The sequence below is a fragment of the Rhododendron vialii genome, chromosome 7a (assembly GCF_030253575.1).
Source record: "Rhododendron vialii isolate Sample 1 chromosome 7a, ASM3025357v1".
NCBI classification, from domain to species: domain Eukaryota; kingdom Viridiplantae; phylum Streptophyta; class Magnoliopsida; order Ericales; family Ericaceae; genus Rhododendron; species Rhododendron vialii.
The window spans coordinates 20,508,803-20,579,391 of NC_080563.1; the positions used below are offsets into that span (position 1 = coordinate 20,508,803).

General features: G+C 37.2%; 1 protein-coding gene and 3 long non-coding RNA genes across 5 annotated transcripts; 1 reads left to right on the forward strand and 3 right to left on the reverse strand.

Moving 5' to 3' along the window:
- Positions 1–28,096: 28,096 nt before the first annotated feature.
- LOC131333049 (GATA transcription factor 12-like) lies at positions 28,097–31,166 on the forward strand. The gene is made up of 2 exons (XM_058367364.1): positions 28,097–28,577; positions 30,117–31,166. The coding sequence occupies exons 1-2, from the start codon at positions 28,257–28,259 to the stop codon at positions 30,870–30,872; spliced, it is 1,077 nt and encodes a 358-aa protein (XP_058223347.1). The 5' UTR covers positions 28,097–28,256; the 3' UTR covers positions 30,873–31,166.
- A 5,433-nt stretch (positions 31,167–36,599) lies between these two features.
- LOC131333137 (uncharacterized) lies at positions 36,600–39,105 on the reverse strand. Its single transcript, XR_009201727.1, has 3 exons — positions 38,778–39,105; positions 38,503–38,623; positions 36,600–38,315 (listed from the first exon to the last, which is right to left on the reverse strand). It is a non-coding gene; the product is annotated as an uncharacterized LOC131333137 (long non-coding RNA).
- A 3,541-nt stretch (positions 39,106–42,646) lies between these two features.
- Positions 42,647–51,225, reverse strand: LOC131334136 (uncharacterized). Of its 2 annotated transcripts, none has more exons than XR_009202061.1 (3): positions 51,008–51,225; positions 43,808–43,859; positions 42,647–43,053 (listed from the first exon to the last, which is right to left on the reverse strand). It is a non-coding gene; the product is annotated as an uncharacterized LOC131334136 (long non-coding RNA). The 2 variants fall into 2 exon arrangements; XR_009202060.1 differs by having other exon boundaries at positions 43,793–43,859.
- A 12,583-nt stretch (positions 51,226–63,808) lies between these two features.
- Positions 63,809–68,823, reverse strand: LOC131334050 (uncharacterized). The gene is made up of 6 exons (XR_009202014.1): positions 68,536–68,823; positions 66,770–68,434; positions 66,651–66,676; positions 66,468–66,531; positions 64,889–66,368; positions 63,809–64,416 (listed from the first exon to the last, which is right to left on the reverse strand). It is a non-coding gene; the product is annotated as an uncharacterized LOC131334050 (long non-coding RNA).
- Between the last annotated feature and the right edge of the window lie 1,766 nt (positions 68,824–70,589).

Consider the following 70,589-nt stretch of genomic DNA (forward strand, 5'->3'; position numbering starts at 1 on the left):
ATCCAGATTTAATAGTCCTTTTTTGGAGTTCGTGTCATTTTTCAATCGATTATATCTTCCAATTTATAATGTTTTACGTGATTTCGAAAATATTGTATTATAGAACTAATCGAGATTTATCAAACAAGATCCGTATTCGATATGAAATTCATTACGGATTAAAAGATATAACCCGTTTTTTAGCCGGTTAAAACAGAACTAAGGACAATTAAATCCGTACGGAGAGAGTAATAAATTGTTAAAATCATCTCATCCGACCAGGATAATTGATCCATTGGCTTTATAGCTACTTCCGGTTCCATAGTTAAATTGTGAGTTGTGTCAAAAATAGATTGATAGTGTTATACATAGATGGGGTTGAGTTGAAATTGGGACAATGTGGTTTTTTCTAGCAAATGAAAAAAAAAACAAAAAAAAAACTCATTATTTGGATAGATAATTGATTTTGAAATTCCACTTTTAGCTATTGATACTTTTTTTTTCTTATTTAAAATTATAACAATATCCTTTAAAGTGGATAATATTAACAAAAATAAAAGATAATTTGATAATTTCACATAGGATAAAGACAAAAGTGAGATGTCAATGATTAGACATTAAGTCTAATTTGATAATTTCACAGTTCAAAAAAAGAAGTCCAATGTGCAGTTTCACCGCCCATGTTTACCGCACACCACATGGGCCCTACTCCTTCGGGCCTCATAAAAATACAGAAAAATATTTTTTAGAATTTTGTAAAAAATTAGTTCCAACGGATATCGATAGGTATATTTTTTGAATTCGTATGAAAGAAATAGAAATATTTTCAAATTTATAAATATTTTTTTTATATTTTATTGGGTCCATAGTAGGCTCCACGAGGCGTGCAATGGAACCGCACGGTGGACGACTGGACGTAGCATTGTTGATTGATTAAAATGTGGAGTGTCAAATTCAGCACTTGATCTTTCGGATATTGTTGAAATTTTCCCCCAGAGGATAACTTTTCAGTCTTGGGAATGAGAAACGTACAGTGTGGACAGTTATCGATCAGACAGACGAATGTTGTGACTTGTGAGTTGTGACGACGACGCGGCAAATGAGTGATACTAGTAGCTGTAACTCCTTACACTGCACTGCAACGGGGATGCAGAATACACATGCACTCGGTGAGGCGTCAATTTACTATTGGAGGACCGGGCAACGTTTTGAGGTAACCGACCCTTTGACTTTGGCATTGTGTGGTGTGGTCAGAGAAGCGTAACGTGACGTCTCGATCAAGCGAGTAACTTTCGTGTGATGGTGGCCACCGGCCACTTAAATTTCTTTCTTTTTGTCAATATTATATGTAGTATATATCAGCGGAAATTAGGAGGTATTTGGACAAATAAGCTAAAATAGTTTATTTTTTATTTTTATTCAATTTTTTTTCGTATCACTAGGTTTATCATTATTTTTTTGAGAATTATTACATATTCATGACGAGAGGAATTTAAAAAGTAAAAAATTTTGATCGAAATCCAATATTTTTTGAATAAAGACGAAAAAAGTGACTTATTGGCTTATTTTTGTTTTTATGTGGGTTTATTTGGCTCATTTTTAGCGGGAAAGCCAATGTCTTTTTTAAAAGAACAACCCCTTAGCAAGAATTAGCGAGATATTAATATGTTATTCTCGAAGAGTTTAGAAGCTGTCTATATCTCTAAACCTCAACCCCGCCCTTTCCGGGATTCGAACTCCTGCCTCCACTATGAGACGAGGTGAACTTATCACCTGAATTAGCGTGGTAGTTCTATTGGCTATTGCCGACCACTTGAATTTACTGGGCGTATAAATGAACTTGAATCAAATACATTTTTTTATGCGGCTTAAAAATAAATACACTTCTTTATAGTCGGGTGTCAACTTTGAGTATTTTAAGTGCTTGTTCGTTTGGGATATTCAAAATTTATGCACATGGTTCCAAATAAATTTTCTCTATCAATCTCTCTCTACTCATTATACTTTAAAATCTCCCTTAAAACCCAAATCGAAGTAATTTCAGGCTTTTAAATTATCAATCAGACAAACCTTCCAGTGGCCTTAAGATTTGAAATGTTTGTCCTCAGTGAAATTCGAACGTGTAACCTCATAAATGACAAATACTTATTAGCTTTTTAATTCATATTCAGGAGGTGTTTCCGGTAGTAAAAAATTTGTAGATTTTTATTTGTGGTTAAGAAGTTGTTAGGTGTTTCCGGTAGTAAATAAGTTGTTGAAAAATGTCACGTTGTTTCCGGTAGTAAATAAGTTATTGATGGTTTGTGAGTAGAGTTACTGTAGCAAAAACAGTTTTTGTTGACAATTTTTTTGTTAGTAGAAACAAAATGTGAAAATGCTGAAAGTTTTTTGTTAGTGAAAATAAAATAGAAAAATGCGTTAAGTTTTTTGTTATTTTTGTTAGTGGAAACCCCCCTCCTTTAGCCAAACTCTTAGAGTTACTGGGTGTATAAATGAACTTACATCAAATACAGCACTTCTTCTATAATCAGATTCAAATTTACTGGGTGTACAAATGAACTTACATCAAATACGCTTCTTTATAATTCAAGATGTCGAGTCAGCTTGAGTATATTAAGTAATTTCGGGCTTTTGAAGTTAAGAATGAGACAAATTTTCTAATGGCCTCAAGGTTTAAAATGTTTGATCTCAATAAAATTCGAACGTACGACTTCATAAATACTAACAAACACTTATTAATATTTTCATACTTATTTAGCCAAACTCTTCGAGTTCACATCAAATTAATACCGAGAGTAGTTATTAATGTAATGCCCCGTTTTATGACCCTTTTAATCTATGGGCTTGGACTATAAAATAGTGGGGCCTTATCCTTTGGTATTTGGCTTGATGACATGATAAAAGAGAATGGCTGTATTGTTAGTTTCATTAGACTATTAATCTCACAAATGGCCGGGAGTATACCACGAGGGAATAGGTTTTGATATTAATCTAATCTTATCCTACCTATTTGCCACAGTTTCCCCCCAAAAGGGATTAAAAAAAGTTGAATTTGTTCATCGGTTTATTAATTTTGTTTGGCTGAAAATATAAAAATTCATCGAGAACAATTGTGAAATCTTAAGGCTCTGTTTGGAAAAGTTTTTATTTCCAGTTTTTTTGTTTTCGATATTTTTTGAAACATGCACCATAAACACTTTTGTGTTACTGTTTTTTGTTTACAAAATACTCCACATAATCAATTCAACTAGTTTATGAAAATTCAAGAAACACAAAAAAAAAACAAAAGCGTTTTCATTTGTTTTGAAAACACTTTCAGCAATAAACAAAAACTATTATGGTTAATTACAAAACATGTTTTTTGTTTTTATTTTTTAATAAATAAACAAAAACTCATTTCTCGTTTTCATTCCCGTCGCCGCACGGGTATGGAACCCACAAGAGAGAGGGGAAGGAAGAAGAGGAATTGTGGTGGTTAAGGTTGGGAGAGAGAGAGAGATCCAAGCACATCTACAAAAGAGCCGAAAACGATTGCACCATATATATATATATATATTCACAATCGCTAATATGTGGAAGTTCGTACGTGTATATAATATGTACTGTAGTGGCCGTTAATAAAGATAATGGAGTACTAATCAGTTAACGTACGTAATTCTTCATTCAACAAGCTGCCAAAGTTGGAATTCGGGGATGCATGCTAGCTAGCTTCAACAACATCAGCAATGACGATCGCCTAGCTGGTCGCCTTCTGTACGTTAGCACTTAGCTAGCGGCTTATAATTGAGTTTGTCCATTTTTCAGAGATAGAGAGGGGCGATTCGTTTACTTTGGGTACTAGTACTAATTAAACTAATTATGCACGTCTCTGCAACTCAAAAAAATCTTCACTAATGGATCTCTCTCTTTTTATTTAGGGTAGTTATTTTGCCACACCCTTTTTTGATAATGTCATACCTTGTAAGTGTATTTTTTTGGTGCAAAAATACACTTGCAGGGTGTGACATTATCAAAAAATGGTGTGCCAAAATCATTTTTCTTTATTTAAGGATCAATTCAGAAATGGACAGACACCTTGGAGTACTCAAAGAAATTGTGTTTTTATTTTTTTGAATAAAAAAAAAAAAGCAACATCGTCCTGATCACACTGGGAACATGAATGGCATAACATGTGTTGCTCGATCTTAGCAATTTGAGAAACCTGGCTACAAAGAAAATTAATTAAGCTGTCAACATTCTCAAAAAAAAGAAGAAGCATGCATGGAAATTACTGTAGTACGTACCAAAGAAATATTACTACTGTATTTGGCTTGGTGCGTGCGCGCGATATGATTATTTATGATATACTACTACGTATTTTGGAGTCACGCGTCACGTAGTTATCTATCAGGCTATCAGCATTGTGTAGGCCAGGTATGGAACGGTTGTAAATAAAATTCAACCTAAAACTTTTCAATGTGGACTATGGTGCACATGTTATGGTAGGACCCCAGGACTTGCTGTGCATGGTCCGTTCTGAGCTCCGCAATGTGATTTGAGCCATTCAATAACTCTACCTATACAATAATTCTGTAAAAAATCAATTTGATCCAACATTTTTAGGACTAATTTTTTAAACATCGGTAATAACTCTTTATAATTCAACATTCTTTAGTAACTCATTGAGCAAATGTGTTTTGCTCATTGTGTTACTATATAAAGTATAGTCATTTTGATCTATGCGGGACAATCCTACACGTCAAACTTTACAAAATGAATGATTTGGAAAGTCTTTTCAGGCTCGAAACAGTAGGGCCCATGGTTCGGTTATGTTGGTGGTCCATGCATGTTGGGAATGCCTTGTATTCTTTAGTCCCACATTGGTTAATTAATTATGTTGTTCCCGTATTTGTAGCCTATTATAAATAAGGCTTTTGGAGAACTTCTAGGAATTATCTTTTGGGCTTTCATATTGTGGCCTTTCTAGAGTTACGGATTATAGCCGGCTCTTTGTATCTCTTCTTCACGTTGGTTAGTGAATCATCTCTCTCCTCGCCCGTGGACGTACCCAACTTGGGGAACCACGTATATCATGTGTCTTTGTGATTTCTTGTTTAGTTTTCAATTTCTCGTTCTTAGCTTGCGTTCATGGCGTTCGTTACAACAAACTGGTATCGCCCTAATTTTGCTATGTTCTTTACCACTTTCGTATGAGCACTTTGTTACAACTCTATTGTATGGCAAAGACACGATATCCATGGAGGATGTTAAGGCCAGCCTATATTCGAAAGAATTGAGAAAAAAAGTGTCAGGTGAGGGTGATGCACATGCGAAGGGTTTGTTTGTTAGGGGAAGAACAACAAAAAGGGTGGAGTCGAGTAATAGGGGAAGATCCAGATCATCAGGTAAGAAGAAGGGAAAGTGCAATTATTGCAAGAAACCCGGGCACTGGAAAAGTGACTGTTTAAAACTCAAGGAGAAGGAAAAAGAAGACCAGAAAGGGGTTAAAGTAATTGCTGAAATTGCTGAAAGTTTAGATGAGTCAGATAATGTGTTATCAGTTACAGAGGGCGATTCTCGCTCTAATACCAAGTGGGTTCTAGATTCTGGATGTTCATACCATATCTGTCCGCATAGAGAGTGGTTTTCTACTTATGAGGCGGTCAATGGTGGTACAGTTTTGATGGGCAACAACATGGCCTGTAAGACTGTTGGTTCAGGAATGATTCAGCTTAGGATGCATGACGGTATTGTTAGGACTTTATCTGAGGTTCGACATGTTCCAGATTTGAAGAAAAATCTTATATCCCTGGGTGCTCTTGATTCTCATGGTTGCAAATTCCTCGGTGAATGTGGAGTTTTGAAAGTCTCAAGGGGTGCATTAGTACTGATGAAGGGTCAGAAGCGTGGTAACCTCTATACACTCCAAGGAAGTACAGTTATAGGTGCTGCAGCAACGGTTACTCCATCCAAGGTTTCAGATTCAGACTTGACTCGTTTATGGCATATGCGCCTTGGGCATATGAGCGAGAGGGGGATGACAATTTTGAGCAAACAGGGTTTGCTATTTGGCCAAAAAATTGAGAAGCTGGATTTCTGTGAGCATTGTGTCTACGGCAAGCAGTGCAGGGTAAAATTCAGTACAACTGTTCATCGCACCAAAGGCACGGTGGATTATTTTCACTCGGATCTTTGGGGTCCCGCAGAGGTAACTTCTAAAGGTGGTTTTCGATATTTTATGAGTATTATCGATGATTTCTCGTAAAGTTTGGGTGTATATGTTGAAACATAAGAGTGACGCCTTTAATACATTCAAACAGTTTAAAACTTTGATTGAGAATCAGACTGGTAAGAAAATAAAACGTTTGCGAACTGATAATGGTATGGAGTTTTGTCTTGGCGAGTTTGATAGATTTTGCAGTGATGAGGGCATTGTGAGGCATCACACAGTGAGAAAAACCCTCAACAGAATGGTGTGGCTGAACGAATGAACAGGACTCTTTTGGAGAAGGCACGTTGTATGTTGTCCAATTCCGGATTGGGCAAAGAATTTTGGGCTGAAGCCGTTTCCACAACATGCTATTTGATGAACAGGTCTCCGTCGATTGCTATTGAGTGTAAGACTCCGTATGAGGTATGGTCAGGTCATCCAGCTGATTATTCTGTGTTGCGTGTTTTTGGGTGTCCAGCTTACGCTCATGTGAATGAGGGTAAATTGGAGCCACGGGCCAAGAAGTGTATTTTCTTGGGTTATGCAGCAGGTGTCAAAGGGTACAGGTTATGGTGCTCTGATGATTTGAAGTTTTTGATCAGTAGGGATGTGACTTTTGATGAAAATTATCTGATTAAGGGGTCTAAGCAGGTTGATGATATAGTTCAAGAACAGAGTGTTCGAAAGCAGGTGGAGTTTTTGAGTGAATCTTCCGACCCAGGGAAGAAGCACATTGAACAGTCAATTGAAGAGGAGTTCAAGAGTTCAGACATAGAGGTTGATGCGTTAGTTGAGCAACCACGCACTATTGCTAAAGATAGGCCAAAGAGGGAGATTCGGCCTCCTGAAAGGTATTCGGCTTATTCTGAGATGGTGGCCTATGCTTTATCAGTTGCTAAAACAGTTGAGTATGAGGAGCCTTCAAGCTATACGGAAGCTGTTTTGAGCGCCGAGTCTGCACAGTGGTTTGTTGCTATGAATGAGGAGATTGAGTCTCTTCAGAAGAATCAGACATGGGAGTTAGTAGAACCGCTGAAAGGGAAGAGGATTGTTGGATGCAAGTGGGTCTTCAAGCGCAAACCAGGTATTCCAGGGGTAGAAGACGCTCGGTTCAAAGCTCGGCTAGTGGCGAAAGGATACAGCCAGAAGGAGGGTGTTGACTACAATGAGGTTTTTTCACCAGTTGTAAAACATAGTTCCATTCGCACTTTACTTGCTATTGTTGCATGTTATGATCTTGAGTTAGAGCAACTTGATGTCAAAACTGCGTTTTTGCATGACGAGCTTGAGGAACAGATTTATATGCGTCAGCCTGAGGGATTTGTTGTTTCTGGTAAGGAGGATCACGTTTGTTTACTTCGTAAATCTTTGTATGGCCTCAAGCAATCCCCTAGGCAGTGGTATAAGCGGTTTGATACATTTATGATAAGTCAGTCATATTCAAGAAGTGAGTATGACAGTTGTGTATATTTTCGAAAACTTCCAGATGGTTCATTTGTTTATCTACTGTTGTATGTTGATGATATGCTTATTGCTGCCAAGAGTGTGTCAGAAATCAACAAGTTGAAACAACAGTTAGGTGGTGAATTTGAGATGAAAGATTTGGGTGCGGTAAAACGTATTTTGGGTATGGAGATTTGCAGAGATCGAGTAGCTGGCAAATTATTTTTGAATCAGAAGTCTTATGTTCTTAAAGTACTTGAGCGCTTTGCCATGCAGAACTCGAAGCCAGTCAGTACCCATTTGGCAGCACACTTTCGACTTTCAGCTGAGTTGTCACCACAGTCGGAGGATGAGGAGAAGTATATGTCTCAGGTTCCATATTCGTGCGCAGTTGGGAGCCTTATATACGCCATGGTATGTACTCGTCCTGATATTTCACATGCAGTTAGTGTCGTTAGTCGTTATATGGGGCGTCCAAGAAAGGCACATTGGGAGGCTGTGAAATGGATACTACGGTATTTGTGCGAAACTGCAGGTGTTGGTCTATTGTTTGGGGTTGTCAATTCTGGTAATCATGCTGTTGGTTATGTTGATTCAGATTTTGCCGATGACCATGATAAGAGGAGGTCTCTGACAGGTTATGTCTTTACTCTGTCCGGAAGTGCCATTAGTTGGAAAGCTACTTTACAGGCTACAGTTGCGCTGTCTACAACAGAAGCGGAGTATATGGCCATTGCTGAAGCTGTGAAGGAGGCATTGTGGATGAGAGGTTTGCTTTGTGAGCTTGGTCTTGCACAGGGTGTGTTCAGTATTTTGTGATTCGCAGAGTGCTATACATTTGACTAAAAATCTGATGTATCATGAGAGGACTAAGCATATCGATGTCAGGTATCACTTCGTTCGAGATATCATCTCACAGAAGCAAGTTGAGGTGAAGAAAGTGGGTACGGCAGATAACCCAGCAGATACATTGACTAAATCGGTTCCGGTTGCCAAGTTCAAGCATTGCTTGGGCTTGCTTGGTATTTGCAGTTGATCGCCCCTCGGGGGCATTTGGTGAGTGAGAGGTTAGAAGGGGATAACTATATTTGGTGATTTGGTTCAGTGGAATTCAAGTCAAGGTGGAGAATTGTTGGGAATGCCTTGTATTCTTTAGTCCCACATTGGTTAATTATGTTGTTCCCGTATTTGTAGGCTATTATAAATAAGGCTTTTGGGGAACTTCTAGGAATTATCTTTTGGGCTTTCATATTGTGGCCTTTCTAGAGTTACGGATTATAGCCGGCTCTTTGTATCTCTTCTTCACGTTGGTTAGTGAATCCTCTCTCTCATCGCCCGTGGACGTACCCAACTTGGGGAACCACGTATATCTTGTGTCTTTGTGATTTCTTGTTTAGTTTTCAATTTCTCGTTCTTAGCTTGCGTTCATAGCGTTCGTTACAACAGTCCAGAATTATGAAATCAAAATACTATATATTAATGTGTTGAGCCCAAATTCCTAAATTTCTAGTTGAAATTTGATTTTTGCTATTATTGGAAATTGAAAAAAAGGAAAACGTGGGAGAGGGATTGTGGATAGAGAGATGTGGGGCGAATGGGGTGGGGATGAGAATTTTGAGAGGGACATATTCTTAGTGTTGAATCAGGTGTTAACTAACTCATCTAAAAGCAATTGTTATTAGGGGAAGGCGCAACTTAATCTTTAAAGGATAGCGTAGAGCCTTACACCTAGCGGCAAGCGGATATGAAGGGTTTCGCAAAGCTGCCCATACAACACCGACGGGTGAAGGCGGTTAGTCTTCCCAATACGCTTGCCCCACGCCAACAGGGGGCGTCTTGAGTACATGGCGGATGCTGGCCCCCATAAAGCCAACAATCTCCACCCCCCCCGCACCAGCCTGAGACTCGAATTCGTGACCTCGCTCTGATACTACTTGTTGCATTAGATGCTAATCAACTCACCTAAAAGCAAATGCTGTTAGGGGAAGATGCAACTTAATCTTTAAAGGACAGCGTAGAGCCCCACACTTAGCGGCAAGCGGACATGAAGGGCTTCGTAATGCTGCCCATACAGCACCGACGGGTGAAGGCGATTAGTCCTCTCAATATGCTTGCCCCACGCCAGCAGGGGGCGTCTCGAGTACAGGGTGGATGCTAGCCCCCATAAAGCCAACAATCTCACCACCCCCCCCCCCCCACCAACTAGCCTAAGACTCGAATTCGTGACCTCGCTCTGATACCACTTGTTGCATCAAGTACTAACCAACTCACCTAAAAGCAATTGCTGTTAGGGAAATGTGCAATTTAATCTTTAAAGGACAATGCAGAGCCCTGCACTTAGCGGCAGGTGGACATGAGGTGCTTCGCAATGCTGCTCATACATCACCGACGGGTGAAGGTGGTTAGTCCTAACAATACGCTTACCCTGCGCTAGCATGGGGCGTCTAGAGTACAAGGTGGATGATGGGCCCCATAAAGCCAACAATGTCTAAATATTTTTGCAGGTACACTTGAGCACAAATGGTCGAATCGTGACGCTTGAGGCCTGCTATGCTTTAGTATACGGAAATGGAGTTGCGCATTTACCACTACCTGCAAGTTTTGGTAAGATGGTAAGCGCTTGATCCTAACGATTGATATCTGAGTCAAGATCGTGGGTTTGACTCCCTTGGATGCCAGCGTGCTGCCCACGCGGGTTGAACCATGGCGCTTGGGGCTTGCTACGCTTTATTATAAGGAAATAAAGTTGCGCATTTATCACCACCTGCAAATTTTTGTAAGATGATAAGCGCTTGATCCTAACACTTAAAAAGTAGGGGCCGATGGAAAATTGGATTTTTCTATGTACTGAAATAAAAAAATACACTTGGTTATATATTTTTTGAATCTTTAGTTAGTTTGAGTTCCTTTTACTCGGACATCAAATTCTTAGTAATTTTTGGCAATAGATCTATGGCTTCTGAACGGGAAAAACGCCAGTGGTTGTTGAAATAGAAGAGAAAATGAATGAATAGGTGACTTGATAGTTTACAACTTTATTTTCGAAATAAAATTGTAGTATTTGAATATTTTGCAATAACCTTTATTACCTTTTGAAGAGTAACAACATTTATTGTTACATATTCTGTACTTTACAGGTAATACTTTCTCTGTTTTAAAATGAGTGACCTTTTTAAAAAAGCGTGTCATTTTTAATTGTTTATATCTTTCAATATGAAAGTTGAAAAATATGCAATATAGATCTTGTTTGATAAATTTTAATTAGTTCTACTGTATTAAACAATGTTTTTAAAATCACATAAAACTTCATAAATCGAAAGATATATATAAGCATTTTATTATGACACAAAGTCTCAAGACGGTCAATAATTTTGGAACAGAGGGAGTATCTTTTATCTTTAAATGTTAAAAATAACTTACTATTCCCTCTGTCCTAATTTAATTGTACTTTTTGGGAGTTCGTGCCACTTTTTAATTAATTATATCTTATAATTTATAATGTTTTAAATGATTTTGAAAATATTGTATTATAGAACAAATCGAGATCTATCAAACAAGATTCATATTGAATATAAAATTCATTGCCAATTTAAAGATACGACTAATTTTTTAATCCAGTTAGAATAGAACTGAGACAAGTAAACTAGGACGGAGGGAGTATCATCAAAGGTATTTTTCAAGATATATTGACTTGTATATACTATGTAGTATTTGTATTCATATATTTGTTAATATTGATTAATTCGAAACGGTATCCGAAATTTGTTTGATACCGATACGTACTGTACCAATAACAAAAACATTATCATAGTCGTATTCAGAAGTTTCGATAGGTGGTTCAAACAAAAGAATGGATAGGTTGGTCACTGCTAGAGATGACAATTACCTCTAATCCGTCCCCACCTCCGACCTCTCCGCCTCGATCCGAGCGGGTATTCTCCGATCCAATAAGCAAATGGGGGTGAGTATGCTATTTGCTTCCCCCGCTCCGTTTTATCCCGATCCGACTCAGATTATAGGTATTTATATTTTTGAATGTATATGTCTAAATAAATTTCACTGTTTTCATATAATAAGAGCAATATACCAATTTAATAAAACATTAGTTTATGTTTTGTTTTCATTATTTCTATTTTTTTTTAACTCTTATCAATCATCAATATCTTGTTTTCTAGTCAAAACATTTCAAAAAGAACAAAATTAGTCAAATCATTATGGTGAATGGGGACCCGATTATTCTCCGACCCCGACACCTCTCTGATTTCCCCTGCTCTGACTCTGATCCGATATAAAATGGGGCGGGTTTGGAGGACGCCAAGTTTGACTCTGATCCGCCCCATTGTCATCCCTAGCCACTGCGCGTGGTATTAAAATGGTGGTCCAGGCTCGAGGGTTGAAACTAGTTTGGATACCCATATGACGAAGACCACTTAGGATGAGTGTACGTTGTGCCCGTTCGATATACAGTATAAGAAAAATTATAATTAGTGTATTTTTTCATTCCTTTGTGTTTCGAACGGAGACATCACTAGTTGGAGTAGAAAATATAGTTTAAGGAAAAAACATTGACTTTTATTTATTTATCATTCTTTATCTAATAACTCAATTTTCAATTTTCCTAAAATCTATCTCTCCCCTATTCACAAGCTGTAACAACCCGTAATTTTTATCATTAATAATATCATTTAAAAAGTATTGTTCGTAATAATAAAATTCTTTTTCTTAATAGATATATACAAATATTCTTTTCCTTAATAGATATATACAAATATAATGATCTTATTTTATTTATCTTATTTTTATTCAATTTGCATGCATGCACACTCCTTCCGTCTCTCCCTCTCCTACTTAGTCTCTACTTTTTTCCTGATCATATATTCGTCCTTATCTCGTCCATCTCAAAGCCTAAGAGATAGAATTTTCATTAAAATCAATCCTGTCCTACACTATCAAAATTCACCTATAAATGCCTCACCCCATTGACCCACGAGCATACCACGATATTTCTCATACTCCACCGACCAGAAAAGAAGAGAAAAATAGAAGAAAATCAAGCTCCAATCAATGGAGTTTTAGAGAGAGAAAGTTAGAGTGAGAAAAATGAGTTTCATAGCTACGTTCAATCGAAACCCAATTCACCCGTTCCAATCACTTCCTACAACTCTAAGCATCCCTAAACATCATCCAATTCGGCCCCAAGGTCCCCCCTCGACAAACCCGAAGTCATCTTCTCCAAATTCAAAGTTTCGGTTTTTGTTCCAATTCTACTAACTCGAGGTATTATAATCCATTTCAACCTGTTCTTTAAGTATATAAGTGTTTATATGCTTGACCCTATGCCCTAAACGAACCCATGCATCGAAATCATGTCAAAAAGACGAAAAAATGAATTATGGACGTAACCTTGCGGCCGTAACCTGCGGACCGCAAGAACCAGTTGCGAGTTCGCGGGGACTGCTCCACTGCAAGGTTGATCGGTCCAACCTCGCGGTTTGGACGGTTTTGGTTCGAAATCGTTTTGCGACCTTCCGAACATCATTTTTGACACCCGAACTATTTTTCCTAGACTTTTCACACCTCAAAGATCATAACTTGTTAAGATCATATTTTTTTATTTAATTACTTATTTATTAAATTATTTATTAGTTATCTTTCAAAGTTACAAACAAAAAATCTTTGCGACCTTCCAAACAACGTTTTAACACCCAAACTATTTTTCCTAGACTCCTTGCATCTCAAAGATGATATCTTGTTAATTTAATATTTTTTATTTAATTTACTATTTATTGTTATTTTTATAGTGTTTCCAATTAAAATTTCCTTACGACCTTATAAATCTTATTATTAATGCCCGAGTAAGTTTATTTAAACTCCTTACCTTCCGAAGATGAAACGTTATTAACCTCGACCTATTTTATTTATTAAATAATTTATTATCCATTTATTTTACTTTCGACAACTTTTATTAATATCTTTATTTAAAATAATCCCGCGACCCTCCGAACCCAACTTTTGACACTCAACTGGTTGCATAGGACCTTTAGGACTCTTATTAAGGTCATGTTAATTATTTTAATATTTTTACCTAATTAATGTATTTAATTAATTTTTAATCAATCTAATTACTTAGAAATAATTAAAGAGAGCCTAGAAAAATATATTTTTTAAAATTCTTTTAAAAAGTTCTTACTTATTATCATCTTGGCCATACGAGATTAAGGGCAACGGCCCATTCATAAAAGTTACATGATTGCATTGCTTACTAATTGTTTTGTTTATTATTTGATTAATTGTATATTGCACCGATACTTGATTCGAAATGCTAGATTGGACCCTAAAGACATGGGGTGGTATGCGAATAGAATTCACCTAGACGATGCTAGGTAATGGATGAATTGGAAAGTTTTATTTTTAGATTGCCTGCAAGCGTAATTTTGAGATGTGATGAGATTTGTGACGAGATTGAAACTGGCGAGAGTCCAGTGATGATTGTGAAGTAATTTGTGAAGTGGTGTATAAGATAAGCAAACCCTAGTTGTGATTCAGGCATGATAAGTTTTCCTCTTGTTGTAATCATTGGGGTGCACACTCGGTATATAACTTAGGTGTATCTGCGACAGCAAAGGGAAGTGATCTCATGGGACCGAGCATGGCTAGCGGTTGGGGAGGAAAGATCTCGCGGATGAGATCTTAGATCACACGATAGGTTAATGGATAGTAATGAACTGGCTTATGTGAAAAATATCAGTTTGACTTCTTCGATTCAATATTATCTTGTTACCTGCTAGTTGTATAGTAGGAGAGGTGGTTGGGTTGGATTATTCTACTGGGTGATTTATCACTCACGGATACGTCTAAATCCTGGCAAATCGTTTGCTTCGGCGATCAATTTGCCAGAGGACGCAAGATTCAATGGAGAGGATTCAAAGATGGTGCAGTTCGACACGGAAAGAATATCAGAAACGAAGATCGAGTATGCTTCGGATTTGTATCAAGCCTAGAGTCAACTCTAAAGTTAATGTATTTTGAATCAGTAAATTTATCTTGTGACTGTAATAGCTAAACTTTATTTTGGAAAATTATATTTATTTAGCAAATTTTCTTAAGATTTTATTTTATATTGCTTTCGGAAAATCGGGGCATTACACAAGTCATCCCCTACTTCTCTCTCTCTTATAGCAAGTTCACCAGTTGTTAGGTAAAAATGCTAGTAAATAATGTATTTTTTTTTATTTTACCTAATCATATCTCTTTCAATACTATCTCAATACTCTCTATTTTTACCTATCATTTATTAGAATACTATTTCTTTTTTGGAGAGAGAGAGAGAGAGAGAGAGAGAGAGAGAGGAGGAGGAGGAGGAGGAGGAGAGAAACTAATTGTTTAAGAGTGACACAGGAACAGTACTTCGGTATTAATACCAAACCATTTCTTCAAATCTATTTTACCTTTTCCTTTAGCTCATCTGCTGCCGGTGGCTTTTTGTGTCTTTGTTTGGTAAAATAGCTAAAAAAGACATTATGTCTCATTTGGTAAACTTGCTTACACTCTCTCTAAAAATTCTTGAAAAAAATCAAAATTGTAAGAATTGAGAATTGGGAGTTTGGAGTATTTTGAGTCCAACAACTATATTTGCATATACTTCCTTTGTTCCAAAATAAGAGTCCATGTTATTATTCCAGACACTTCAAAAATTTGTTTATATTTTTTAATCTATAATGTTAAAAATATCCAATATGGATATTATTTGATAGATGTCAATTTGTTTTATTAGACAAATTTTAAAATCATAAAAAATATTATAAATTTAAAAATATATATATAAAAAAGAAAATAACAAAAAAAAGTGAAAGTGGACTCTCATTTAGAATCGGAAGGGGTAGTATAGTATGGATAGATTTAGTGGTTTGAGATAATGTGGGGAATTGGGCTTCAACTTTGCTTTTTATTCACTTCGATTCTACGTACGATTGTGTGCGGGTGGGGATTATGCAGAGCAGTTGGGCTTCTATTTTAAGGGGGGAATAACAGCCCAGCCCATTTAAGGGAACTTCAGAATTTGGACAAGCATAATAGCCCAGATTTGCACATAAAAGCTCCAGTTTGGTTTCCAGGGCCCAAAACCAAGATCCAGTTTGGTTTCGGAATGTTTTGTTTTTACTAGAAGGATTCCTAAAATTTTGCGTTGGATATTATTAGATTAGATAGGGTCATAATTTCCACATTCTTAACAAATTATAATACACTCTTTTTGTTCATATTTATCTTTTTTTTACGTAATTGATTTTCTCATACATAGAAAGGACATGGTTGTAACTTCACATGATTGAAGACAAAATAAAAAATTAAATTCTATTTGAACCTAAATGTCTTCTCTCTAATCCCTAAAACATAGGGAAAGTCTTCAATACACATTCCTTTAAGGTGTGTACCATATGCACCTATTATGTGGTTTATATTGTGCAACCTCATAAAAAAATTACTTGTAGGACCAATCATTCATAACATTTTATTTTGTATTGTAACTTTTATACTAAAAATTCGTAACTTTTTATCATATGATTCGTAACTTTTGAGTAATGCATTCATAACATTTTGGAAATCATAACATTTTAGTGTATTTCAATGAGGGTGCATATGATACACACCCAAATAAGGGGTGTGTATTGTAGCACTTCCCAAAAACATAAGGTTTATTAATTACAAGTGTGTCCTTAAACAAAATGCTACTGATAAATGACAAATTCCTAAATTTGAACGTTGAAATATTACCACCAACTTCAATCCAGCGTCAGACAATTGCCCCGCCAACTATGTTCGCCCTTGCCTTTCTCCCACCACCACCGCCCTTACCCAACCCTTTATAAGGTACTTTCTTTTTTTTGGTCAAAGTTTATAGAGTGCTGCTACCCGTACGGGTACCGTACCAAAATCATACCAACGGTCGTGCCGGGCCGTCTCCGGCCACCGGATGGCCGATCCGAGCCGTCCAAAAATTTTAAAAATAAAAACTGAGGGGGTTTTAAGCGAGAATCAACGGCATCCGACGTGCGTAGGTACTTGATCCAAACACCCTATTCTTTCATATATACATGTACATACATTTATATACGAAAAAATGGGGTGTTTGGATCGAGCACGTAGCATGTAGGATGCCGTTGATTCTTGAGCGAGCCCACTCGGTTTTTTTTTTTAGAATTTTTGGACGGCTCGGATCGGCCGTCTAGTGGCTGGAGACAGTCCGGCGCGGCCGTCGGTACAATTTCGGTAAGGGACCAACATAGGTTTTCTGAAGTTTATGTACATTCAATCACTTAAACCACTTCATAAAATAACCAAAGTCATATATAATCCTTCTGTAGGATCCTTTGTTCGCGCTCTTAATTTTTGCTTTCGCAAATTTTAGTTATTCACGATGTTTTTAAAAGATGCTTTCACACGAGCCCCATATTCCTGCTTTCACATGTACACGCCTTATGTGACTCGGGATGGCAATTGGCCCCACTCCCCCGACCCTGATAGGGGAGTTATCAAAATTTTGGGTACTGCGTGGGTTTAGGAAAATTAGAAAAACTCGATCAAGATTAGGTGGAATTCGAGTTGATGTTACCCCACCTTGAAATATTCATATAGCAGTTTATTATTACATTTTTACCCAAATTTCATTACACTTAAAAATTTATATTTTCACCCTAATATTGCTATCATTTTGCTAAACTTTTTGTTTATTCTTACATTTTCACCATTATACTAAAAAAAACACTTGATATAAAACTACTTTCTTCCATTTTGCTTCTAGATTACTTTTTCCATTTCTTACGGGCCCAGTAATCACGTCTCCTTATTGAAGCAAGAACGAAAGCACCCAATAATTATATGACCAGGGTTTAGGACCATGTGGTACCTTTTCGACAAGGTAAGTACAATAAGATCACCACACCCACACAACACACACACACACACACACCCCCCCCCCCTCCCCCCCCCCCCCGAAATTTCCCATCCTTAAATGTGATTGAGGGGTTTTTTTTTTTTCCCCAATATTATATACATCAGTAGGGAGTTCGTAGAGAATTAGTGTGTTAACAACCAAATGAGATTTAATGTCTCTTCATAGACCCGAACCCCAAATCTCCCCTTACAAGGTAAGAGATACAATCAGATGGGCTAAGAGCTACATCCAGGGGTGGCTCTACTGGGTTTCCTAGGGGTTCAAGCGAACACTCTGGATTTAAAAAACGCACTAAAAATTTCGTATTTCTTCTATATAATTGTATTCTTCCTTAATATTGTCAACAGTGTATCATTCATACATAGTCAAAGTAAGTAGGTACTATACCTCAAGTACAAAAGTAACAGGTCGTGTTGTGCCGACCCGGCCAGTTTAGCTCCATGTCAATTGAACTTCGTGCGGTGCCGGCCCATTTGCTTTATCATGTTATGCCGTGTCATTTTTTAATCTTGTCGTGCCGTAACGACCCATTTACTTTATCGTTGTAGGATCAATCACACACACACACACACGATATGCGAATAGAAAATAATAAAGAATCAACACACATTCGTGTCATGCTATTTTTTAATTGTGTCATGCTAGCCTGTTTACTTAGTCGTATTTTGTTGTGTACTGCCATTTTTTAATCGTGTCGTGTTGTGCTATGCCCTTGTCGTCACATCTCCAATCAAGTTTCGTCGAAAAAAATTCTAAAAAGTGTGAAATATTTATCAACACAAAAAGGATAAAATGTTATGTAACAATATAAAATAATAAAATAATATTTTTTTGGTATTAAAATTAGTATTTGGTGTGCCATGCCCTTTCGTGCCCGCGCCCGTGCCCGTGCGTATACTGTGTCTGTCTAGAACCGTGTTATGCCTGGCCCACTTTTATACTGTGCCCATGCCGTGCCACGTTTAAATGTATCGTGCCAGTCTAAAATAGTTCCCGTGCCGTGCCGTGCCACATTTAAACGTGCCGTGCCCGTTTAAAACTGTGTCCCTGCCATGTCGTGCCACATTTAACGTGTTGTGCCCATGCCGTGTTGTGCAAGCCTGACCTGTTTGACACCTCTAAACTCAAGTAAACAAAATAAACTGGGCCAAATAAAATTTCATCCAAACGTAAATATGTACATTTTATTAGAGCTTTGTATACGAAAAATTTCTTTATAATTTATCACCGTTGAACTAAAATTCTGGAATTGACAAAAAAGAGAGAGAAGAAGAACTAAAATCTTAGAGCCGCCGTTGACCCACATCTCTATATGTTCCTGAGGTAACTTAATCAATCTTGCTAACTTACACCCACTAGGCGGAGGATAATACGTCGATAATTCCAAACAAGTTCGGATGTCTATACACATCTCAGGGATATTAATAAACCTTCACAAATATCGGTACATTTTTCTTGGATATCAATGCACTTTTTACCTATTATTCTCCGCCCTTAGGGCAGAAGGGCGTATTTTAGCATTTTCCTTACTTTAGAGTTAGAGGTGTCAAACGGGCCGGGCCGGGCCGGCCGTTTAGCTCTATGCCTACAATGCTTTTTGTTGTGCCGTGTCAGTCTGTTTACTTTGTCGTGTCATGTCGTGCTGACCAATTTACTTAATCGTGTCATGCCGTGCTGTGTTGGCCTATTTACTTAATCGTGTTGTGCTGTGTCCATATCAGCACATCTCCAACCAAGTTTCGTCGGGAAGAATTTTGTTTTTGAAAAGTGTAAAATATTATGTTACAGTATAAAATAAGAAACTAATGTTTTTGGTATTAAAATTAATATTTGGTGTGTCAAGCCCTTTCATGCTCATGATGTGCCCATCTAAAATCGTGTTGTGCCCATGCTGTGTCATGCCACATTTAAATATGCCGTATTCGTCTAAAACCGTGGCCATCCGTGCCGTGGCAGTACGACCCGTTTGACACCTCCACGTTAGTGTAGCAAAAATCATGACACAAGCGAAAAATAAGAAGTGAAATTCCATCCACGTGACTTGTGACCGGGGGCGAAAAGTGAACGTGCGTTGCCCTTAACTCACGTGACGGGAGCCCATCACGTGGTCTCACGTTGTCGTAAGCTATAAAAAGAAACAACTTCCCACCACGTCAACTTTAAACACAGAAGAAACCCTCGTTGCGGATTGTGCCACGTGGCAATGACCCGTCAGTCTTGGGCCTGTTTTTTTTTAGGAGTGCTAGGTACCCCGAAAGAATACTCAGAAATGACCCCGAATTTGAAAATCAATGGTCCAGATGAATCTGGACCATTGATTTTCAAATTCGGGGTCATTTTTGAGTACAAAGAATTCGTGAATCTGGACCATTGATTTTCAAATTCGGGGTCATTTTTGAATACAAAGAATTTTCCTTCTTTTTTTTCCCAATCACATGGTTCGCTGACACATACTCCACCACTGTCACGTGCAATTCCGATACTTCAATTTACGTATTGAAAATTAATTTTCTTAATGTCTAGCACCAATATTCTTCTACACCTATTTAGTAAATATTTTTTTTGGAAACCCGAAAATACCCTTGTCTTCCACCTATTCAGTAACCACAACTGCGAATCCTTCAAATCTTCTCATATTACTGGCACATATAATAAAACAATAAAGTGTCATTTAATTAATTTCAATCTGGCTATCTTGATAGTTACCCTGTTTTCCTTACAATCAATCTAAAATTATAGTCCACCATAAGATGTAAATTTTTTTGAATGAAAATAAATTACTTCTGGACCGTATTTTTAAATTTATTTTGAAGAACTTAAAGATACTCCTATATATATAGCAACAAGTTCTTTGAATTTGTGCAGAGAAATTCACAAAAAATTATGTGTAGAATTATTTTATTTCTCAAGTAAAAAATTACACATCTTTTCATATTGAAAAATACAACTTTGGAATGGAAAGAGTATCTATAAATTATTAACACACATTTTCTGAAAAAGTTAATTAGATTTCTAACATTATTCCTATTTTCTAATTTTAAAGTAATTTTATTTATTTATGCACTTTAGTTTGTTAGTACTATTTACACATGTTTTTTTTTCCTTTTTAAAGAAGGTAACAATTTTGGTCATTCTAAATTGACTATCGAACAAGAAAACTTAATGGCGCGAAAGTAGTTATGAGAGAATTGTGTGATTCTATTCAAACCCACAATTTTTCTTTCCAGCCCCAATATTCTTTTGCGTCTATTTAATTTTTTTTGAAACCCCAAAAATACCCTTGTCTTCCACCTAATTCTAAAATTAATTATGATCGATACTTATTCAGTAACCACCACCGTGAATCCTTCAAATCTAGTAATATTACCAGCGCACATAATGAAAGAATGAAATATAATTTAATGCCAATCTGGTTGTCTTGATAGTCACTTCGTCCTCTTTATAATCACTCCAAAATTGTAGTCCACCAATGCATAATTTTTTAATTAAAATAAAGTACTTCTGTAAATTATTTTTAAATTTCTCTTGGCGAAGTTAAACATAGCAATAAGTTCTTTAAATTGGTGCAAAGAAACACAAAAAATTATGCGTAGAATTATTTTATTTCTTAATTCAAAAATTATACAATATCTTTTCATATTTGACTATGATTTTGGGATGGAGGAAGTCTTTATAAAAAAATTAACACACATTATCTCAAATGTACGTTAACTAGATTTCTAACATTATTCTTATTTCTAATGTTTTCAAATAAATTTATTTTATTTATGCGCTTTAGTTTGTTGCTATTTATACACATTTTATTGGCTTTTTTAAAGAAGAGAACAATTTTGGTCATTCTAAATTGACTACCGAACAAGAAAACTAAAGGCAAATGATTTTGGCACTCTAATTTTTGATGATGGTACTCTAAAACTTGTTTTCTAGTGTAAAAATTATACATAGCAAGCACAATAAAAGACAAATTTTGCAGCGCTATTATCAAAAACTAGAGTGCCAAAATTATTTTTCAAAACTAAATGGCATGGGGCGAAATTAAGTAGTAGTAATAGAGAGAAAGATGCTACAACTACTAGTAATTAGTAAACCTATACGACAAGCAACGACCCCGGTACCCTATCTTTTACAGCCTTTTCTTTCTTTCTTTAGATTGAAGCCTGTAAAAGTTTAAAAACCAAAAAGCAAAGGGGGCCAAGTGCGTACCAAATGCAGGGCATCAATCTCTGTCGTTTTTACTATTTTTTTTGGGAACCCAGTTTCTTAAACCGGCCTGGGTTAATATATATACCCATGGCCATATTGATCTATTTGAAAACCATTGTAAGGGGAAGAAAAAAAATGTTAACAAAATTTTTAAAAAATAGGGTAGTTATTCAAACTTTGTGATGAATATTTAAATTTGCATTGGGAATAATTAAAGATTATAAATTTTGACGGACTTTATAAGGTAAAATTATAAAGTCATTTAATTTTGTGGGGTGCCTCGGTTCCTACCAGGTGCCAGCAACTTCTATCTACCTTGCGATGACAATTTCACTCGAACTTAAGAAAGTGGTTTTTCTAAAGTTGCTCTACCGTACGTGAGATAGTTTTGATTTTTATCAATTTCTAAACTTTCTCTACCCGTGGACCGGTCTCGATTTCTTACATGCAATAGACATACCCGTGCCGGTTTAGATTTGAGTTTGATATAAGGTGGTAACTGCATCAAACCTATAGCTTTTTATTTACCAAACATTGAAGAAAATCATATACGTACACAACTTTGTAATTAATTTTCCATTTTAGTTGCTATGGTGTAGACCGAGAAGGTATAGTGGCATTGTTGATTTTGGGTACTATGTGATCTTCATTAGTCCGTAACCCAATTGTATAGCACATTTGAAAAACACTAGAATAAAAGATATTCACGGGTCAAGAGCATCCCCTCAACACCGATGATGCTAATTGGTTGGTCTCTTTCGCAATTATTTGAATGTTTGGTGTGTGTGTATATATATATATATATATATTGATATGGATTAAAACACACACACACACATATACACAGTCAGTCTCCCGTAAAGACCACCTCATTTTAATAAAATGCAGACCTCCCTTTTCTGATCAGTTTTGATTATTCAAGCCGCTCAATGTGTTCAGAACGTGATTTTAAGGATATCCGTTGAAAATTAGCAACAAAAAATAGATCAGGAAGGGCTTCATCCATGCAGCTTTTGTTAATTTTTTATTGAACGGTTTAAATAAAAACTGCTTAAATCAAGCCCTTTCCAGTCATTTTTTTTTTTGCTAATTTCTCGCTGGTACCTTTAAAATTACATTTTGATCACATTGAGCTGTTCGGATCATTGAAATTCGATCGGGAAATGGGAGAAATAGGAAGGTCCACATTTTAGTTTATATATATATATATATTAAAAGTGTCGCTCAGATTATTCGTTCTAATTGGAAACTATCGAACTCCTATGTGATTGGTTAATTATGGTGCACGAAAACTTATATCCATCGGTTATTGGTATGAGTTTTGGTGAAATAATTTAACCACTTGGAGATGGGTATGGCACTAATCACGAAACCCGGATCAAATCAACCTATTACCCCAAACCCATTTTTTCCATCTGTACATATACACACACAATCCACTTCTTATAATGCTGCCCTCACCGTATTACTGTAAGGACTTCCCCTTTTCTCCCCTTTCCTGACCAAATTTTGATCCGAATCGCTCAATGTGTTCAGAATGTGTTTTTAAGGGTACCTACGAGAATTCAGGAAAAAAAAAATTGGAAAGGGCTTGATTTGAGCAGTTTTATTTGAACCGTTCGATAAAATACAAAAAAAATGCTCTGATCAAGCCATTTCCGGTTTTTTTTTTTGCCTGATTTCTCGCGGATACCTTAAAAATCACGTTTTGAACATATTGAGCGGCTCGGATCATCACAAATTTGTTGGGAAGGGACGTCCTTACCGTAATACAGTAAGAACGCTCTTATAAGAAGATTTGTGTATATATATAATAAGGGAATTGTCTTGCTCAAAACTAGGAAGCAGGGCCAGCCCTGACACCTCAGGGCCCAAGGGGAATGTAAGGAAGTGAGGCCCTTTATGCATTTTACAATCAAAATGACAAAAAGATCAGGCGACTTCAAAAAATAAAATTCCATAATTATGCATATTATTTCAAAAAAATGTTTAAAGATAACTCTTCTTGCATTTTAAGCCGCTTGAGTGCTAATTATGTTCATATAATCAATTTTTCACTTATTTGACATGTTCCATTTGGAACAAATATAATTTAATGGGCACATATTAAAGGAAAATATGCAATTTTTAGGAGGCTCTAGATGAACGCCTTGCTCGTCTTTTTTTCAAGGCCGGTACTGTGAGGAAAAGTATAAAATAAAACAACCGGAGGTGGGGGAAGAAATAAAGTACTACTCAGTAGCCTATAAAATAAGGAATGAAAGTCAGAGAATAAAAGAAAAACAAAGAAGAGAAAAAAAAAAAAACAGCACGAATTACGAGGGAAGAAAAATTACAGCACGAATTACGAGGTCAATTAAATTAATTAAAACAGATGAATCGGGCTGTAAAACTGCTTGATCGATTCATTTGCGGTTGATTTTGAACATTAAACTACAAGTGATTCTCTTTATCTCACTAATTACCTTCTCTTCTAGGAAAATTATTCGGTGCTTCAAGGGCATTGATCCTCTCTCTCTCTCACTGAAGTACGTCGTGAGTAGTTTATAGTGGCATGTGCAAAATATTGAATTACTAGTGCTAACTCGTGCCTACGGCACTACACATTCTGGTTGAAAGAGGATGACAGTTGTGTGATTTAGGTGAAAACTATGGACACTTAACCGGGAAGTGAGAGAATGCACTACAGCCTTTGGATCAAATAAATCTGAGCCGTTCTAACAACTTGTCCCCACACCCTTCTGTTTTATTTTAGAGATTAAGCTTGACTTGAAAATTTAACAAACTTAAAAGGTATGTTTAAGCTAGGCTTTTTTTATTAAGTAACCTGATCTCAAACGAGTTTGTAATCAAGCCAGTCACAGTACTATTGTAAATTTGTAACTAAAGCGATTCAAGTATATTTGAAGTATTGGAGGGGCTTGATTCTTGTGAGGTCTCCTACAGTGCAACACTCTTGAGTGCTGCCGGTTTCGACTTAACGACAAGAGGGGCCTTGTAGCAGGTTTCAGTAGGGTCGATTGAACATAGCGTTTCTGTTAATTTGGTGCTTCATCTTGTGTTGTCGAGGCGGCGATTATCGACGACGTTGTTATCTTTGGCTCTTGGTGTGTTTTGGCCATTTATGAGGATCGATGCGTCGGTTTCTGGGCTGTAAGTTTTGGGAGTGTGTGGGATTCGGACGGTGTGGGTCTTTGCTTTTTTCGGTGTTTGGTGGTATCGGTTCACAGCCTGGGCAGGGGATTTCTAGTGGTGGTGGGTTGTTTGCTAGGAGCGGTGGCCGGCGGGGTGGTGTGCGGTGGCTACGTTGTTTTGCATTGCGCAGGTTTTTCAGTAGCAGAGGGGCGTTTTTGTGTCACTCTGGGGCAACAGCAGGGGCTGATTCCTCATGTTTCGGTGGTAGATGTGTTTTTTCTGGTGAGGCAGCAAATTGGGAAATGGGGTTTGGCAGTTGTTTGGTTGGCAGGGGTGTTTTGCGGTTAGGGTTGCAGGTTTTGGGTTTGGGCTTTCTTCATTTTTGTTGGTCTCTTGCCAATCCTTGGGTGTAGTCTTAGGTTATTAATCTTTCTTTCGGTGGCCTTTGATTTATTTATTTAATGAATTGATCTCCAATAAAATTTTAATGAGCGAATACAAACTTGAGCACGAGTAGTTTGGTTCATTTATCAACTCTTCGATTAAGACGAACAAACTAAAAGATGAGACCCGGACAATTTCATGAGAGGAGAAGCAATTGGTACTTGAGACACTCAATAATTACTCGTGATTTCACCCCATAACCATCTTGTTAGTACTCACACATAACCTTTTTGCATGCGCTTATTATGCATGAATTTCATATCCGCTTTTATATAATAATAATAATAATAATAATAATAAAAGCACTTAACTTTTGCTATTTTCCCAAATGCCCAAATTCATGATGAGAGTTTTATTTTTTGTCTGAGTTTTTGTTTGTTTGTTTAAGAAAACAAGAACATCATTCATCATAATGATCAAGCAGTAATTTGATGTGGGGAAGAAAATGCTGTGTATCGCACAACTGGTGGTTATCGATCGTGATCATTGATCAGCAGTTATTTGCTTTTGCACGTGTGTATTTATATATGCTTTGTGTGCATGATGCAATGGATATTGATGCATGGCCTAATATGATGATGATGATGATGATTAGGAGGGGGCTTCCTTGGAAACAATTATTGGGTGATGTGAATATTTTTCCTGCATGCATGCCAGCATATATATATGAACCATTTCCACGCATGCATGATCAATTTTCCAAAAAAAATACTGTAAACATTTCAAAATTAATACTGTACATGGTACGAATTGCAAGTTTGCAACTGATTTTGAACGTTTCGTACGGGCTCATTTCAACATTTTCCCATACTATTCATTCTGATTTGAATTTTGGACCTTTTAATGTTGCATGTTAAAGGGATACATGAAAGTTGACACAAATTTTAGCACAAACCTAATCGGAGTTTTAGGCGAATGATCGAAGCCGTTCAATTTGTTTACAGTATGTTTTTAAGAGTTTTTGTAAAAATATTTACTTATTACGATATCGGCAAGGGCTTGATCGTTTGATTGAGTTTTATCTTGTAAAATTTGACTGAATCAATTGAATGAACCGATTAAGCACTTACCAATATCCGAATATGTTCATTTTTTACGAAAATTCTTAAATATACGTTTTAACCAAATTAAACGGTTCTAATCATTTTCGTGGGACTCCAAAATGGATCCCTTACAAAACTTGTGTCCAAATTTGTGTCGATTTTTATGTGAGAGGAACCGGCCCTTCCATGAATTTAGATCATCATTTGTTATGTCCATAAGCATCCTCTCACATGTGATGCTTCATTATGCAATTATTCATGAGACACAAACTAAAATTCATTAGAGTTTATTTGATGATCTGAAGTGTTCATTTTGTATATCTCAACATGCAGATCATCCCTACCAAAAGTCAACATGATCGAATACATTTAAAGTTTTTATTGTATTTATTTGCTGTAAGAGCAATGGATGATCAATTTTTGGTCTTGTTATAGTTCATTCAAATAGATGCTGAAGTTCAATTAACTTAATTTTTCAAATAGTCGTCGTACACATTGAGTTGTACAAATTGATCGGTTCAGATTGTGATATGGGATGACCATTTGCTTAAATCACATATGAGTTTGTCTCAAGAGAGAATCCTAAGTTCATCCCTCCAAACCAATCCCCAGTGTAGCAAATCATTAATGTTTGGGGATGGGCCGATGGGGGATGACCCTTTGCTTGAGCAAGGAGCTTTCTCTTCTTCTTCTTCTTCTTCTTTTGTTTTTTTGGGAGGAAGCTTTCCCTTCTTTTGGAGCATCACAAACCTCGATTGGGGTCCACCAATAGTAGTAATTAGCAAGCCCCTTGATCATAACATCATGTTCTCACATAGGGCTGCTAAATAAATCAAATTATTCGAGTCTAAGCTCGTGTTCGTTCGTTGAAAATTTGTTCAAGATTGATTTATTTATTATATAAACAAACCAAGCTCAAACATATTTTTAAAGCTTGTTAATATTTCAAGCCAAACTTGAACGAGCTATTACTCTACTCGTTATGTATAAAAAATTCAAGTTACTTGAGATCGACTCGTGTTTAGCTTGATTAAAGCTCGTTTATGATAAACTCCTCAAAAAAAAAAGTCAAGTCCGAACATATTTTTTAAAATCATTAAGTTATCAAACCAAACTAGATCAACTAGCAACTTGCCTCGTTTGGCTTGTTCATTACCCCTGTTCTCACATGATTATTGGCATATCCTCATTTGCCCATTTGTCTTAAAAGGACAGAAAATGTAAAGCATACATATATTAACCATGCTTAAATTCCTATCAAAACTTTACCCGTTTTATTCAGAAAGAAAATGTCCACACGTATTTTGGAGTTTTCCTAAAACAGCACATTGTTTTCTTTTTTTTTTTATTACATGTATAAGATTAAATCATTATCCAATTATGAATTTCTATTATTCTCCTACTATTTCACTTTTCAAACAACAAAATATACCAAACTATATTGACAGAAAAAAAATAAATAGACGTAATAATCAATTGCTGTTTTCTTACATCGAAATTAATTGTTGAAATCAGTAATTAGAGTATAGCACAATAAAGTAATTAATTTTTTTGTAAGTTAATACTCCGTAATACCGTGTAACCATAACTATAAATACCTTCTTCTTCTTTTTTTATTTCAAGCCAATTTTATTACCTCGTCAAAATCCTCCAATTTTTGCTGTCCACATGTCCCCTTCAAACGCAAATAAACACTCAACTTTTCACTCTTTCTCTCCACTTCTCTCTCTCCTCCAAAAACATTACTACCAATTCTTCACCACACTCTCTCTACAAACCCATCTCCCATCTCTCTCCTCTCCCTTTCTCTCTCAACCCTCCTCTCCCACCTCTAACTCCTTCCTCCAGAATTTCCAAAAAGCGTCAAATGGAAAATCCAGAGTTCTACCAAGGACCTGCAGGATACTACACCAACGCCCAATTCACTCCGGAAAAGCGCCATTCCGACACCAAATCCGCCGCCGGCGACCATTTCATCGTCGAGGACCTCCTCGATTTCCCCAACGACGATGCCGTCGTTTTTGACGGGAAGTACGACCCCGTCACTGGAACCTCCGCTGACTCTTCTGCCGTAACCGCCGTCGACAGCTGCAATTCCTCATTCTCCGGCGGCGAACCTCACTTTTCCGGCGACATTGGTTGCCGGAGCTTCGCTGATGCTCAGTTCTCTAACGACCTCTGCGTCCCGGTAATTGCATTTTACTATACAATACAACAGATTAATTTACAAATTAATTTTTCACAAAGGAAAATCCAGAGCCTTTAATTTTCCAATTTAATGGAGAATTTGAAAAGTCAAGAGAATTATTGAAAATTTTGAAAAGGAAAATAGAATGGAGAGAAAATTTTAGCTGGAAGTTCTAGCAAAATAATGTGGCCACACTTACCCAAAATAAAATTTGTGGCCGCAATATATTGGCCAAACTCGTCTCAACAGATGTTATAATTTCTCTTCTTCATTTCATATGCATGGGCTGTTGTCCGATATTGAGTCGTCTGGGAGCACGGCCCTGTGAATTCCGAACCACTCTTGAACTACACATTTATGTGAGGTCCATCATGTATTTAGTCATGAACCCCATAATAATGCGTGCTTGAAGAGTATGTAGTCTAGACACATGACGGTGCTCCCGAACTACTAAATAATTTCACGGTGTTACTTGGGTCTTAGCTAATGAATAATGAAATTGGTGTAGTTGATTAGTTAGTTCATCCATTATGCTAGATACGAGCTATTAAAAATGTTTTTTTTCATGCTGTTTATATCTAGTCTTTAACAAGTAATAAATTACATGAACTTTAATCGTCAAGAAGAAAGAAGAGAACGTTTGGCTGAATTCAGCATTATAGTACGGTTTACAATTTATTGAGTAATTATGTATTATGGTAGGAGTAAGGTTTGGAAATTGTTTTTATTTTCCACAAAAATTGACAGTTGAATTGTTTTATGCATAGCTTTATACAGTTAAATAGGGATAAGTCAAGTAGTACATATGAAAACAGCTAGCATCAAGGAGGGAGCCAGAATTTTTGGGTAGGGGACGGATATACACAATCAAAATTTGTTTCTGATGATTATTTTTTTTCAATGTAAAAGTAGGATTTTTTAAAATTGTAGAGGGGGGAGGGCAACAACCCCTTCTAGCCCCCCTCTGGCTCCATCACTGGCTAGCCTCTTCAAAACACATAAACATGATGAGGCCGGTTTCCTTCACATAAAAGTTGACACAAATTTTGACACTAAACTAATCGGAGTTCCACGTAAATGATCGGAGCCATTCAATTTGTTTAAATATGTTTATAAAAGTTTTCGTAAAAAATCAATTCATTCCAATAATGTCAAGGGCTTGATCGGTTCATTAAGTTTTATTTTGTAAAATTTGACCGGAATCAACTGAATAAACCGATCAAACATTTACCGCTACCTAAATGAGTTGATTTTTCATGAAAACTCCTAAAAATACGTTTTAAACAAATTGAACAGATTTACGTGGAACTCCAAAATGGATCCCTCACAAAACTTGTGTCATCTTTTGTGTGAGTGGGACTGGCTCCAAACATGATAGAGTATAAATTTGTGCAAAAATTCTAAGGTAGGCTTTTTATTTTAATGCACCGGCTACCATCGACATCGTTGTTGATAACAATACTATCTTTTTTGAATTTTTCTTAAATAAGCTAAATATGGTTTGGTTTTTTTGTGCTTTTATACTACATATATGTATAGTATGATGATTTAGCTGAGCTGGAGTGGCTATCCAACATCGTGGAAGAGTCATTTTCGAGCGAGGACTTGCAAAAGCTGCAGCTTATATCGGGCATGACTTCGGGGCGGGCGGCTGAGGGATCATTCGAAACCACTCGCGAATTCAACCCGGACGCAACCACCCATAACAACTCCATATTCCATCCCGAGGTTTCGGTTCCGGGTAAGGCCCGTAGCAAGCGTTCGCGCGCCGCCCCATGCAACTGGGCCTCCCGCCTCTTGGCCCTCTCCCCTACCTCCTCTGAATCTGGTGAAATCGGACACAACTCCTCCGGCACTGGCAGCAGCAGCAGCAACAACAAGACAGTCCTACTCAAACCAAAGAAGAAAGAAGGCGGAGAAAACCTGTCCCATGGGCCCGATAGCGCCGGCGATGGGAGGAAGTGCTTGCATTGCGCCACCGACAAGACCCCGCAGTGGAGGACCGGGCCCATGGGCCCCAAGACCCTCTGCAACGCTTGCGGGGTCCGATACAAGTCCGGCAGGCTCGTGCCCGAGTACCGTCCCGCGGCCAGCCCGACGTTTGTGCTGACCAAGCACTCCAATTCGCACCGTAAAGTGATGGAGCTCCGGCGGCAGAAGGAAGCCTATAGGGCCCACCAACTGCAGCCGGGGCAGTTTCTTCATCAGGATCGCATAGATTTTGAAGGATTGGACGGTACTGATGATTACTTGATCCACCAGCATATCGGGCCCGATTATCGGCAGCTGATCTAGAATATTGTGCCCGGTAGTCCGGGGCAATAGTGAAGAAATTCTTTAGGGAATTACTTCCTTTTTTTTTTTTTTTTTTCCAATTTCCTACGATGGTTTGTTCCTAACTTTCAAATTTTGTAGTTTTTGATTTGACAATTTGATTCTTAGAAAACAAGGAAGGAGGATTAGATTAGGGGGAATGTGTAGACTCTCTAATGTCCTTTGAGTACTTTCTTCTCAAGCCAAAATGGGCATATTCTTGAACCAAACCAATTTTCTTTATTTATTTAGACAAGTATTTACTATCTCCATGGGGTTTCATTTTAGTAGTAATTTTCTTCAATTTGCGTTCTCGTTTTCATTTGCATGCAGTACTCCGAACTAATCTTAAGAACCATGGATGAAAGATATTAATTAATTCCAGAATTTTTGGTGGAAGATCTAGAAGTGCATGCAGCTAAAGTGTTGAACTGTATAGATGAGAATATTAGATATAGAGTTTATACCTTGAAGAAGATTCCTACCGCTGCTAAGAATCAACGGCTTTGTCACCTTTAAGACATTTCAAGTAGGATTTTTGGGGCCATTTTTTCACAATTTGGTAAGTTGATTGTAGCGGACATGTAGAAAGGTTTTCTATGTACAGTTCTTGTATGGTAGGGTGATTACCCTGCATGTTGTCGTGATAATTGGTTAGTTATAAAATGATCCATTTACTCCACAAAAAAATATATATATAATTGCACTAACTGAATGTAATTTCGTGAAAGCGACTTTAAATTGATGTATACTTACATCTAAGGTTTAGTTGTTTTTTTTTTTTTCTTCCCTTCTTCACCAATTTAAGGTTTAGTTCAATTATCAAGAATGTGTTACGATAAAATGAATTCCAACAATAATTTAGTAAAATGAAGGGAAAGATATATTTCCGGTTAGAGTATTGTACAATAATTGTTGAGAGTAAAATTGAAACGTAAAGTAAATTAAGCACTTGTAAAAAAATTTCACACACAAAATATCATGACTTTATTGGTGCTCCACTTTTTTTTCTTTGCAGGAACGAATTATGATAAAATCGGTCTTGCTTGTCTTGACGAAATAGGCAAAATAGTTATCCCAATGCCAAAACGTACATGTGACTTGTTATTGTGGTTGTTCTACTATTTTATATATATTTCCTGTCGAAGATTCGAGAATTCTGCCTATGTTAATAATTGTGTCCAAAATGCTAATGCAATCTTTGACTTGAGAAGGAATGGCCATGAGTGAAGCTTTTTTTCTCTAGGGATAGGGAAATGATATTAATCCCATATATGCCTCATGAATTTCAGTGAAGACCTAGCTTGTACGTTTTAATTTGTCGGTGAATTTTAACTACCAAGTTTTTACAGAGAATGTTACGATCGAGAAGTGCACCTAACATTCTTTTAATTACCAACATCCTATCCATACATGCTACCTCCTCCTGTAAATATACTACTCCTACATATATTGTTATTGGCACAGAATTTCCGGCTCCCAACCCCTCCTACCCATCTCTTGGGACTTGGAGAGAGAGAGAGACAGAGAGAGAGAGAGAGCATAAAATATTGGTAGCTAATTAATATATATATATATATATATATATATATATATATATATCTCTTTCTATGCAAGTTCAAAAAGAGAAAAAAGTTATCTATAAATTTCCACTACTTGAGCGCTCTAGCACGTGAGAATCACATAGTACAATATTTCTTTTCCTTTTCTTTTTCTTTTTATCATTTTAAAAATGTTATTGATGGTGTGTTTGGTTGCTTTCTTCACAAATTGGGGCAAGCAACTCTGATAGTTCAAAAAGCAATCAAGAACCTCCCTTTTATCGGTAATGGTGACATGTTTTAGCATTAATTTCTTTTTTATCGGCAAAAAAATTATTAAAAAAACTCGATAAGGGTACATCGAAGAGAAAACAAGAGCAAGGAAAAACACCTGCTTCATGTTTTAGCATTTTTCATCTACGAAATGCTATATTTGTGTCAAAAACTTGTGTGTGTATAACACACAAACTTCACCTAAAGGCGTCCGCACTGTGTTAAAGTGCGGACATCCCCTTTCCCGATCGAATTTTGATGATTCGAGCCGCTCAATGTGATCAAAACATGATTTTATGGGTCTTCACCAGAAATCAGCAAAAAAAAAAGATTGAGAAGGGCTTCATTCGAGCAATTTTCATTGAACGGTTCAAAAAAACTGCTCGGATGGAGTCCTTCTCGGTTATTTTTTTGCCAATTTCTCGCAAGTAACTTTAAAATCACGTTCTGAACACATTGAACGGCTCGGATCATTTGAAGAGAGAGAGAGAGAGAGAGAGAGAGAGAGAGAGAGAGAGAGAGAGAGAGAGATGGAAGTTTTTTTTTTCTTTATGGGTAATTGAGATTGAAGTTAATTGAGAGGTTTTTTTTTAAAAAAACATTAAGTTGAGTTTAGACAGCTGAAAAATGATAATTATGTATGTGCGATCCTAGGCATCGCTGATCCAAAGCCTGACTATTGATAGTTTATCAATACCAGTTATTTTTATTTGGTTTAATTAATTAAGTAGTCTGCGAATCATCTACCTGTGCATGCCTCTAGGTTTTGAATTAAAAATCAGTTAATTAACCAGGAGTTGTCTCTTTAGCAATTATAATAAAACTAAGGCATCATCTGGACTAAACTCATTTTTTTGAGCTTATTTTCATAAACATTTTTTTAACTTCTGTTAGTTTGCATCAATTTTTTTTTTGGTTTTTCCGATTCATCTTGACAAGAGAAATCTAAAAAGCAAAGTACATTATGATAAAAGAAACTGAAAACAATTCACTAAAGACAATACATAATAATTCAAAGTAGGACAATTTTTCGGAATATTCATTTTTTTTCTTGAAATTTTTTGAGATTGGTCTATTATCTAATTTATTCCATCGAGAAAGTCAAATGTTTTGCAACAATATTTTAAAAAATCACTAATAACATGCAAAAATCATCATATTATTATCAAAAAATAAGTTAATTTAGTCCAAACTCCACCTAATTGAACAACCTTGCATATAACAAGAAGATTTGGTTAATCCCAAGATTAATTAGATTAGTCTGATTTTCCCATTTGCTTTCAATACAATATTTTGTTAAAAATTACTCCACTGTATTACTACTTATTAACAACTGGTTCATACTGATCGATCACACGGTTAGTTAACTTTATAAGTTAAAAAAATAACATTATTAATTAGTTTTTGATACTTTATATATTGGTCAGCAAACTAAGCGGAGGTCACGTGCTTCTCTTTGATGCTAGCTCCACATAACAGGCGAGCACATGCATGCATGTATTCTTTATTACTAGTATTTTTTTATATTAGTAGAAGTTCGAACGGTTGTATATATACGTACATTGCACGAGATCGACTCGTGGGTTGGACAAAGTCTGGGGTTTATATATAGTCAAGTCAATCCATGAATATATATATATATATATATATATATATATATATATATATATATATATATATATATATTTCTTCCAAGAGTCGATCGATCCATATTTATTTGTTACGAAGAGATATTCGACTGATTATCGTGACTCGAATATCCATCACAAATTTAGAAACGAACAACATTTGTCATCGTTTGGAGCCGTAAGTCACCATTAATTATCTCCGGCTTTCTATGTATATACAGTGAAATAGATAGATGTGTGGAGATGCAGTACTTGTTTAAAATTTTAACTAAAAGTTTTACAGCCACCACCTCAAATAATGGTGGAGTAAGGCTTTTGACCATGAGAGATAATATTAAAGTCTAACAGAAATTGGAGCGAATGAGACAACAGTTGATCGAACATATATAAAAGGTAATTAGTGTGATACATATGTGTATACATAAATATATATTACTAAATACTTTCAAATATATGTATATAGAATATATATATATATATATATAAAATTAAGAAGATTTTAGATATAGCGCGCAAACATATATACAAACTTAAGGTAGAAAATTGAATGTCGAGTACTATATGAGTAAGAAAGGAAAAAAGCAAGGTCATAAATCATTTCGCGTAATACAAAAGACAAAAAAGGTCAATCTAAAGAACTTTAACACAAATATATATTCTAAACAACTCCTTCAAAACTCAATTAAGGATAGATTGTTAACATGTTATTGTTAATTAGTCTGGCTGGCCTGTCAAAAACAAAAATTGATAATTAGTCTGTAATATTGGAATATTAATTGTTTTTTGCTCGGCAATGTATTGGGCTATTATTCTACCTTCTTTTTTTTTGGTTACTACATGAGGTGCACACAAATTTAAAAGTAATGTTTTTTTTTTTTTTTGGGTAAGCTATTTAAATTTAAAAGTAACGTTAAATACACTTGCATGAGGCTGGGATATTTCCATGTTCATCATGGTTAAGGGTCTGTCTCCTCTTCTGACGATTGACTTTGGATCGATCTTCCTTAATTTTAAAACCCCACCCACATAACCAACGATATGGCGTTTCCTACCATTTTACATATTAAATAAGTGTCCCACAGGCAAATTACTTTATATTTTCCAATTGCTCACAAGGGATGCTCAGCCAGCAATTGCTTAAAGCAAAGGTGGTAACTTTTGTGATCTCTTTTGCGTTCTTGTCAACTTATAAGTGTGGAATTTATTTCGGTATTTTTACTTTTTGTTTAGCTTTTCTTCTTAATTTTTGAGGTTAATCGTTCATCTTAATGAGACAAATCGGAAACGTATAAAAATATGGACCAATATTTAAAAAATTCAAATAAAATGGCACTTTAAACAAATAAGATAACTGTTTGATACTTTTCTCGTTTTTAGTAAACTTTTTTTTTTTGCTTTGGGTCATAATTTTGTACTTTTTAGACTCTCTTGTCGAGACGAATAATTAATTCAAAAAATATCACTTGAATCTAACAAAAATTTAAAAAAAAACGAACAAAACATGCAAAACGAAAAAAAAAAAATTAAGTTTACACAAATGGTAAATCACTTCTAACTTTATATGGCAAAAGGATTTCTAAAGCATCCCAGATGAGACTGCGGAGGTCAAGTGCCCACCCATTTGGTTCGCATTGCTTATACACGTATGTTGTGAATAATTTTGTACTATGTCTTAATGTGTTTATCAATCACGCTAAATATCAGGTCAATATAACAACAAAAGCTTGGTTGATCGAATCACATGTGTTTGAAAAGAGAAATGAATGGTCAGAGATAATCATTCATTTTTCATCTGCAAAATATGTATATGCTTCGTTCAACGACCAATGAGGTCCAATGGACCTAATTTTTGGGATCAATGATACACACACGTAAAGCCTATAAACTGAACAACTCAGTTCATCAAAAGGAAAGGATCGATCATAATGAATCCTATTTCATTTCACATAATCAACCACTTAAATATCATCACGTAACGTAAGAGGATCTTTTACACCCGCATGCATGTTGCATGAGAGTTGAGACTATTGACTACTATAATTTTTTCTTTTTTCTCTTTATCTGTATTGACTAAAATTAATCACCTCGATCGTCCTTTATCTTTTATTTGTGCCAATTAGAAGTCAAGTATTTTAATCCCATTGATATAAAGCATTCAAGGTTTTTTTTTTTATCAACGAAAAAAGACTTTATTAATTATTGGAATAGGTACAACGATTAAAAGGGACACGAGTATAATCAATGTCACTACGGGAAAAACCTAACGTCCCAATGAGGTTAGCACCCTAGGCCCCAACTATCACGCGCCACTCGAATCCCTAGCACAAGAGATTGGCAAGAAGCCAACCCGAACACAAGAGAAACAAAATACAGATTCAAGACCAAATACACAACAGAGAGAAACAAAATAAAACGTTCACGTTAAGTTGGAGTAGTAGCTAGCTAGTATTAAAACAAATAAACAAGCATGTCCAACACGGACCGTTTATTTTGGGCTCCTTTGCTTTTCTATTCGGTACCATTTATTTGTACTTGCTAGGTGCATCACAACATGCAAGGCACATCTGTCATGTCCATTGAATTGAATGGTGTTGAATATTTCCAAAAGCATATGTTGCATAAGTTACATATGCACAAGTTCGCCATATTTATGATTACAAAAGGCCTAACGAAATTAGGCTGCACGTCTTCGATTACAAAAGGCCTAACAAAATTAGACTGCATAAGTTTGTTTGATATACATAAGTAGCTAGCTAGGATTTATGACTAACTGCATGACTCCAGGTCCTCCAATATGCATCCCGCTTCACATACCAGGTTACTACTAACCTAAAACCGGGAGAATTTTCTTCGAAAAAGCGCAGTTTCACCTGGAACTTTCTTTCTTTCTTCACCATGCTGAAACTTAAAAAAATTTCAGAAACATAAGGAGAGAAGTGCATAAATGGCTTTGCACCATAACATGTAGCTATAGGTTTAAGTCTCCTTTTGCAGTTCATGGAATCATGGAACACAATCTGAAATGGGGATTGCCAATGAGCTCCCTCCTAGGTTCAACCACTTGGCAGTTCCAATTATCCAAAGCCAAGATGAAACTAAAGCAGGATAATAAAACTTTTCAGTACACTTATGTGTGTCATTCTGAGATTTCCTTACACGCTTCCATACATACCAACTCACATTGCGCCAAATCTCTATCAACAAGCTATTGTGCTAGAAACATTTACCCATGTGTGTGACACAAATATGTAGGCAAAGACTAAGTCTCTCTTTTCCTTTTTACATATTAGCTTCAAAATTGGTCAAATGGATGCACAAAATTTGGTTTAGAAACATGATTGCCCAAACCATGTGCAAGTTTACCACAACAGTGATGGTAAGAAAATGTGTTATTTATCACTCTGGACAACTATTATACCTCATCAAAAACATGCACACTTCAAGAATCAGACCATTGATCCATGCATTATAAAAGGCAGAGTAGTTTGACACCAAAGGATTAGGTTTCCAACCATGACACCTAAACAGAGAGGTTATGATTAGAGGATGGTGAATGAGGAACAAAATGATAGTGATTGGCTTTGGTATTACGGGCTGGGAGTGCTACCTATTGAAATGTCATACAGCATACCTATAATGACCACACTCCAAAAAAAAAAGAGAAAAAGAAATTAAAGCTTTAGTTTTGTGAGCTGCACTAAAGAAACAATGGGATACACTTTTGATATTGTACATAGTTCATCTCAAATGCTATCGAATTGGAGTTCAGAAGAGCCCATCGACAAAGCATAACATAGAGCACATATTAGAACATTTGATACATGGCAAACTATTGTATAACCGTGTTAAGCAAAAGCTTACCTATACCATCTGTTTGGATGACATGCTCATGGCTGAAGTTCGTTTCATGATTATGATGATGTCCTGTGCTACTTCAACCAAGATGTTGATATTTCTTTTTTATTCCAAGCTAAACAAGTGATCTGCACACCAGCTCAAATAATTTTACAGAATTCTTGAACAGCCTTTTACCTAGCCGTTTGGGCTTGTTTTTATTTTCAAAACCTTGTTTCATAAACAAAAACAAAGTCCATGTTTGCAGAGCTAGCAATAGAGGAGTAAGACCAAAGACCAAAGTTTGGCTTGCATGATTAAGAGGAGAAGACATACCAGAAGCTGAGATTTCAGAGGGTAGCAGTTTCAACAATGTGAGTGCAAAACCAATTGCTCGGGGAAAATTGGAGAAGAGATGCTAGAACCACAAGCAAGCAGTGGATTATCATGTTGAAACCTTCACAATGCCAGTACAGTGGGATTAATATAGTCCCACATCGCACTAATTCATATCAAAAAATGCTTTTTCTCAAACAAATCAAATAGGAAGAAATTATGCACGCACAAGTCCTGCTGGTAGATGTTGAAAGGTTCATAACAATGGAACAAACCAGCATTGCAAGAAGCAGGAGGATCCTTCTGCAGGTCCTTTAGTTCCTTCTGAATCCTCTTTGAAGCCATAACTAGTGCACAATAGTTGCAACACCAGCACAGAGATCTCAATGTAAAAAATTTCCACATCAAATTCAGGAGAACATGAAAGGTAGCAGCATGATACAGAGGTCAAGTCGCACCATAAAATTCATTGGAACCATCCAATTCATAAAATCAGATCCAGTAACTTAACGACTCGTAAAAGCATCAAGAGAAGAGAGGAAGATGATATTCAAGTTAGATTTAGAGCTGTTTTCCAAATGAAACACTAATGCAAGAATGTAGAATTGCTTTTGGATTGAGGGATTTGGTAAGAAAAGAAACAAATAGTAAGGAGAATATCACCACTTGTTTGGATAAATATGTGTGAAATTTGAGTAAATGCAAATGCAAGGTCTATTTTGTTTCTACAAAAAAAGATGAGATTTGGTGAGAAACCATAACCGTTTCATTCCTCTTGAAATCGCTCAATCCAAAAGGGCATCAACTATACAACATTAAAGGTAGTTGTCATAGCAAAAGGAAATGGAAAGCCCTGAACCGACCGAACCGAATGCAGACCGAACCGACAGAACTGTATATATTATATATATTTATATAAATCGTTTTATTCTTGACCGTCAATAAATTTGGTGTTTTAATCTACACCATCCACATAACATTCCCAAACCCTACCCTACCCTATCTTTAACTCTCCAGTCTCCACTCTAGACCGCAGACATTCACCCTCGTCCCTCCCCTTCTCTTCCCCCAATTCTCTCCCTTCTCTTTCACCTCCACAATCTCCACTGCCCTCGCCTTCACCGCCCCCAGTACGTACACCACTTTGTCCACCATCCCCCAGTTCTCTCACTTCTCTCTCACCCGATTCCTCAACCACAAACACCAAAGGAACCTTTGGAGTTCTTATCCAGATCATGGAGCCTCTCTGCTTACGAGATTTCGAAAGCTCTAGCTCAAAAACAAAAACACTTTCCGGTTGGTAAAGACCCGAACGGAATACCAGAGACAACACTTCCACCTGTACATGTAAGTTATTGTTCCATCAATTCCTCATTGTCATACTTCTTCGTCTAGATCATGGTCATGGATTTGCATAGGAATCTATGCAGAAAAGAGAAAGATATTAGGATCGGGGTGGACCGAAATCCCCGAACTCACCCTGAACTGAATCAAACCAAAACTAATATCGATTGGGATCGGTCCCAGAATTATATACCCCGAACCCGATCGGTTTTCGGCAAATCCACCCCGAACCGAACCGACCAAATATCACCCCTACTCAATACAATTAGGACCATTAGAAGTCCAAAACTCAAATTTTCCATTTTCACTTTACCTACGTTAACAAAAGGAAAGCATCATTTCCACCAAAACAAAATAGCACAGGAAAAACTTTCTAACAACCCAAAGCATCATTAGCATCCGTTTTAATACAAGACACCACAATGTCCAGTCATAACAAAATCAGGTACTTAAGGAATCTGCATCAGAATAAACCCTAAATGCATATCACAGACATATATATCAAACCCAGAGAAATTAGCACTAACAAACACATGCAAAGCGGGCAAATCATATGTATATCTTCTGCAATTTTGGAAGTCGGGTTCCATGGCCTAGGGTTTAAGATTTGACAATTGATCGTCCAGTGAGCGTGAGTCCGTGAGTTGACTGGTTACCTGAGGAGCTTATGGCTGGTGACCGAGATGACCAAAAACTCGCCCAAAAACATGCACATTTATAGGGATGAACTGGTTTTACCCCAAATCGGAGGAGTACTCGCCCAAAAACTCTTCTCTCTCTGTAGTATGGCCGATTTCAAAAAAGAAATATCAAATGCAATATCTGTTCTAGGCCTATTGGCTAATATCAAGTGTAGTAATGCTGATAAAAAAAGATCAAGTATAGTATCAGTGTTCGGAGTCTTCGGACTATTAGGTAAGATCAAGTGTAGTATCAACGATAAAAAAGAAGAAGATCAAGTGTAGTATCTGTACTCAGTCTCTTGGCTAAGATCAAGTGTAGTATTGCCAATTCTAAAAAAGATCATGTGTACTATCTGTTCTCGACCTTTTAGCCAAAATCAAGTGTGGTATTACCGATCAAAAAAAAGATCAAGTATAGTATATGTTCTTGGCCTTTTGGCTAATGACGAGGCGAAGATATAGTGTAGTATCGCAGATGAAAAAAAATGGTCAAGTGCAGCATCTGCGCTCGGCCTATTGCCTAAGATCAAGTGTAGTATCGACTATAAAAAAAGATCAAGTGCAGTATCTATTCTTGGCCTTTTGGCTATAACCGAGTGTAGTATCGCCAATTCTAAAAAACATCAAGCGTAGAATTTGCGCAAGGCCTATTGGCTTAGATCAATTGTAATATTATTGATTATAAAAAAAAGAAGAGAGATCAAGTGAAGTATATGTCATCGGCCTATTGGCTAAGATCAAGAATAGTATCGCCAATCAAAAAAAGGATCAAGTGTAGCACCTACACTCGGCCTGTTGGCTAATATCAAGTGTAGTATCATCGATAAAAAAAAGAAGATCAAGTACAGTACCTATCCTCGGCCTATTGGCTAAGATCAAGTGTAGTATCGCCGATAAAAAAAAGGATTATGTGTAATATCTGTTCTTGACCTTGTGGCTAAGATCAAGTGTAGTATTGCCGATTCAAGAAAAAGATCAAATATAGCATCTGTGCTCAGTCTTTTGGCTAAGATCAAGTATAGTATCAACGATAAAAAAAGATTAAGTGAAGTATCTATTCTTGCCCTTTTGACTATGATCAAGTGTAGTATCGCCGATAAAAAAAGGATCATGTACAGTATCTATTCTCGCCCTTGTGGCTAAGATCAAGTGTAATATCGCCGATTCAAGAAAAAGATCAAGTATAGCATCTGAGCTCAGTCTTTTGGCTCACACCAATTCCTCATACTGATTATGAGTTCATTTGATCTTAGTTTAACAATAAGAGCAAGAGGAACACAAGAAAACAAACTATTTTTTCAGGACACTGTGTTCACTCTTAGGTGCCCAAGACCACTCCTAGGTGCCCAAGAGTGCTGTTGCTCACCAAAAATTCTATTTTGTTATTAAGTACTTCATTTTATGTGATTTTGTAGATACTGGGTGTGCATTGGTCCTTCCAAGCCCAGTTAGATTTATTTTTCTGTTTGCAAGGAAGAAATGCTTAGATATTCAGGGCTTGTTCCTGTTTGTTTAAGTTAGGTGCTAAGCAAACTTGCATAAATGTTCTGTTAATCCATTTCCTTGCACTTGAATATTCTGTTTATTGTCCAAAGTTGCTAAGTTTTGTTTTGCAGGAAGTGAGTGGTCTTGGGCACCCAAGACCACTGTTGGACGCCCAAGAGTGATTTCAGTAGTAATCGTTTCTGTTTTCTCTTGTTATTCATCTTACTAGTGTCACGCGACATGCTTTGCACGAATCGCGTGCTCAGTATAATGCTTTGAATTAGAGTTTTTACTATGTGGTCTGATTTAGATTGTATAGTCATTAAAGACTTATAACTGGTATAAGAAAGTTATGTTGTTGTGGATAGAGGAGATATAGGAAAGTTAGAGTCATTAAAGACTTATAACTGGTATAGGAGCTCGAGTTGTAATCGAATTTTGAACATGTGAACATGTCAAATCTGCGAGTTGGAGTATCGGTGTCAAGTTGTGTGCCCGTGCCGGTTCAAGTTAAGTCAATTGCCCATAATTGCCGAATGCCTTATTGTTGGAATTCAATAACACTGAATAACAATTTGGCAAATGGGTGTTTTCTAAAAGGGATGGAAAGGAGAGAGAACTAACCCAACTAATGAAGCTCAAATAACTACAATTAAAAAGGAAAACTAAAGTAGGACATTACAATCACTACTTGCCAATAATCGCCCAAAGAAAATCCCTCAAACAAAAACTCAACCAACTGATCATGAAATTTAATATTACAACCGAAAATAGGTATTCAAAACCAGTATTAAAAAAAAAAAACCGAAAAACATCCGGTCCATATTTTCAAGTAGATAATTTAAGCAGAGATGTTTTGAAAAAAATTAACTTGAAAGAACGAAACCAATTTATGATATCCTTTCAAGGGCAAACGACAAGAGAAAAGGAAGGAAACCTTCTAGTATGGTGTCTAGCCTCCCTTTCAATTCTGACTTTGTCAATCTTCTTGATGGCCTTCAGAGTGTTCTTGATGGCCTTCAATTCTGACTTTGTCAATCTGCATTAGTTTGAAGTCATTTCACGAGTTGCTGAGAACTAACCATCAATTTCTCATGCCAAACTTTATACGTATTAAATCAATCCATGAAAACAATGACACAATTCCAACCGCAATTATGTGAATGCATCTCTCCATAGGATTCTTAATTACGAATGGATTTGGGTATAAGTAACTACGCAATCAAAGTTAGGTTTAGGTTTCTATCTAAGTTGGGTATTCGAGAGAGCAACTATGACTAACACAAGGTATTTGTCTATATTCAAGGTCTTATACACTGACAGGAAAAAATGATTAGACTAACATATCACATACTACATCAATAGTTAGAGAAGATCTCATATACCATTTTTTTGGAAAAATAGGAAACAAATAATTGATGACATATGCATCATTGCACTCCCAAAGATTGGATGCCTAAAAATTGAAGCATAGTTTTTCAATTGGCTAGCTTTCAATATGCAGCCATGTTGCAGTCCCATTTGTCCTTCATATCCTCCTTTTTTACCAACAATGCACCTAGGCCAATCCACATTACTAAGTGAAGTATGGGAAAACACCAATAGCTAGTAAGGCTCGAATGTTTGACTGATTTACCAAAGCAAAATAGATTAATAACTAACCAACGTGGCAGGAAAAAAAAAACATCCAGCTCTAATTTCTCAGAAAATTAAAATTCTATGACTACCGGTCTCAAAAGCAAAAGGTTTTTCTATTTTGATAGAGGAAGAATAATTACACTCTGGCACACCACCTTCGGAATGACTACATCGCGGGCAAAGAGAGACTTTCCAAAAGGGACTAACCTGCAAAAGAAATGCACATGCAATTAAAAGTAGACACGTTATTCCTTTAAAAATTAGGACACAGACACGTTGGGGACACGTCGAACATAGAATATCTTTTCATTGTAGGTGTATCTGTATAAATTCATATCTAAGTAAAAAAACATTGTCTCTATCAAATTAAGACTAACATCATGAAGAAATAAATCACTGTCCCTATAAAAGTACCCCTTGAAGCATACATATATGAAAATTTTCATTCTAGGTCAAGTCTTAGAAATGCTTTTTAACTTCCTAATCTATCCTTAGCATGTCCCAAGATTGTCCCCAACTTTTCCTAGAGTATCAACACAATGTTCAGAGTGTATAATGAAAAACCAAACATGTATTTAGGCATATTTGACACGTGTTTAAAGAGTGTCGTGTCGTGTCGTGTCCGTGACCAACACCGATACGTGAGTCCGGTAAACGTGTCTGTGCTTCTTAGGTTAACACCCAAACCCAACACTTTTTCAATCAAACATCCTAAATGTCAAAATGTAAAGGTCACATGAAAGCACAACTCATCCTAGTTTCATAGAATCTGAACTTTGCAATTTGCATAGAGCCCAAATACAATCAATAACAGACCAAATCAATTCACAATCGAAAAAGAGCCATAATGAAATCAGAAATAGAAACCAAGTCGATGATAGCCATTCAACTACCCCACCAACATTTGAACCCGTAATAAGTTTAAAAGAAAAACGATAACCCTAGCTTCCATCCGTTGGAAGGGTTATCGTTAGGCCTAGTTTACGCGGATTTCTCTTCATTTTAAAGTTCTTGTGACATTTTGACTGACAAAACCGGAATATCTGAATTTCGGAGTGATTGTCAACAGTCTTAGGTCAAGAAACTTTATTAGCTCTAACTTGAACATTGACACTGACACTAACACGAAAAAACTAGACCGAGGGAAAAAATACCTGCGAAGGCGCGAAATTGGTATCGATGACTCGTTCGGAGTTGGGCACTCATGTCTAGGGTGTCCAAAGTAGATGTGAATTCTTTCAAAAGTTTTTGCTTTGGAGGCAATCTCACCTTGTGAACATACGACAAATTTTCCAAATGGTGATGAGATGAGGGCAATCTTGTAATATCAATTCCTGCCTCATCAGCCACACGGCCGCTCATTGTGGCTAGGCACTTATGCTCACCTTTTTAACAAAATAAGAAACAGATGGGAAAAAAGGACTGAAGTAAAAATCCAAATGATATGATCATTTCATAGACACATCCGCATTGTTTTATTGTTGTTGTTACTTGAACTATCAAATAGTTTCCATTATCTATTGATGAGAAATGTGTAAAAGAAAAGGACAAAGGGAAAGATTCGCATATAAATTCATCAGCATTGGCAATCCATAAGTCATAGAGAATCAATCTTCCATTTGAGTAAAGAACCATAGATTAACATTCCTCAACAAAGTCATAAAGACCTAAAAGGTGCAAATACTACATTATGGAGCAAATATTAACCGAAGCACTTGACTTTTGTTATTCAGCCCACAAACTATATAGCCAAAGTTTCAACACGCTAAAGCAAAGAGTAAACTATTGCATATCATATAAGTGGAGTTTGAGAAGTTAATGATAAGTGACCTTTTCAGCTTCACTTTTTGCCCTTCCTATCTTTTTTCAATACCACCCTTTCTTTCTTTCGTAGTGAATTCTATTGACCCAAAAAGAGATGCAAGGGTTCACTTGGAAGACAATGAAAAGAAGCGAAATAAAAAGTAGGTATCTCAGAACTTGTTTTCATATCCATTTCTTAGTTGCCGCCTGCCAATGGTATAGCCATATAGGTATTCAGGTGGCATATTCTGTGTTTTTAAAAAAATTACAAAAGTATCTAACAGACTAATGCGATAAAACATGCAATATTACAGCCCACAACATATGTGCTCCATGTGGCCAAACAATACATGTATCCATAGAAATATATACAAGAGGCTGGAGTAGGGAGGTTACCAAACCAGGTGATTCAGTAAGCTTTGAGTTGACCTCAACAATCTCGCCCGATATTGCTGTATCACTGGTTTCACCTTTCATTAACCAAATCAACATTTTCAAAATCGTCATTTTAACACACCCAACCTCGGTTCCGCCGCGCCGGTCTCCCGAGTATCCTCACAATGGTTCTGCCGCGCCGGGTTCCCATTGGCACACAAAATCTGCATTGGCTACTCTCCGTGGATAACCAAGCCATATTACCAATGAGGCTACCACGTCCGGCTCCATTGACAATCTTCACAATGGGCTACCAAGTCCAGCCACATTACGAGTTTTTCTTCACACAACGGGCTACTAAGTCCGGCCATGTTGCGCTTTCCACAAATCCACACAATGACTACCAAGTCCGGCCACATTGCGGGTTTTCTTACACACAATGGGCTACCACGTCCGGCCACATTGCGGTTTCAAAACATACCTTGCCATTAACACACCCTAGGTGTCATGTTTCTACTTTCTCGATTTTTGTGTCTCGTTTTTATGCAACGACTCCGCGGTAGGACTTTTCACATACGTAATCATAAATCATTCATTGGAATCTTGAAACTAAACTAGCAAGATCATCCAACTCTATATTGTTAATCATGCTTAAATCATCACTTAAAGCATAACGCCACATGTACGGACGCCTTTTGAGTGAAAATCACTTATGCTTTACAATAAGACAAGTAGTGCAAACAATTCATAACACATGCTCATGACCATCTAAAGATCAAAATACGAATACTTCTATCAACGATAAAGTCTTATCTTTTGCAAAATCGTTCTTTCTTCCTTTGTGGGAAATTTAAAACAATGCATGTGTTTATTAGGGTAAAAGTCGATTATTCCAACATGTTCATACTTCCATTAGTGAAAATAAGTTATTAACTATCATGCATTTCAAAACATTATAAGTGATAGATAACCTTATCTACGGAGAATCTACTTATACTTCAAACATACGGTTCTACGTTATACTTAGGGTTGGTGGACAAAGGGACTCTACGTATACTTACAGATAGCGTATATGGGACTCTACATATACTTAGAGATAGCGTATATGGGACTCTACCTTTCTTCTTGGCAGTAGTGGCGACTACGGGGAGAATGTGTACGTCGGGCGGAGTAACTTCCTACGGTTGGCCTCCGGTAGCTTCGAAAGAGAAAGGTTTCTCTCGAAACTAGATCTTGACTAAACTACTTAAACTTTATGGATCGAAGGGTGGTTGAGTGGCAGCCTAGGATGAGTTTCTTGAAGAACTTAGGAAGAACTCAAGAACAAGGAAGAATTAGGAAAAACAAAGTAAGAACACAAGGATTCTAGAGAGAGAAGTTGAATGGGTGAAGGTGTGAGTTGAATGGCAAAGATGGGGTGCTATTTATAGCCAAACTAACTTCTATTACCCAATGAATAAAATTTTTCCTAGCAAATATTGTCCAATGGTTAAAAGGGTAAATCATGATTTAAAGCCTTCCATGACTTGTCAAATCCAATCTTTAGGCATAAAGCTATAAAATCAAGTAGGATCTTAGGCTTTCTAGGTAAATCTAGGTGATCATAGTCTAGGTTGTTAAGTCTTAATGGTCTAGGGTAAGGTTTGATTAGGCTAAGGCATAGCCTTCCATGTTTAGTCATTCATAGGTCTAGATTGTAGTCAATTTCTAGGATGATTAAAGGCTACTTTGGAATCAAATCTAGGATGATTAGGGCTAGAATTCTATGCTAGAATATGACTAGAATGAGTTGTCTAGTCAATTGGACTTAAGACTAAAATAGGGCTAAAGAGGTAGCTTGTGCAAGTGTACAAACCTCAAAGCACACACATGCCCCCCCCCCCCCCTCTCTCTCTCTCTTTCCTCTCTCTCTCTCTTTCCTTTCTCCCATGCACATATATATATAAGTACATATATATATCTAGGAAAGTAACTCTAGTATAAATAGGCTTAAGGCTATAACCCTAGGCATGACTTATCTTATCAAATTGTATACATATGTATATACATTTGGCAAGTCTAATCTCTATTAACCAAGGGATAATAATTTCCCTAACATTTGTTACCCAATGGGTAAAGAAAAAGTAAGGTTGACTTCTTGGAAATAAGGTACAAGATTCCCATGTGACTAGTATTAATATATATATATATATATATATATATATATATCGGGACGGTTCAAGGGACACCCAAAAAAACACCTGAAAAAACACCCCAAATCTCAATCTCATAGTTCCCGATCAAATTTTTATGATCCGAACCGTTCAATATGTGCAGAATGTGATTTTAAGGGTGCTCGCGAGAAATTAGCAAAAATAATGACCGGAAAAGACTTGATTTGAGCAGTTTTTATTTGAACCGTTCAATAAAAAATTGTTCGAAACTGTTCGGATCAAGCCCTTCCCGGTCATTTTTTTTGGTTGATTTCTCATGGTACCCTTAAATCACGTTCTGATCACATTGAGCGGCTCAGATCATCAAAATTTGATCGAAAACTATGAGGTATTTTTTTAGGTGTCCCCGGAACCGCCCCGTATATATATTTATATATATACAGAAATCTTCAAGTAAGGACCTTAAAATAAGGACCTTATATGCGAACCTCCCATTTCTCGCCTTTCCCGGTCTGATATCGATGATCCGAGCCGCTCAATATGATCAGAACGTGATTTTAAGGGTACCCGCGAGAAATTGGCAAAAAAAATGACCGAAAAGGGCTTGATTTGAGCAGTTTTTATTTGAACCGTTAGATAAAAAACAAACAAAAACTGCTCGAATGAAGCCCTTCCCGGTTTTTTTTTTTGCTGATTTCTCGCGGGTACCCTAAAAATCACGTTCTGAACACATTGAGGGGCTCGAATCATCAAAATTTGATCGGTAAATGGAGGTCCGCATTTTATTAAAATAAGGTAATCATTATAAGAAGGGGACTCTATATATATATATATATATATATATATATATATATATATATAGACTAGTTACTATTATCCAATGGGTAATATCTCCCCTAACAATTATGGACCAAAGGGTAAAGAAAAAGTAAGATTGACATGACATGACCCAAGATTTTTTTCTTGACTTGTCACATCAAAGTTTTATTGGCCATTAAAACTCTATTACCCAACGGTTACAAGTTTCCCTAGCAGTTATTAATCAAATGATGAAAGAGAAAGGAACTAGGTAGTTTGGTTTCTTCAACTAATCGGTTGAAAACTAATTCTACTTGCCATGTAGGATTTCTAGTCAAGAAAATGAAATTTAAAGATTTTATTTAACTCGTTAGGAAAATATAGAAGTGCTTTTATAAGCATACTTGTCTTTAGAAAAGGATTAAATTGTCCGGGACGAAAAGATATAATTTTATAAATCTCAAATCTAATTATGACGGATTATTAGAAATAAAAATGAAATTTTTAAAGAAATCCAAGTAATAAAATTTAAATATTTAACAAAAATTTTATTTACCGAAAATCATGGTCGTTACAATTGCCTTGAGCCACGGAGCTGCCGGGCTCCGGCACCTCCACAAACACCACTTCTCTGAGATGATTCTGTATTATTTGCAACTCAACAACTTTTCAGGTTTTGAAACTTAGTTTGGAACAATTTAGAACCTAAGAAGCAAATTAGACAACACCCCAACTTATACCTTTAAACTAACTTCTGGGAACTTACTGATGCAAGTGGTATTTGAATTATGCTCATAGAGTCATAGTAGAATATCAGAAAAATGGTTCGTAGATTTTTTGGAGAAAAAAAGATTAGCCCCTGCCTCCACTTGTATAGCTTGTGGCCAATATGTATTCACTACAACAATTTTCTAGAAAAGGATCAACTCTTGTAAGGGAGTAAAAGTACAATATAAAAGGAAAATTGTGTGTAACCTACATGGGCTCATAATATTCCAAGGATAGTAACAAGAAGATTAAGTTTAGTTGATGGTTAATTGAAGGGCTTTGTTTACCATACAAGGTCATACTGCTCTTACCGCTCAAATGCAAAAGATACATAATAAAACAAAATTGCAGAAGGTAGCGGAGTTTAGCTAGGTTCGGCTCGGGTAGCTGGATTGAAGACTTGAAAAGGTGGAGAATAGCCAACCATGGCGTCAGGAATAACAGTTTTTGTGGCCAAGTGGAGGAGGATGCATATGTCCAGCTGCTCGTCCTATTGGTTTACATTTCCCCTCATGACAAGTCTATAGAAAAGGATTCATATATAGTGATACAGATATTTCAAGCCCAATGATGGGGCCTATTACGTTTAGTTGTAAACTGAAAAGTTTGTTACCGCAGTTCACAGTTTCAGAAAAATATATTGAAAATTCTCATCATTCTGTATGAAATTTCTGTTATGGACTATAATTGGCCATGTTTCCTCTATGTAGAATTTTCTGCCAATATAGTGATTCAATAGTGCAACTTCCATGAAATTTTCCATGGTCTGTCCTAATGAAACAACTGCAACGAAAGCGTTAAAAGTTTCAGAAAAGATCTGACTTTCCACTTCCCCTTATATCAATGGCCTATGATTTTTCCAACCTCTCTCAAAGATAATTCATTTTGGTAAACAATTGAACTTCTAAAGGAGGCTAAATATCGGACTTCACCGGATGCATATGAAGCTTCCATTAGAGCACAAGTATACTTCTCCTTTTAGATGCACCACACTTCATCATTTCTTTTGCCAAACTTTTTGGACTTCAAAATGTTCTCCTACCTATAGGCTAAATGGTTCCTCATCTTAGTTTGTCAAGACGTCATGCTTGTGATTTGCAGGATAAGGCCCGTGGTAGAAGAGGCAATAAAAAGGAGAGTGAAGATGAAAGCCAATGCCTGATACGATTATGCTTTACCAAACAACATGATAACAAAGACCTACAGCAAGAACTGAACGTGAATATAGAGGAAAAAGGATCTAATTCGGTACACCAAATAAAACCAAGATTGGTTATTTGAACCCTAATTTCCAAAAATAAAAATAAAAAACAGAGATCACATCCTCTTGGAACACTAATTTGAAACCAAATCCCTACTTTCATATGAACACGGAACCCTAATTTTTTTGGTTTGAACAAATTATAGTGAGGAACCTGAAAACCTATCTCTCACACACACACACACACACAGAAATACCTTGATATGGCGTCGATTCCAGTGGTCTTCAATTGTATTCGTCAATACTAGGCAGAGCACATTTTGCCTCCTATGGTGGTGGCAGGAGTTGGAGGTGGGGCGGCTCCGGTAGTCGTGGTCATTGGTGCTGCTGGTCGACGGTGGTGGAGAGTTCGTCTCCTTCCCACCACCTCTCTCTCTCTCTCTCTATTCTCATTAAATTCCAGAGAACGCAAATTTTTTCCATTCCAGCGTCCATTGTTGGGGAGACAGGGAGCCCAATCTCAGAAGGAGACAAACGAGATTCCCGCGTGTACAATGGCTAGGAGAGGTAATTTTACCGAAAAGCCCCCTAGCCTACACCACTACGTGACAAAACAGTGTAGAAAAATCGAAACGCAAACAAAAAATATCGAAAGTCCGAAAACCCGTTAAAGTAATTCGAAAATAACCCAAATAGTGTCCATGGCCCACCACTTTTAAGTGTGAAATGACCAAAATGCCCAAAATTTAGAAGAAGTAAATTCAGCTCGCAGTTTCCAAACTTAGGGGCATTTTCATTTGGAGCTGGCGAAAATAAGAGCTACTCCTTGCATCTATGTTCCTTCATAGGCCCCTTGTGGATATCATCCCATTGTCACCCCTGTACATATGTACATGTACACACTTTTACTTGTTGTACTTGTATTTTTATAAAAATTCCACAAACATTGAGTAAAGACCGATTTTGTTTCGAGCAAGAGGGGTGTCGTAAAACTCTTCCCCTCTTGTAACCTGGCTTTTGAACCCAAAACAATCTTTGCAAACATTTTCAAAGAAAAACGATTTCTCGGATGACAGACCTTAAATCCAGATAGCGACTCTTCTATTTTTCAAAAACGCTTTTTCGAGCCAGCCGAAGCGCCCTGTCCCCCGAGTGATAAGCACCCGACAAAGGCCATTAAGGATGCGCTAAGTCCTTAGTTTAGTTTAATTATGTCGTTAAATTAGTTGTTTTCTTTTATATTTGCACGTAAGGTGTTTTTAAGATATTTCAGGAAAAACTCGTGCAAATAAGCTGTTGTTAACGCTATGGATGGCCCTTGAGGGTAGCCGGGCCCCAAATGCTAAAGCCAGAAAGACCCGGAGAGGACCCGACGGCACGAAAGGCCAAGGCGTGGACCAAAAGTCAAGTGATGGATTTAAGCTCTTCGGTATCGGTACCATGTAATACTTGGTATCGGTACCGAGCACGTTTCAAAGCGACAGCCCTAACGCCTTCGGTATTGATACCACTTAATTTAGTCTATCGGTACCGAGGTCTTATCTCAGCCAATTATGGCGTTCGCGATCGGTACCGAGAGCCCTTGAGGGTAATTTGAAGCATCTCCTGAAGAATATGCGGGGCGCGTACTAAGGAGTATTTTATAGATTTTTGATTACATCATTGTAGATCTAGATCTAGATTTGTTTTTGTTCTTGAATGTTCTTAAAATTTCCAGTCTTGAATCTTTATTTTCTGTCTTAATTAGTTAGATTTTGATATTGTCGTCTTTATAAAAGTTGTAGTGAATCTTCCGATCTATCTTTTAATCCAATTTTCTTCTATTGTTGTTAATTCAATTATGTTAAATAGATTTTTGCTTGCTCCTATCTCAATAGATATGTGTGAGTAGTTTTCCAAGGTTAGGTCATGGGGTGATTAGCACCTCATGGCTCAAGTAGAATTGCGTTTTTTACTATAAAGTTTAAACCTTTGGTTCGAGAATCGATGTGGGGTTCGGGTTTATTTGTCAAATCGTTAAGATGTTAATCCCCTTGATCATGTGTAGGTAGGAGCATCGCCTACCTACCACACATGATACTTGGAGCTTTGATGCACGAGACATTTGCCAAATAAATTCTAGAGCTAGCTTGGAAATCGAGCTATTCTATTTTTTGATTTGGGAACCTTAATTGTGTTTCCTGAACCGCGTAATTGGGTGAGAAGTGTAGTTTAACTTGAGTCGTGAGTGTTAGTAATTCCTAGACCTAACCTGCTTTTTATCTTAGTTTATTCAAATTTCAATTTAGCCCCTTTTAATTCCCACTACACATGTAAAACCAAGTTGGATGTCTAAAAGCCGAAAGCCCTTGCTTGCATCTACAAAGCCAACAAAACCGTATTAATTATTCTCTTGGGTACGATCCCGGATTTTCGGATTATCATGCTTCAACTAACGTATTAGGCCCTACGCTTGGGGCGTTATTCCATATATCGGAGCAAACGAAGCATTTTTGGCGTCGTTGCCGGGGATTTCTTATTATGGCTTTCTTGGAGGTTCGACAAACCACTGTAAGTATCCCACTTTCGTCTAGTAGTAGTAGTAGTAGTAGTTTATGTGTTAGTAGTTCGTATTTAGTTTGGTGGATACCTCTAACTTGGTTATACCAAACTTGAGGTGTAACGAAGCCAGGCTAAATATCGAATTTGTTCTTAGTTAGTGTAGTTAGTTAATTTAGTTAGTTAGTTTAAATTTGATTGCATTGCTTAGCCGAGGTGGTGGCATAACCCCTCGCATATTCTGTTTGTTGAGTTGAGGTGGCGGCATAGCCCCTCCAGTCTGGTAGTTTGCTAGTAGTTAGTTAGTAGTTGTTTTAGTTTATGCCTGTTTATCGAAGCCCAATTTACAATCGGCTTCATCATTCTTCTTCACCGCCAAGAATCCATAGGCGTATCCCGCCCACTCTCCGCCTCGCAAATTAAATCGCAATCGCAAAGGCCTAATGGCCGAAGAAGTTCCAGTTTGTACTCTACGTGATTATCTGAATCCAGAACGGGCTCCTCAAGTATCTCCTATCGTTATTCCGACTCCGATCGCTAGGAATGCGTTTGAATTTAAAGCTGAGTATCTTCGGATAATACCAAAATTTCGGGGGCAAGAATTGGAGGATCCTTATTTGCATATCCGGGAGTTCGCGAATATTCTACACTCTTTTGTTACAGTTCCGGGGCAACTTGATCAAGCCCGCCTGAAGTTGTTTCCATTCACTCTCAAAGACAAGGCAAAACAATGGTTCAATTCTTTGAAGCCACAATCTTTGCGTAACTGGGGAGATGTTCAGGATGCTTTCACCACTAAATTCTTTCCAGCCAGCAGGACGAAGTTACTTATCGATCAAATTCAATGTTTCAAGCAAAAGGATGGAGAGACTTACCACAAGTATTAGGAGCGATACAAGGACTTGCTTATGTCGGTTCCTCATGACAACCTTCTGTTGTATCTCAGAGTCAATTATTTCTACACAGGGTGTTCTCAAGAGAGTAAACAGCTTTTGGATACTATGGGTGGAGGTGATTTTATGGGGAAGACACCGAAGGATGCTTGGGATTATTATGAGTCACTAGCTGAGAAGACCCGGTTTTGGCAGTTTGCAGATCCAGGAGATAGAGCAATGTACAATCAAGGTCCTACAGGTTCAGGAAAATTTTCTATTGCGGAGCATACAGCTTTTGAAACTCGTTTGGAGGAGATTGCTCGAAAACTTGACAAGTTGGAATTAAAGAGTGCTCAATCACAAAAAGTAAAAGCAGTGCACCAAGTGGAGGAAGTTTGTGTTATTTGTGAGATTATGGGTCATTCTACCGAAGCGTGCCCTAATATTCTTGCTCTTAAGAACGTGATTAATGGAATTGCTCCAGAAGAAGTACATGCCGTGCAACGGTTTGACCCTTATTCTCAATCTTATAATCCGGGGACAAGGCAACATCCAGCTTTTCGTTGGAATCAATCTAATGAAGGGAATTCTTCTTAAATTCCACCACCTGCTCCTTAACTACCTTGGAAGCAACCTCAGAATGTTTTCCGTTTTCCTCAAGCTCAAGGTCCGCCAGGATTTGCTCCTTCTGCTCCGTTTCCACATACAAACCAATTTCAACAACAACCTGCCCAGTTCCACCAACAACCACCAAAGCGTTCTTGGGAAGATCAATTCAGTGCTCTTTTGCAAGGTTAAACTGTCATTAATGAGCAACAAACTCAGATGATGAATGATATCAGAAATCAGTTGAGCAAGTTGACAACTACGGTGGGTTTGTTACAACAAGAGAAGGGGAAGTTTCCTACTCAACCTCAACCTAATCTGCAACCGAATTCTAATCCGACTTCTCAAGGTCTTCACTTTGCTAGCTCTTCGGTGACTTTCCCCGAGCAAGCAAAGGCTATAATTTCTCTTCGAAGTGGCAAGACGGTGGATAACCAAGTGGTGATGCCTCTGGAACCTACCTTGTTACCCTCGCCTATCGAACGTTTAATTCCAATCCTTGGGGAATCTTCCAAGGAAACAAGCAAAGAGACTCTTGAAGAAGAAGGAAAGGACAAAGGCAAGGAAAAGGAAAGTATACCGGACCCTCAAGTTATTCCAACACCGGCTCTGTATCCTAATCGTTTGAAGGCTTTAATGCGGAGTTGCATGAATTATTCAATCAAGTGAAGATCAACATTCCTCTCATGGATGCGGTCAAGCAAATTCTCTCATATGCCAAGTTTCTTAAGGATTTGTGTACTCGGAAGCGCAAGCTTAATGTTCAAAAGAAGATATTCCTTACTGAGCAAGTGAGTTCTATCATTTAAACGAATATCGCACCCAAGTACAAGGATCCCGGGAGCCCTACTATCTCTGTTACCATTGGAGGGAAGCGTATCGAACAAGCCTTACTTGATCTTGGTGCTAGCGTTAATCTACTTCCATACTCTGTTTATCAAGAACTTGGGTTGGGGGAGATGAAGCCTACTCGTGTCACACTCCAATTAGCCGATCAAAGTGTTCGTGTACCAAGGGGAGTAGTGGAAGATGTTCTAGTCCAAGTTGATCAGTTTGTCTATCCGGTGGATTTTGTGATTCTCGATACAAATCCGACCGACTTTTCTGCTGCTTCTACTCCAGTGATTCTTAGAAGACCCTTCTTAGCCACGGCGGATGCAGTAATCAACTGTCGAAATGGACTTCTCAATATGACCTTCGGTAACATGAAGATGGAGGTCAATGTTTTTAATGGGGGATGACGAATACGTGAATGAAGTGAGCCTTATCAATACTCTTGTAGAAGAACACATGGATGAGTTGCTTTACAGTGATCCTTTGGAAGTTACTCTTACAGCCGATGAGGTCGAATTTCTTGAGTCTTTTGAAGTGAGTTATTTGTGTCCATTGCTTGATGAGGAAGATGAAGCTTGTGCTATGAATTCTTGGACTCCAAAGTTTGAAGAGTTTGAGGAGCTACCCCCAATAAAGAAGAAGGTTCTTCCTTCTCTTGTGGATGCCCCTTTATATGATGATCTGGGGGGAAATCCCCTCACCGTTAAAGTTGTCTCTTTCGATCTCCCGTATCTTGATTCTTCCCCGGAGGACTTACTCCTTGCTCAAGAGATGAACATGCTTGAAACGTCGGGCGGCTACTATGAAGATCCGTTGGAAAAACCTCTTACCGCTAAGGAAATGGATGCCGAAGTGAATTACTTGTATTCGTTGTTGGCTAAACAGAATGCTTATGGACCAATCTTTGAAGAGGTGGAACCCATGGAAGCTACGATTGTCCCTTTGAATCCTCCATGCCTTAATCCTCTCATCGCTAAAGAAATGAATAGCGAGGTAGATTTCTCACACTATTTGTTAGAAAAACAAAATGCATGTGGGTTTATTCTTGAGAAGTTGCCAATCATAGAACCAATTGATTTTCTTGGTGTTGACAATTTTCTTGTGGTTTATCATCCATACATTGTAGATTTGCTCAACAAATTGAAAATTGATTTTGTTTGGGCTATGCACTCGATGGAACTTAAGTTTTTAAAACGAATTCGGCAATTACTTTATTCAAAGTATCTTATCTTGTGGTATGGTCGAGTTCAATTTTTGGCAAAGAGTGTAGCATGGGGTGTTATGTTTATTATATTAGCTCTTAATGGCATAATAACTATTCAAAACCATCATGTGGATGAACATATTTTCTCTCCCTTTCACTCATTGTCACACTCTTTTTCTTTCTCTCATTTCTTTTTCACTTTCAACGGTCTAGTATAGCCACCCATTTCTTACTCCACCGGTAAGAGATGGAAAGAAAAGTATGACTCGTGAGATCGCATGATGATCGGGTGGTGTATTGCATTTCATTCTGTTTTGCATGTGTTTAATTGTTTTGTGTGTTTTTCTTCGTGTTTTCTTTACCATCTGTCTTTTCACTTTTGTTTTGTTTGGAAGCCGGATAACACGGGCCGGTGGTTCTAATGTCATTTGTTTTGTGGAAAGTCGTCATCTTAAGTCTTCTGCAGGGTTTATTTGCTACCACACCAACCTTGGTAGTTTGGGCCTAAAGCCGAAGTGAGTGAGGCATTCAGGAGCCCTAAGCATGGGTGCGGCTAAGCGCCGCGGTCGTTAGTCCGATAAAACTTTGGATATGACCCAGTGTGACTAACTATGGTTCCGAGTTGGTAGAACCGAAAGAGTAAACCCTGGAAGCATCTAATCTGGCTGGAACAAGGCATTGATATGAAATCCTCCTACTTGGTCGAGGTATTTAGGGGTTGACATTCCCCTTGGACGGTACATTCGCACACTCTTCCTCCCTTCGCTCTTATTCTTAATGCTATGAGGACATAGCATCACTTTAAGTTGGGGGGAGGGGTTAGCTTATGTGCTATTTGTTTACATTTTGTGAAAATTTTGAAAATTTCAAAAACAATTGAAAATTGAAAAATCCAAAAAAAAAATGAGAAAATGGAAAATTTCCAAAAACAAATAAAATGTTTTACTTTCAATCCTTCCTTTTATCATGGTTTTTGATTCTTTTTCATGACTTGTTGCATGCTCAATAATTGTTAGTTGGCAAGAGTTCGTAGCAATCCTAAGAATTTTTGTGCTTCTCAATTTGCATGCTTAATTGAAAATTGAACGGTTTAGGTGTTGAGTTAAGTTTTTGAGCAAATTTTGGCCCATATCCCCAACTTTCAATAAAAATGCTTGTAGTTAGGTGAATAATCACATGTCCATCTCTAATTGTGTTTAATGTCGATTTTCAATTATTTTGGAATCCAAAGCGCACTTAGGAAAGGATACAAGGCACTATTTGCATGATCATACCACATATGTGTCACCTAGTCCTATTTTGCATCCTAGTCCTCTTTCCCGTTCTTTGTTTCAACCTAGGCAACCGGATGTTTGGAGGGTTGTGTGAAAGTGGTTTTCAATGATTCAAGGAGATTTGGGGGTGGTGTGAATGTGATAAAAGTAATTGGAATGCGAAAAGACAAAGAATTGATACACGATTCCTTATCTTTCCTCTCTCACTACAAAAGTTAAAGTCCCAAATTTTCATCTCCCTCTCCAAAAAGCTCCAAAATTGACTTCAATATCTCTCTCGCTACAATTCTCACCTTAAATAACCCTATTCCTCAAAGAAAGGAGATCAAAGAAATGTTATGAAAGAGCAAAAGTGAATTCGAAAGAGGGTTGAATACTTTGATAAGAGAATTGGTTGACTTATGGGCTAACATACTTTCTAGATGAGAAAGAATCCGATGGAAATGGGGAGCTCGAGGCACAATACTATGAGAAGCCGAATGAGGATGGCAACTATGTGTGATGGAGTCGGTGGTAGTAGTTTTAGTTTGCCTTATCTCATAGTTTTTCTTTATTTCTTCTTTGTATCTTTATTTGGTGCTTGGCCGGCGTGTGATCATGTCTTGGGTAGTTTAGGGTCGGTAGTGGCCAAGGGTAGATGAACCATGCTAGCATATGGCCGCTACACTTTTTGTAGTCCTTTCCCTTTGTAACCAAGGTCATTACAAGCTCAAAAGACCTTAGTTGATCCTTTGCGCGCATGGATTCCTTTGTGATTGACTGTTGATATCTGCATAATTAGTTGCATGGCATGCTTTCCTTTCGTTATCCAAAGTCATCTGATAGTTGTTAAATTATGTTAAATAAAGTGCTTTCGTTGTTAAGGCAGAGTATTTCTTGTTCGCTGTAGCCTGTTTATAAAGCACTTCTTCGTGGATATGGTTTAGTCTGAATTCTCAGTTTTGTGTCTCGTATCCTCCCCTTGTTCGAGGACACAGCTATTTTTAGCTTGCTCTTAGACTTGCTTGATGCTTGACTTGTTTTGTTTAATGCTGAAATTGTGGATTGTAGAAAGGAAATAAAAAGCTTGATTGTTGAACTCTTGTTAGTTTACAATTTTGAGCATGTTCTAAGTTATGATAGCGGAGTGGATTGCAAAGATGTTAATTTTCAAATTTTTCGTAGTTTATTTGCTAGGGATTAGCAAACCTCAAGTTGGGGGGTGTGATAAGCACCCGACAAAGGCCATTAAGGATGCGCTAAGTCCTTAGTTTAGTTTAATTATGTCGTTAAATTAGTTGTTTTCTTTTATATTTGCACGTAAGGTGTTTTTAAGATATTTCAGGAAAAACTCATGCAAATAAGCTGTTGTTAACGCTATGGATGGCCCTTGAGGGTAGCCGAACCCCAAATGCTAAAGCCAGAAAGACCCGGAGAGGACCCGACGGCACGAAAGGCCAAGGCGTGGACCAAAAGTCAAGTGCTGGATTTAAGCTCTTCGGTATCGGTACCATGTAATACTTGGTATCGGTACCGAGCACCTTTCAAAGCGACAGCCCTAACGCCTTCGGTATTGATACCACTTAATTTAGTCTATCGGTACCGAGGTCTTATCTCAGCCAATTATGGCGTTCGCGATCGGTACCAAGAGCCCCTGAGGGTAATTTGAAGCATCTCCTGAAGAATATGCGGAGCGCGTACTAAGGAGTATTTTATAGATTTTTGATTACATCATTGTAGATCTAGATCTAGATTTATTTTTGTTCTTGAATGTTCTTAAAATTTTCAATCTTGAATCTTTATTTTCTGTCTTAATTAGTTAGATTTTGATATTGTCGTCTTTATAAAAGTTGTAGTGAATCTTCCGATCTATCTTTTAATCCAATTTTCTTCTAGTGTTGTTAATTCAATTATGTTAAGTAGATTTTTGCTTACTCATATCTCAATAGATATGTGTGAGTAGTTTTCCAAGGTTAGGTCATGGGGTGATTAGCACCTCATGGCTCAAGTAGAATTCCGTTTTTTACCATAAAGTTTAAACTTTTGGTTCGAGAATCGATGTGGGGTTCGGATTTATTTGTCAAATCGCTAAGGTGTTAATCTTCTTGATCATGTATAGGTAGGAGCATCGCCTACCTACCACACATGATACTTTGAGCTCTGATGCACGAGGTATTTGCCAAATAAATTCTAGAGCTAGCTTGGTAATCGAACCATTCTATTTTTCGATTTGGGAACCTTAATTGTGTATCCTGAACCGCGCAATTGGGTGAGAAGTGTAGTTTAACTTGAGTCGTGAGTGTTAGTAATTCCTAGACCTAACCTGCTTTTTATCTTAGTTTATTCGATTTTCAATTTAGCCCGTTTTAATTCCCATTACACACGTAAAACCAAGTTGGCTGTCTAAAAGCCGAAAGCCCTTGCTTGTATCTACAAAGCCAGCAAAGCCGTATTAATTATTCCTTTGGGTACGATCCCGGATTTTCGGATTATCATGCTTCAACTGGCGTATTAGGCCCTACGCTTAGGGCGTTATTCCATATATCGGAGCAAACGAAGCACCGAGGCTGTGGTTGCCCCCAACACTCTACTGCGCGGCATTTTGGAAAATTTCTGACAGTTGCAGAAAAAGTTATCGGTCACGCCTGATGACGAATGAGTCCAAGACGGCTTGGCCAAAGAATACCCACGATGATATTCGGTCTTTCTCTACATCTACACTCCATAATGATGATTTTTGACTGAAATCTATATAAAAACAGGGATTATTCAGCCATTTAGCACACTAGAAAATCACTACTCCTCACAAAATACTCTCCACTGTAAAAATCTCATCTTTCTTCCAAAATCCTTCAAGAAAATTAATCCTCTCAAGAACTTAGTAGTCTTGCTGATTCTTGACCATCCCAGCTCAAATCACCTTTATTCTCCATCTTTCAAATACATTCAAGCATTGGAAAGGTATAAAGAGGTTTCCTTAACCAAAACTACGTTTTGGTCCTGCGAGGGGGTGTAACGCCACGAAAATTCGGAGACATTAAGAAAATATTGAAAGGAGATTTCTAATAATATTTTTCTTTTTCCAAACTTTAAAATTTTCAAAGACAATTTTCCAAAGAGAAATCCATAGATTTACTACGTCAGCGTTCCAAAAGCCCGTGTCACCATATTACAACCATATCGAATGTAGTTTAAGTATTTTGAATTTGTCAAAATATTACAATTTCCAATAAACCAGAAAGCTCTCAAAATAAGGTCGATTTAAATTAGTCAGAGCAACTAAAGGACGGAATTCAAAGTCGACAATCTCTTCATTGGTCATCATCAAATCATTCTTTGCCTACGGCCCTTCTATTCCGTCTTCAATACTTGGCGTTCGAGTTACCAGGGCAACATAGTACCGTAAGCGATGACGCTCAGTAGCCAAAACCCACCCGAACCCATAACTTACAAGCAATATAATATAGTTGAAATGCATTGACATAACATGAAAAAGAACAATTAATCATTTTATTACTATTCTTCAACCTAAGTGATATCTCAGATATTATCCACAGATCTGTTCCTACCCTTAACCTCCAGCGTAAGGCAACCCAGTGTGATTCAGACAGCTCTTTGTTGTGTCCCGCTGATAGCTACCAAATTATTTACTCGGATCTATAGTCGACGCAACCACACAAGGAAGGAACCAAACCTGTTCTCGCAGCCAATCACTACTGTGCCCTACCTAGGGTTACGTTTCTTAAACAACTTGGGCCCTTGTTAGCCCCCATCAACACAAGACTGGGCCCCTGTTAGCACCCATCTTAATACAAGACTGGGCCCCTATTAGCACCCATCTTAAAACCAAGACTCAATCACTTTCTCATTTATCCTTTACTTATCAACGTCTACGTGATCCTCTAATCGTATACCACCCCGGGAACCTATTTGTCCATTCTACAAGTACAGCAACACATCACGCAGTCCAACATTTTTAGGAAACATGTTAACAGGCTAACCATAATTAATTTTACAATAATAACAAATCATACGATTCAATAATCCAACTAAACATACCAACACGGTAAAAATATTTAACCGTGCAATAAAAGTGAATCATGCGATCAAAACAAATTAAGTAATTCCTTTTCTTTTCTCTTTTCTTTTTCAAAGCTAAAATCCACGTTTACTCTTAATCATCTCGGGATGTTGACGGTATTAGAAAAATTCATATTTGCAACCAAACTAGGATCGCCTTGAAACTAATTAATGTTGGGACTTATAATATTAGATTCCAATACACTAGGGTTAGATTTATAAGCTAAACAACTCGAGGGACCAAACTGTAATTTTTCTAAAACTAGTTTGAACATTTCCATTTCCAGCTATTGTTTTCAGCGGAAAATCAGTGGGTTTCGGCCCAACTCAGTTTACGATGTCGGGTTAGAATCTTATAATACCGCAACACGAAATAATCAATACAAAACATAATATATATTTAGGGAGGTGAGTTCGGGCTACCTCTCATCCGGCGAAACGGTTTACGGAGTGATTTTGGTAGCGGTTTGGAACGGCGACGGAGCTTGGCTAGGAATGAGCTCGGCTGAGGGTGAGCACGGCAGTGGAGTAATCCGGTGGTGGCTTCGGTTGGTGATGGAGGGAGGAGGAGGTGATGATGGTTGTAATGGAGGAAGGAGGTGGTTCTCCGGTGGCCGGCAGTCATGGTGATAACCGGTGGTGGGCGTGCTCGGTGGTTATGGTGGAGAGCTCGACGGCGACCGGCGAGAGGTGGCGGCAATGGGTGCTCTGGCCTCTCTCTCTCTGTGCCGAGTGTGTGTGTGCGCGGGGAACAAAAGAAGAAAAGGGAGGAAATAAGAAGGAAGTTTACCAGGATCAAAAAAAAACAGAAGAAGAAGTAAGTTTACCTGGGGTGAATTGAAGAAGTGGAGTAACCAATGTGTAAGAAATTATGTGCAGTTGAATTTTGATTGGAGGAAGTTGAGGAAATTTCATTTTATTTTATTTTTATCTTTTCTTCTTCTTCTTTTTTCCCTCTTCAGACAAAAGTACGAAATGGAAAAGGGTAATATGATCCTGTGTACACACATGCACACAATAAGGAATCATTCAAATCCATTTTAAATGATTTTTCACATCACATTGTGTATCAAGATGAGTTAAAGGGCCTTCTCAAACGTTTTTTCAGTTTCTTGGGTAAATATTGCTTCATTTTCCAGGCCCATAGCCCATTTTGAGTCACAGAATCAAAAAACTGCTCTGGAATACACAAAAAAATGCACCGTGCGGTACAATAAAGGGTACCGTACTGTACATTGTTATGCCGTGCGGTATCGTGTTTCACACTGCAACAAAAAAATGCTTTTAATAGCATGCGAAAAACGCTATAAAAGGAAATAGATAGCGTTCCGGAGAACGCCCTATTAGCCCATGCAATTAAAAGTCTTAACTTTTTATAGCGTTCATTGGCCCGCTGTTAAAAACTTTCTATAGCGTTCATTGCCCGCTATTAAAATACTTTCTATAGCATTCATTGCCAACTGTTGTATTTTATACCTTTGATAGCGTTTTTTGCCTGTTATCTTATTTCTTTTTACATCATGTAATGAATGCTATTAAAGGTAAACAATAGCGTTTTCTGAACGTTATCTTAGCTAATTTTAGCTTCTTTTTTTTTTTTTAAATACTACAAATGCCAATATAATAGCATTTTCATACAGAAAATCTACATTCCATTCAACACCAAAGTGCATCCAAACGCGATACAATTTCAATGTAAGATAAATAATTCAACCGAAGATCCATTACAATAGCTTGAAGAATAATTTTCCAGCACAAACTACATTTTTACACTCATAAAAAAAACACTAATGTAATCTCTCTTTCCAAAAAATGTAATCCTAAACTAGGCAGCCATCTCATTCAAGTACCCCAATTCTTCGCCCACGGAGATGTTCTTTATTTGAAGCTTACGTTTTTGCCGGGTTTATATCCTTTTGCTCCCAACGGCGAACACATACCTGTAAATATAGAACTATTCAAAGTAACCCAATAGATATAGTGAAAATTATTAACAAAAACAACTTTAAAGCAAAATAATGTTTGCAGTTAGAAAAAGAAGAATATGATGGATAATTGTTAGCAAGAACCAAGAACAATCTCAAAAGCAGCCATACCATGACCAATTGGCGAACGACATATATCAATCCATGCGTGATTGTGGAACATAACTATTCATGTTAGAAAACTATGTAAAAAGCTGGAACTTCAACCACACGCATTTAACTACCAGCCGAGCCACTTAGCTATTCAAACACATACATTATTGATCGTGGCAGACAATGAGCATAGTGCTCCTGCAAAAGATAAATGACACCGGTATCACTAATCATCCCCATTAACCAAGTGGGTTAGAGTTTTGTGCGCGTGTCGACATGCATAGTGGGCGAGAGTAGTTCACATTAACCTATTGGGATATAGTTATTCACTATCTTCAACGTTCAAAACCACATTACACCAGTACCCTCTAAATTTGAACTACCAATTTATCAAGGAATTTTCTTATCAATTAAGATTTAGTAGAAAAATAGAAAGTGGGTGAACTTATGACAAAACAAAGAAAATGGATAATAGCTAGGTATAATAATAGTAGAGCATTCATAGGAATCTCCACTAAGAGCATGTACATCAAGCCTAGCAAAATTACCTACCCAAAAAGGTGCTTTTATGTTTTCCCGATGCACTTTTTCCTTTAACTCTACACCAGACACTCTATAGTCTATCATAGAAGTTAAAAAAAAAAAAAAAAAACAAAGTCATAAAATTTACCCAGAAGCTCCAACAGATGAACGGACGAAAAGTGGAGAGCCGGAGATCAACCCACATCCCAGACTTCCTTCGTCGTCGATCATCGGAGCTAGCCCAAGGAATAGTTCGTTGCAGAGATGAAGAACCAGAGAAATACTCCAACAAGATCAATGGACGAAGATGGACGTCGATCGTTTTGCAGATCTGTCCGTTGTTGCTCTCCCCGTTGAAGTCGATCCTTCTCCCCGTTGCTGCTCTCCCGTTTCTCTTTCCCCAATCAAACCCTCTCTGCCGCTACCCAATTCTTACTCCGCCGCTTGTCTACTACTGGAGCACGGCCACGGCATACTTGGAATCGAGCCGATGAGGATCGGAGAGGGTCAGATGTGGTCTGGAGTCTGGACCATGAAGACAAGATGAGGAAGGAGAGAGAAAAAATAATATTTTATTGGATACCTTATGAACAGTAGATCGGTATATCTGGAGAGGTTTTTGGGTTGAGGTAAAATTGCTTTTTGTTTACCTAGGCTGCTGTAAGCTGTTTTGGGACCTTTAATTAGGTAAAATAGCTAAAAGGGTGGTTTTTGCTATTCTTATGTACATGCTCTAAACCACTCTTAACTCAAAACTATCAAAAGTATAATTTGTTGTAGTGTTTAATGAACTAGCAAGAACTAGCAAAATATATGGTAGAGAAAGACACTGAAAGAACAAGTGAAAGAAAGGTGATTGGGAATCAAAACTTGCAACCAATAGAAGCACCCTAATCGAGAAGACCAGATTCTCCCTACTGTATCAGATGATGTATGTGAAGTATTCTTTGAACATGGTTCTGTTTGCCAAATTAGTAGCTTAATTGTGTTTGACAGCAAAAAATCATTGTTCAGCAAAAAATAGAATTGATAGCTGCATCCATTGTTCAGTTCCACATGCAAAAAATCAGAGCCAACCATTAGCATTCTTTGACAAGTGACAGCAAACTCATGACACACTTTCGACACACTTTCTAAACAGTGAACATTAGGATTGGTATCCATGATTTCCGTTCGGTAAAATGTGTACCCACCAAGAATGCCAATTGTAGTCATAATCTTCACATACCATTATCCAGCTATGACAGTTGGACTGTTGAACCCATAACTACCAAAATGAGGCACTCCCTGCTGATTGAAACTAAAACTACTCCAAACTAGACGGTAGCCTTACACACTTACCAAAGGGAGGAAAAACAACATATAACTTCACCAAACAAAGACTAAAAGTTCTCAGAGTCAATGACAGGAAATGGTAACTTTGATAAGATGAATTGAGTACGATCCTTGACGCTTAAATCTCCCAAGTACATTATAAGCAGCTGCGAGCTACTAATGCTAAAAAATGACAAAATGCATAATTCGAAGTTATGGGCGAGGGGAAATACCTGGGGAAACTGATAATTTCGAAGCCTCGAAACATCAGCAATCCGCTTAACCGTACGGCTCCCCATGACGGATGAAAATTCCTGCCAAAGGCATAGGCATTAGAGATTTTCAAGCTCGGCCGAAGAAAAAAGAGAATTCAAGGTTTTCATAGTCACTTGGAAATGATTTTTTGCCCAAACCTAATCACGGAAAACAGTCAGACCTTCCTTCAGACTAAGCTGGAACCAGTCTCGACATGTCACTCTGCAGAAAAAAGAAAAGAAAAGAAGTATTACAGTACGAAAAAAGCAAGACAAAGAGAGGGTTACACAAAAGAGTGATAAGTTTTCATTAATGAAGATAAATAGTAGCACTATGAGCACTTGTTGCCAGTCCAGTTGTGAAAGTACTGCATATGCAAAAGAAGAACCACCTAAGTACAGATAGAAAACCAAAAACCAAATATCCACGCTCATGTTCTTTTATGCAATAGAAAACAAACCTCATGGCCAATAACTCCTAAAATCGCAGCATAATCTGCATCTGTAGCAGTTTCTGGAGATGCCAAGACAAGCTTGGAATTGAATATCTGACAATGATCAAGCCAGACAACCATCACTTAAATGAACTCGACAGTAAATATGAACAAAGAGCTAACTTTTCAGGCAATACTATGATAATCATCCTATTTATTTCGGAAACTACCAAGTCAATCTAAGTTACAAGTCAGAATCCACAATTTAAGGTTATCATAAAACTATGCTCTGATGACCATTTAAAAATTCTTCAATTCTGATGCAAAATTTAAATCCTCCACATATCCAAATCTAACCAAGCTAACATGCACTGATCTCATTGTTTAAGTCTAGCTAGTCTCACTTGAACTTCATTAAACACATGTTAATCTCTTAAATAAGCTTGTGTCATGTTATAGCTTTCGTCCTTCAATGTTTAGTTGTACTTCTTAACATCAAGCAATACTATGATTTCAATGTCAAGTAACATCTTCCCTAATCAGTACAAGGACACTTATTGAAGCGAATTTACTTAGAACTCCCATTGGCGCCTGGCACCCATATGCATACTATTTGCTTCCAATTTCTCCTTTGGTATTAATGAACCTGGAAAAAATTCATGATGTCATCTCAAGGAATTTAAAAAATTCCTAAAACATAGGTGCCATAGAAACACATTCCCTTCTGTACAAAGTATGAACTAGTACCGCATCGCAACACTTCAAAAAATATGATAAGTTTAGGTACTGCGATTATCTCCTTCATAGTTGAATCACTCGTAAAATATCATTCCTAGTTGAATCACTTGTAAAATTCCTGAAACCAACCTAAGATCCTAACAATGTGTTTTGCTATGTGGAAATCACGGCCATGGCTAAACTGTGCACTATTGGCTGAACCAAAGTCGGCATTGGCATGTCATGATATTTCTTTCCTCTCAGGAACAAAATCAAACAAGTGGTAGGATGAAAGAATTGTAATCTCTAGAGAGAAATCTATGTGAGTATGTGACCAATAATCAGAAAGGATGTTCTTGCACTTCCCCAAAAAACAAGCAAACACAAATAATCTCACAAACCATAAACACTGGAAGAATATAACAGCGTAAAGATTGAATTAGCTATATAAAGTAGGGAGATGTGCATTGCAAAATTATGTTCACAACAAGTAAAGATTGTATGCGCAGACAAAAAAATTATACAAATAAAAAAATCCATTATCAGAAGCACACTAGAACAAATCACATAGGACTTATGGAGATGAAGATGTTGGAATGGAGACAGCTCCGGAGGCAGGGGGAGTGCCCCCACGACATACAGAAACATTATTTGTCATCTGGTATATCTTGAGCTTGTTATAGGAATGAATAACCCCAAAAGCCCCAATATGTTATCAGAATGAAAACTGATGCCTCACTGAAAGTAAATCCAAACCCTCTAGGTGCATAATCCATGTAAATTCCAAATTGATTATCACAAGCTAATAATCGATTAAAGCCCTACCTTTGTATTTGAGCAAAAATTAAGAAAAAAATCAAATCAAACTTGTGAGGACTCTCCTAACAAATACTTCTTTGATTCAACTGGTGCAAAAGGTTTGAATATGTCTTCGATTCTCGCCGATCAAAAAAAAAATCTTTGATTCTTCTCCAACTACAGAACGAGAGAGCAAAAAATACGATGAAGTCGAAGATGAGAACGAAAAGAGAGGTTAATCATCACATATTAGGAGAATTGAAGAACAAGGAACTAACCTGTAACTCAAGATTAAAACCCTAGAATAGCAACCAACGCCAGTTTGCAGTTCACACAGCTCGAGAAATCTTGCATGAGTTCGTGGAGTACGATTGGGAGATCTGGATTTGGGCACCACTTGATTTCTACGATTGGGAGATCTGGATTTGGGTGCCACTACGAAATCGAGTGAAAATTTGAAGCAGTGTGCGATATGGGGCACGAAGCAATTTTTGCGCCTCTTATATTTGGGCAGAACGCTATAGATGGATTAATGAAACGCTATATAATATCCTTCCGTGTGGTTCCTTTGTTTTTTTTAACCGCGTGTGGTTCCTTTGTTTGAACTTAAGGGAAACGCTATAATTGCCACCCTTCTATAGCATTCCCAAAAAAACGCTATAAACTTAAGCTATGAAAAGTGAGAATTGTTGTAGTGACAGCAATACTCCGTAGTTTTTGAGTTATACTGTTATTTCATCTTCATACACATTTTACTTGTTCATTTCATACCGTACATATTGCACTTTAATCATGTTTATGTGTTAGATTTGATCCCATTGTCCCTTTCCCGAATATGTTTTATAGAGTTAAGATTTTCAGATGATTTTGAACTCTCACATTTAAAATGCTTAGTAAAGACCAATTTCGTGTTGGGCGAGCGGGGTACTTTTTTAACAAAATCATTCCCGCTCGTAACTAACTTGGCTTCCGAACCCAAGATTTTAAGGTTTCGCCAGACTAAAAGCCTTTTTCCAAATAAATTCTAGATTTTCCAGATCAATTATCTCAAAAATTCTAGTGAGGACTCTGGTTTCTCACGAATCCGGGGCAAGGCGGTCACACCCACGTTCTCTGCCTTGGCCCATATTGACATGCATCTCCCTCCCGGCACCGGATCCCTTGTCCGAGTTTGCCTGTCTCATTCCTCTCCTTTCGCCACGTATCCACCATTACTTACCCAGTTAAACTCCAACTACTCCCTTTCACAATTTAAGCGTAATTATTAAACATTTTTTTTTATAAAATTCGGTTTTGGTAAAAAATTAAGTGTTCTAAATTTCAATTTGTTTGATCCGGTGGAAAGATTTTAATTTTTTGATCATTTTATCCTAAATGGTCATAATTAAGTTTTGAATCTAAGGCTTTCGTTGATTAGTCCTAAGATATATTTGATTCTACGACTTTCTTACGGTTAATCAACGAGAACCCTAGAGTCAAAATTTAATTATGACCATTTTAGGATAAAATAAACAGAAAATTAAAATTTTTCCCAGGTTCAAACAGATTAAAATTTGGAACACTTAATTTTTAAACCTCTTTAGACCTTTTATATATTAAAAAATATGATTAAAAAATTAAGTGTTCCAAATTTCAATCCGTTTGAACCGGTGGAAAGATTTTAGTTTTCTGGTCATTTTATCCTAAATGATCGTAATTAAATTTTGACTTTATAGCTCTCGTTGATTAGCCCTAAGAAAGTCGTAGAATCAAATATCTGTTAACGCCCTAAAGTCAAAACTCTTAATTATAACTATTTAGGATAAAATGATCAGAGAACTTAAATCTTTCCACCGGATTAAATAGATTGAAATTTGAAACACTAATTTTTTTTACCAAAAATCGAATTTTATAAAAAAAAATGTTTAATAATTACGCTTAAATTGTGAAAGGGAGTAGTTGGAGTTTAGGACTTGTTTGATAACCTAAATTCAGCACTTAAAACTGAATCAATTAAGTAATAAGTGATTCAGTAGATTTAATAATGACATTATACATTGATTAACAAATTAAGTGCTACTTAAAATGTAAGGTAATAAGTTGAAAAAAATTAAGTAGTTTTGAGTTACTTAATTCTGGCTGAATTATTGTGTACTTGCATTTAATCATTATACCACCACCACTCCACTACCACCACCACCACCACTCCACCACCACCACCACCATTACATCACCACCACCACCACTCCATTATCACTCCATCACCACCACCACCACTATTACCACACTGCCACCACCACTACCACACTGTCGCCGCCGCTACCTCCACAATGCTACCATTGCACAATTATCA

What these genes read in the sequence shown, in the direction of transcription:
- LOC131333049 (XM_058367364.1), top strand. Translation starts at nt 28,257, where the DNA reads ATGGAAAATCCAGAGTTCTACCAAGGACCTGCAGGATACTACACCAAC. An exon ending in CTAACGACCTCTGCGTCCCG is followed by an intron (nt 28,578 to 30,116) that starts GTAATTGCATTT and finishes ATATATGTATAG; the next exon opens with TATGATGATTTAGCTGAGCT.